Source organism: Moschus berezovskii, chromosome 3 (assembly GCF_049115385.1).
Source record: "Moschus berezovskii isolate FMDL1 chromosome 3, NW_MosBer_1.0, whole genome shotgun sequence".
Lineage (NCBI taxonomy): Eukaryota > Metazoa > Chordata > Mammalia > Artiodactyla > Moschidae > Moschus > Moschus berezovskii.
Window position 1 is genome coordinate 11,389,144 of NC_142462.1, and position 72,089 is coordinate 11,461,232.

Genomic DNA, 72,089 nt, shown 5'->3' on the forward strand with positions numbered 1-72,089 from the left:
CCTTCCTATGCTTTCAAGCTGTTTCAGAGCCACCCCTCATGCGGACACACACACTTGCTGGTGTCCTTGGAAGGAAAAAGCCAGCAGTGGCACATGCCCCATGGTTCACGACAGAATGTCTCCCACGCAGAGTTTTCCCACACTCAGCAGCAAGGCAAGGAGCAACCAAGAGGCACGGGCTGAGGCCTGCGGAAATCACAAGACGTGGTCACAGCTGTCAGGGGAGGCAGCTGCAGGCTTACCCCTCAGGGCTTCCTGCAGCAGGACTGTCCTAACAGTGACCTGAGGAGCAGAGGACTTTTAGATGGGCTTGAGTGGAAGGCGGGAAGAAAGGACGGCTCTCAGGTGAGTGATTCTCTTGTATTGACTTCACAGCTATGGTGTCTGTTGAACCTCTCTCTCTCTAGCATCATCAAAGCAGAACATGCTGCCTTGTCTGAACTGAGTGAGACCTGAAATCTATTTCTGGTCCTGCCAACTGACTCCTGGGTGACCTCAGTCACTTCCTCTCACAGCCTCAGAGTTCCCCTCTCTGAAAAGGACTTAATATTCTTACAACTACATTGAGGTCCCCCCTCACCCAACTTAGAAGATGCTAACAAGCACAGCCTTTCATTGCTACACCCTCTGAGTCCACATGGATTGGATTTACCTGGGGGCAGGTAAAGTACAGGGAGAATATTCCTGGGTATTTTCACCCTGGTAAAGGTGCATCGAAAGGCAGTGTTTTCCTCCTTCCACTTGCCCTGGTTTCTTTCACAGATGTCTATCGAGGAGCTCTCTGGCTCCGTACAAAAATGGCGATAGAAGATCCTGGGAGAAAAGAAAATCTTAGAAGTGAACTTCAGCTTCAGAAAGAAACATCACGCAGACGACCTCTAAAGCATTGGTCCTGGCCTTGCTGGGCTCCAGCTGCAGCACTAGTGTGTAAACAAGAAACAAGAGGATAACATTAAGGTGTTTCAGGTCCTAACAGTTTCTGAATTGAGGTAAAAATATTTATTAATTTTATGTGTTAAGTGTGTATATTAAAACTTCTGTGATGACCATAAGAAAAAAAAAGCAAAGACAGGAATAAGGTATGTAACTGTCAAACTATTAGTAAAGAAAAAGCACTGAATTCAAAAGCAAACAAGAAAATAGTAAAGAAAAAACGAAAAATGATAGAAATAAATCACAATATGTCATTACTTGAAATAAATTTTAATTGGCTAAATTTTCCGGTTGTAATTAAACTAGATTTTGAGGGTGGACTTTAAAAATAAACCAAACTATAGGCTTTTAACAATAGACAGGAGACAGAGATTTCAGAAGGATTGAAAATGAAACTACGGGAAAAGATGCAGTAGCCAAAATAGAAATCAGAACAAGCAAACAAGCAAGAGCAGCTATATTCCCATCAAAACAGACTCTAAGGTGAAGGGAATTATGAGAGAATAAGAGTTGCTATATCGTTGTCAGAAACGGATAATAATTCTAAACTTGTAAACTGAGAAATAACCTCATGATATAGAAACACAATCGCACATATAGGACTAAAACAGAAAAATAGATGCCTTTACTATCATAGCTTTAAACAAGTAAAGTGGTGTACCACGTTCATGGATTGAATAATGCAATATTTTAAAGATGTCAATTTTCCAGATTGATTGAGGAGGTCAATTCAATCCCAACCAAATCTCTATCTGTTTAAAGCATTAAAAAAGATAAGCCTAAGATTTATGTGAAAGGGATTCAAAAGTTAAGAGTAGCTAAGAAAATCCTGATCCAAACTGTGAGACCATTTTCCTGATCAGCTAATAAGAATTATTAGGAATAATATAGTGACTAATATGATGTGGTCTTAGAAATAGACTCGTATATATGGGGAAACAATGTATGATGGAGCTAAAGTTGCAAATGATGGAGAAGGAAAGATTTTTCAGTAAGTCATAATCAGAATAATTTGTTGTCTACCGCAGGAATAAGAAAAAAAAGAAAGCTAACACTTTCCTCAATCCATTCTTTTAAAATCAAACCGTGCGTGTGTGAGTGATCTGTCACTTTAGTCGTGTCTGACTCTGTTCAGCCCTATGGACTGTAGCCCCCCAGGCCTCTCTGTCCATGGGGATTCTCTAGGCAAGAATACTGGAGTGGGCATATCCTCCTACAGGGGATCTTCCCGACCCAGGAATTGAATCCACATCTCTCATGTCTCCTGCATTGGCAGGCAGGGTCTTTACCATTAGTGCCAGGTGGGAAACCCCAAATCAAGCCATTAAAAGCCAAGTTATGAAGAATATTGAAACTTTTATTTCAGAAGACAATACAGAAAAATCTCCTTGTAATCTTAAGGTAAGGAAGTTTTGACACAAAAAACACATTTCAAAAAGGAAAATATTTAAAACCTCTATAAAAACAGTAAAAAGACAAGCTCCAAACTGAGGGATTTTTCTCACAAGTACGTATAAATACATATCACAGTTATTTCCAGAAGATATAAAGATGGTTTACTACATGTTTTCAAAATATGTAAATAAAATCAAAATTTTAAATTTGATAATAAAACAGTAACAAAATGACAAAAGGCTTGAATAGGTACTTATAAAAAAGAACATAAGTGACTGAACACATGAAAAGATGTTCAACCTCACTTCAGTTCAGTTCAGTTCAGTCGCTCAGTCGTGTCCGACTCTCCGCGACCCCATGAATCACAGCACGCCAGGCCTCCCTGTCCATCACCAACTCCCGGAGTTCACTCAAACTCATGTCCATAGAGTCGGTGATGCCATCCAGCCACTAGTAATTAGGTAAATGCAAATTAAAATCATATTACCATATTGGAAAATTAAAATATTCAAGAATATAAAGAATAGTGTCACTCTTTGTAAAAACAAAACTATAAGAAACAAGAATGTCCACTGGCTAATGAATATTTTTAAAAACGGTGGCACATGCTTATGAAGGGGTACTACATAGCAGTTAAAATGAAATAACTATACATTATACATCGATGTGAAAGAATGTCATGAACTTATTCTTTAATGGAAAAACAAGTCACAAAGAATATAAAAGGTATGTTTCTAGTCCTGTAAAGTCCAAAGACATAAAACTTAAATATATTATTTATAGATGTTGAGAAATAAGAATAATTTTCCAAAGAACATAAAGACCATAGGAGATGAGATGAGGAAGGAGCCCCTCAAAGTAACGATGCAGCTGGTTTTCCTAACTTGCCAAGTGAGTTCAGGACCATTAGTTGGCTATTCATGATACTTTAAGTATATTTATAATTTTGTGTCTACTCCATACTTATAGAAAAATTGAAAATGTTGTGAATAATTCCCAACTTCTAACATTCAGTTGTACTTCATTCTTCTTTAAAATGCATGATATTAGTAGTCTATAATATGGACACATCATTTTTGACTTATTCATTTCCCTACTGATGTACATTGAAGGATTTTTTTCCCCAAGTTTTGACAGCTTTCATAGAACCAAATCTAAAAAGGGATTCTTAAAATTGATATTTTTTTCCAGAAAAGGAAGTGTCTTTGTTTAAGAAAACAAACACACCCATACTTTCTAACTCCTTCACGTGGAAGACTTGACGCCTTGGACCTCGGAGAATTAGAGATTCCAGAGGTGGTGGAGGAGTGGAGAAGGGACTGAGTTTCCCTGTGAGGCTGAGGTGACCCTAGCTGAATCCCAGTCTCTAATCCTGGTCTGTTATCAAGACATCAAAGAATTTCTGCCTCCTTTCATTCCGTAACAGTGAGCATGATCCTTCATTTTACTAAAACTTCTTCAACCCGTTTGCTACCCAAATGCAAATTTCTTTTACGTGAAATTCTCTTACCTGCAAATTTAGTAGCTTTCTTTTTCTCCAAAAGTTTCAGGAGTGACGTTTTCAGAATGAGTGTTGGGGATAATTAGGAAACGCAGGAAACAGGAGTTGGATCTATAAAGAAGTGAGCAGAAGGCACAGGAGGTGTCAAGTCATCTTTGGGTCAGTCTTTGGAAGGAGTCCCTGGCCAGCCAACCCTAGGCAAACAATAGGCCTCCTGCCCCATGATGCTTAGGGAACATTTGTTGATCATTTACTTTGTTGACTATCTGAAAGGGAAAGGATAATTTATTTAGTTTAGAACTGTTAATAAATGAGTCCCTTTACTACAGATAACTCAGTTATTTCTTTAATAGGTTGTTGAAAAATGGCCCAAGATGCCATTTAAATAAAGATGTTACAGTATGTAATGGGTCACAGGAACCAAGAACACAATATCCAGGTAATTAAATAACAGTTAGGAATCAGATTTCCATTAGCCATGCCTGGAATTGGAGCATACTACTTTACGGCTTTCTATCAAGAAGACCTCTAAAATCCCAATTTAAAATGGATACATTTCAAGCTTGTGAATCAGAGCGGGTATCTGAGTAAGAGAATAAATTGGGCCAGAGACTTAGCCATTGTGCTCCTGTGCAAACCTGATTGCTCCTGCGATGTTATTAAAAATTCTGGGCTAATGTTCTGGAAAGAATGAATTTGCTATTATAGCAATCTTCCCGCATCATGGTGCCTCTGCCGTTAAAGCACAATCTCTGAATTTAGCATGTGCTTTAGGAAGGACATTAATTGAATTGAGAAGTATTTATTAGAGAGAAATAAATAGCTTTTAGCCAATTAATGCGCTCAATCAGACAGCCAAGAGAGAGGATGAGGAAGGTTTGCCCCAAGGTGTTGGGTTTTGTTGATTGGTGATATTCCAGGGGGTGTATGGATCACATTCATGAGCTGCATGCATTTAGAGGTGCGCAGGAAATGAAGTGTGGAAGAGAGTAATTGAGCCATTGTAAAATCAGATTAGAAAAATGTATCACCTTTGCCTCACCTCTCTTTTTTCCTCTCTCCTAAACATCTCACTTATATAATCCTCTATATTGACTGCTACAGCATCTATCCACAATATTAAGGAGCTGCTTGGAATTGTCAATGATGCTACTTGTTGCTTTTTGGACATCATCAGAGTACAGAGGATTATTTTTTGATTTTTCATCTAAAAAAGAAAAAAAATGATTTCATTTGGAAAGTTAGAAAATGTGTCAGATCTTCTCCTTATGGAAATTTCAACTAAACAAAGAGGATTCCCGTCTCCTCCAATGTCATTATAACTTTTTTCCGAAAGTGTTATTTCTGAACTTATTAGAATTGAGGAATAATTGATTTCTACTGGTATTTAAACAGGTATGTATTACATTGATATATTCATTTCTTGCCAATGTGTTCTTTCTAAGGCAAAGAAACTTTGCCCAAGGATAGTCTTCATTTAATTTCCCAAAAAAATGTGATTTTTCTCCCACAGGTAATAATCAACGTGTTGGCAATGACCATGAGTATGTTAACCTTGATTCCAGAACATTGAGTGTTTGAACCAGAAGGGACTTCAAGTGTCACTTGCTTATATCACTGTATCCCAGTGGCCTGTATGCTTGTGCCTTGTTGGAACCCATCAGCAGCATCTACAGGCACCATAGACACTCTGGGAGCAGTTTAAGTAAGTGCCCAGCCCTGTCCTGCTCCACAGAAAACCTTCATTTGTGAGGGAGGGCCCCAGATTATGAGAGTAATTAGAATTTTCTGCTCTCTAGCTCTGTCTGAAGAGTTTTTATGCATCACTGAATTCCTACCAAACTTTTGTGAGCAGACAATATTATCCCCATTTTGCAGATGAGTAAAACTGAGGCTCAGAGCAGCTGGTCAATTGGTGAAGTTAGGCTTGACTTGAACTCACATATATTTTTTATGAACATATTTTTCCTTTCTTCACTCTGTTTTCCCCTCATCCCCCCAGTCCAGCTGAAAGTCCTACCCTGGTCTCTGTACTTGTATACCTGGTGATGGGGACAGGCGCTCACTGAACCAGACACCCCACTTCTGCTTCTGTGCCTGCACCTGGGACGAAGCACCGTGATTAATAAGAGTGTGCGGTCCATAGCAAGAGTGCCTGAAATCCAGTCCTGGCTCTTCCTCTCCTGCTCTGTGTGTCCCTGACCAAATTACTTTGCCTCTCTGTGTCTCAGGTTCCCATCTGTAAAATGAAGATTATAAACTGCCTCTCCATAGGGCCGCTTCAAGGAGTAAACGAATTAGCATTTGCAAAGCATGTAAAAGCATGCCTAGCACATAGTCTGGCCCCAGCCAGTGTGGCTGTGATGATTAAACAGGCACATAAAGGGCTTAGGAGGGTACCTGGCACATGGCAGGTGCTTAACTAAACATGATATTCTATAAGAACATCATGTGTTCACTTCTGCACAGCTGTTCTTGTGCTTTCTCTGTCTTCCGAGACAGGTGTTTAATGCTGCTCTGTATGAAGGGAAGAGTATGTTTCAGAAAGCCCCTTTTGTGACACTCTGGATCTTTCCAGGATGGAGCTATTTAGATATGCAACCTGCCCTGTTCTCCCTACCTTGGTTTCATTAAGTCAAATTTGATCATCATAGCTATGTTAAGAGCTTTGAGGATCCTGAAACTTTTCTCTTTTATATTTATGTGGGTGTTCAATAAATGTTTATTGGATGAATAAGTAAAGATTGGGTCCTTAATTCAATATGGTGGCTAATTCCAGGTCTGGAGACTATCCAGACCCACAGTGGGCTCCTCTGTGGGTGTGCTGGCAGGAAGATCCAGCCGTCCAGAAGGTTGCCATCCTCAAAGTCCAACAGAGTTTGTGCTGGAGGAGAACTGGTGCTTTGCTTCAGAGAAAATGTCTGCGAAGTGGTGGATTCACCTCCCTCCCACTTCTTCCTGAACACACAAAATGGCCCACCCTTGAAAATGACCCGCCCCTGCCCTAACTGGCGGCTTGGGCCCTTGGGAGAGACGTGGGCCTAATGGTTCCCTTGGCTCCCATTTAAGAACTAAGGGCTGGGTAGAATACAATGAAATGACCCAAGTATACTGAGATAGCAGAAAAGCAACCCAGAACCAATTCTTCGGCTTCACCTTTTTAAAAAAATTTGGAAATCCTGGACTCTATAGGAAATAGCACAAGCGGACAGTGCTATTCAAGCCAAGTTCTATAAAGAATGTTGTGTTCCTGGTCTCCCTACTCTTGTTAGACTGTAGTTTTCTCTATTTCTGTGCCTGCAAAGTTATCATCTAAGTGTTGCAATGTGGCTGCACATGAAGTAAAACCTAGTTGGGGGTGCAGTCCACCCAACTGGGGTCACTATAGGTGTCAATCACATGCAGGAAACACTGTAACTCGTTTGCAGAGTGTCCACTTTGTTAGGGGTTGGGCGGCTCTCAGCTGGAAACAGTGGAATGTTTGGGTCCTGTTTTTGGTCAGCCTCTTGAATCATCAGGCCCACTTCCTTTGTGGGTGCTCCTCAGGGTGTCCCCTCCTCCCGGCACACTCTAGACAAGATGGCACATTTCCGGTGTAGTGTCTTTTGCCCTGACTGAAAAGGATGCTCGCTTTCTCTGCAAGTGATGGATACTCACATTTTCTGTACAGTCACACATTCCAAATGACTCTGGTTGTTGCTACATTTATGGAAGAATCTTTCCTCCCGTTCTAGAATGTTCTGGAAGTTTTGTGTGTTTGTTTTTTTGTGACTTGGGCATGAGTAGAGTGAACTGTGAACATATATGACACTTCTGGATTTAGTGGAAGGAGAACAGATCTTCCCAGAACGTGACTATTCCAGTGAGCAGACACCCCACCTCCATGGCCCACAGCTGCAGACCTGTGAGCTTTTTACTGTTTAACCATTTCACACTCACCAGTGGACCTGAAATGGCTCAGGCCAGGCTGGGAGAAATGAGTGAAATCAGAAAATGGTGGTGCAATTTGAGGGGTATGGATGGACTAGAAAGTCTCACATAGAGTAAAGTAAGTCAGAAAGAAAAACAATGTCATGTATTAATGCTTATATGTGGAATCTAGAAGCGTGGTACAGATGAACCTGTTTGCAGAACAGACATATCAAAAGTATGGACATGAAGCAGGAAAGGGATGGGGTGGGGCGAACTGGGACATTGGGTTGACATATGTACACTGATGTATATGTATACTATCATGTATAAAAGCGGCTTCCCAGGTGGCTCAGTGGTAAAGAATCTGCCTGCCAATACAGGAGATGCTGGCTCGGTCCCTTAGTCTGGAAGATCCCCTGGAAAAGGAAGTGCCAACCCACTGCAGTATTCTTGCCTGGGTAATCCTATGAACAGAGGAACCTGGGGGGCTACAGTCCATGGGGTTGCAGAGTTGGACCTGACTGAGCACATACACACACACACACGCACACTTATAAAATAGATAGTTAATGAGAACTTGCTATACAGCACAGTGAACTCTACTCAACGGTCGGTGGTGACCTAAAATCCGAAAGAGAAGGGATACTTGTATATGTATGGCTGATTCACAGCAGAAACTAACACAGCATTGTAAAGCAACTACACCCAACAAAAACTGATTTGAATGTGAAGGAACACAGAGGCTTGCCACGTGGCACAGGATCCAGAATGTGGCTAAGGGTCTCCCCTGATGAAACGAACTGGGAAAGCAGCACCTCTAAAGATAACCTGGAGTTTGCAGACACTGAGGCTGGCCATCGATGCACACACCTTGCTCCGCCTGAGAAGTGGGGTCTGAATGGCTCCACAGCTTGGGGAAGGTTCGCAGAGAGCAGAGGCAGTACAATGGAAATGCTTCTCTTACTTAACTCAGAGCTCACTTTTAGCACGCATGGGGCGGCCCAGCTCGTTATACATTTATTACGCCGTAATGCACTTGGCAACTCACACCAGATGCCCTTAGTTGTGTGTACAGGGCACTCATACCGTCTGGACCTCCCTCATCCCCTCGACAGCACCATTAAGTACAAAAGTAAATTATTAATAGTGCTGACTGAAATCAAAGCCCCACATGATGCAAATAAAGTTAACCAACATGAGCTGGGAAAACAGAAGTTTTCACAAAGTTGAGAAAAGTTTGTCCCTCCAAAAAATGTGACTTAAAATTTATCATTATGCATTGCAGCTTGGCACCCCATGTTACTGGGGCCAAGTTGTCCAGGCAGAGTGGAGCCTAGAGAATTTGTGTGGTTAAATAGTTTCAGTTCTATGAAGAAGGCTGTTTTCCTGGTCTCCCCACTCTTGATCATAATGATAGGGAAAAGCTTGAGTCAAGAACTTTAGGATTTGGTCAAATAAAACCAGTACCCTAGCCCACTTCTCAAGGAGTCCATATTTAGGGAGCCAGACGTCTTTCTGAGAATGAATGGCAGATGTGGGCATTCTCTGGAAGCAGTGATCAAGGAAATCCCCTTTTTCCACCTGTAGCAGGTGACCCTGGGTCACCATGAAGAATGTGGGATGTGATCGGGGCCGTCATGAAACCCCCAGAGCTGCTCAGATGCAGCCGCTGCTTGCAGTTTTGAAGTCAGTCTGCGGCCTAGCTCGTGTCCAGGAGGCCTGGAGGCCTGGACCACCTAAAAGTGTGAATTTAAAGTCTTTGCAATACGGAGAGTCAGGAAATTTCTTCTTGAGTAAAGACTCACCAACTATAACTTGGCTCTGTGCATTGGGCCGGAAGGAGACCGAGTAGGGCCTTTCCTGGACTTTCCTGGCTGTTGCAGGGGATGGACTGGGAGGTATCTGGTCACTGCCCCGTGTCCTTGTCAGCACAGAGAAATGTCTGCCACTGGAAAAAACAGGCACCAAGGTCTGGGAGTTAAAGAAAAAAAGGAGGATGGAAGTCACCCTGCTCATGGTCCAGCCACTCCTTCAGAGCTGCAGGCCACCCAAGTATCTTTTTTTTTTCCCTTTTGGACAAACTGAGTGGCTTTTGGGATCTTAGTTCCCCAACATGGGATTGAACCTGGGCCCTCAGAAGTGACAGCACAAAGTCCTAAACACTGGACAGCCGGGGAATTCCCTAACTCTATCATCTTTTAATTTCTTTCTTTCCTGATTTATTTTTCAGGCATCTTTGTCATAAGACACTGGGATGGTTCATTCCAGTTCAAATTGGGTTTCTGTCACTGGCAACTGGGAGACTCCTGAGAAACATGATAAAAGAAAGAAAAAAGCAAACATGCAAAAGCAACATGAATAAACAAATCTAAGTTATTTTGGAAAAACTAACTATATAGAAAAATCCAAGAAATGTATACAGAGGTAAAGTTGGCATAATTCCAAAGTTTTGAGATCCAATATAAGAAATGAAGAGAGTAAATAAGAGATATGGAGCACAAAAAAGAAAATTTCTCTCAAGAAAGCACAGAAGAGAAGTAAAATGAAAAGGAAAACCAAGTAGGCAATACTTTCAATAAATATGATAGAGATTTAGTATGAATTCTCATAAAATGGGTAAGAAAAAATTAGGGGTTCAATAGAAAGTTGGGCAAACCTAATGAACAGATAATTCACCCTAGTTGTTTATACATTATCCAGTTTGAAACTTGAAAAAAATCCCAGAGATACAAATTAATATCCTGTGGTCACCATGTAGCATCATGTAAAAGGGTCAATAATGATAAACATTATGCCGATGTTGGCACATTTATGGCTTTTTGATGACAGGATATGTTAACACACTCTTTTAGAAAGCAATGAAGTTTTCTCATCAAGCTTCCTAAAGCTGTTCATACTCCTCACCCAGGTTGCCCTAGTCATCAAAATATGTCATGGGATAAGAAATTCACAGGCAGCAAGGGCTATAGGAGGATACTTTGATCACCAAGAATGAAAATCCAGCTGCAGCAAACTTTAACAAACACAAGACCTTATTTCCCAGGGTACAAACAGCTTTGTAGTTTCCTGGATGGAAGACGGCCCTTGGGTCTGGCTATCTGCCTCCCTTTTCTATTGCTGTATAATAAATCACTATACAATTTGAGTCATACAACTATTCCCTTTTGAGGAGACACAGTTTTGTGGGTCAGAAGTCTGGCCACAGCATGACTGGGTTCTCTGCTCAGCATCTTCTGAGGCTAAACTCAAGGTGTTTTCAGTTGGACTGAGTTCTTGCCTGGGGTCTCTGGGGAGGATGTGCTTCAGATTGTCCGGGTTACAGGCAAAGTCACCGCTTACGGTTGGAAGCCTGAGGTTCCCCTTTCCTCCCTGGCTGTCCGCAGGCGACTGTTATCGCATCTCTCTGCTGCCCATGGCCCTCACCACATAGTCCCTTCCCTTCTCAAAGCCAACAGTGGAAAATCTCCCTAAAGTCAGACCTCCCTCACACTCTGAGTCACTTGCTTCCTGTCTCCGGCTTCTAGAGCCAGATTGAAAGGGACCACATCCAACCAGACAGTAACGCTTGATTAACTCAGGGCCAACTGATCGTTAATCCTAATAACATCTCCAAAACCCCTTTTGCCTTTGTGCTGCTGCTGCTGCTGCTAAGTCACTTAGTCGTGTCCGACTCTGTGCGACCCCATGGACGGCAGCCCACCAGGCTCCCCCGTCCCTGGGATTCTCCAGGCAAGAATACTGGAGCGGGTTGCCATTTCCTTCTCCAATGCATGAAAGGGAAAAGTGAAAGTGAAGTCGCTCAGTCCTGTCCGACTCTCCGTGACCCCATGGACTGCAGCCCACACGACATAATTATGGGGATGAGTATCTTATCCACAAATTCTACCCACACTCAAGGGAAGGAAGTCATATAAGAGGAGTGGCCTTTGGGGGTCATCTTAAAATTCCTTCCCCCTACGTCATTCTCCATCTCCCACTTGGGAGAGATGCCTAGACTGTCTATCCAGGGGTGGAGTGGGATGCAGGTGCCAAAGTCACCTTCTCCCAGCTACCCAGCCTCACTCAAGAGAGGGTCTCCTCTTCCAGGTGTCCACAGACTCATCCTGCTAAGGACTCTGAGATGGGGCCAAGAAGATGTGAAACTAACAGTCAACCTCATGGCTTATTCAAAATGTAAGTTAAACAACGCTGAGATATAGTTTGTGTGTGTGCGCACGCTCAGTCGTGTGCTCTTTGTGACCCCATGAGCTCTAGCCCACCAGGCTTCTCTGCCAGTGGAATTTTCCCAGCAAGAATACTGGAGCGGGTTGCCGTTTCCTAGTCCTGGACATCTTCCCAACAGAGGGTCAAACCTGCGTCTCTTGCATCTCCTGCATTGGTAGGTGGATTCCTCATCACTGCACCATGTGGGAAGCCTGCAATCTGATTTCGTACCTATTAAGCCAACAGCATTTTTGAAATTTAAGAATACCTGAAACTTTTATCTAAACAATGTATGAAGTGTATCAGCTCAAATAAGAAGTCAACAGGTGACACAGAAAGAGGAAGACCCAGAAGATCAGCAAGGGAATCAAAGTGCCTCCCTGCCCATGGTCGGTCTACTATGCTGTCAGCCTTGGAATTCTCAAGCTGGCTCCTGCCCAGTAAACTCCACCCTCAGGTCTAGAGCTAATGTCTGCATCATGCCATTCAGAGGAAGAGAGAAGGCTAGCCTTTGAAGCTCTTGCGGACTACAAAGTTCTTCTGTCCAGAGGCCCCAGGAAAGATTCTCAGCTCTGATTGGATCATGTGCCTGTTCTGTAACTGATGACCGTGGTTAGTGGTGTCAGCCATTCAGGGCCTGTTTCTGCACTGACCGTGGGATCCGAGCCACCACTCATCAGCTCCAAAGAGGTTGCCTGCTGCGAGGAGCTGAGGCAGCCCAGGAGGTGGGCACCGTACAGGAAACCAGCATGGTCTGCAGGACAGAAAGGCATTCCCCAAAGTGACTTAGACTCTAGCAGAGCCCAGGACACCTTGAGCAGGTCCCCTGGGGGCAGGATGGCCAGTGATAGCTAGTGAGGACCCTTGGAGGACACAAGCCATGGGTAACAGCCTCCACATGAGCAGAAGCCTTCCACAGACCAGCCTGTGCCTGCCTTGTCTCCTCCAGCCCTGACTGTTCCCGTGGAGTCCATGCTCCTTCCCATGTCTCAGATGAGGACACGGAGCCTGACCCCTATCTTTCTGGACATCAGCGAAACGGCAGCTGCCTGTCATGGCTCCCTAGTCTCCCTGCACGTGTGAGGCGCTGCTTGCAAAGCCTGAAGCCACACTTGCCTCACAAGGCAGCCCTCGTAACTGTCTTTCCAGTAGGTGGGAATTTCACTTCCTTATTTCCAGGCATAAATAATTACAGATGCAAAATCACAGCCTTATTTTAGACACAAGCGTTGAGAATGTAGCTTTCAAATCCTGGGCATTACCTTCCCTCCTTGAGCAGGAGGTGGCCTGACCCCTCTTGCAGGCCGCCGAGGCGCTTCCCTGTGTGGAAAGAACCCAAGCTGGAAGAGAAGGGGCAGGTGGGTCTGTCTCTGCCAAACCCACTCTACTCCTTAAGGAGAGCATCACCTAAAGCCATAGACTGCATGGGGGCCCCCAAGAGCCAGTGCTCTGTCCACTGCCTTGTGTCTGGGGTGACCAGGTGCCCTGGGCCCCGCTGGGTGGGCAGGGCAGACTACATAATGGGTGGGCCCCGTGCAAACTGAAACCATGCACTCCTTGTGCAAGAAATAAAGACATGTTTTCCTCCTTTTGTGGTCTCTCTCTGAACTCGCTGTAGCGGCTTTCATTTGCTATTTGATGTCATCTCCCTCCAGCATGGGTATATTCACGGGGTAACTGCACTTGGCCCAGCTCTCAGGCCCCCACCCCCTACTGTGTGCGCCTGACCTTTCCCGGGTCCCCAGGTCCCCACGCCCAGGCCCAAGTCCCAGCTCAGGGTGGAGGGTGGGTGCTGGGCGGGGTGTTGGGGCAGGTGGCAGGGCACCCACGGGTGGGTGGGGAGGCAGCTGGGAGGGGGCCTGCGGTAAGCTCGGCTCCCCCAGCACACGCTCCATTGCTCCCTCCGCTCCACATACACAACACAAAGTCAAGGTAAAAAGACCAACAATACCAGAGCACAGCCGAGGAGCAGCCATTGTGGGGCTTCCTGCACCCGGGCCCTGAACGGCCACACTGTTTGCAGACCCAGGGAGCTGGCCCAGCTGCCAGGCTACATGGGCGGGCAGGGAAACAGAAAACCATCAACACATTGGATTTCTCAATGTACATGGCTTTATCAATCTCTTCCTTAGGGGTCATGTGACCTTGGGAGACCAGCCTGGCCTTTCTGGGCCTCAGCTGTCTCTTCTGCAGGTGGAAGCCAATCCCAGGGCACAGTGGGGGTGGAGGGGCTGTCGAGGGCAGAGGCCTCTACCCTGTGGGGTGCCACCTCTGAGGGGTGGGAGTGACTGGCTCTGGGAGTGTGGCCCGAGGGCTCCTGGCCCCCCACGTCTGGGCTTCAGAGACCAAGGGCTGAGGAGCTCAGAGCCCAGGGCCGTGGCAGCCTGTGGGGGCCCCGGGAGCTGGAGGAGAAGCAGGAGGAAGTTCACGGCAGCATCCTGCGATGCAGGCCCTGGGCTGAGTCCCAGACGACAAGCAGATGAAGCAGGCAGGTGCAAGAGGGAAGAGGGGCCCTCTGGGCAGAAGCGGGGGCAGCAGCCTGCAGCTGTGGCTCCAAGTCAGAGACCTCCCCCTCATTCAACCGTGGTCCATCCCTGCTTCCAAAGTGACAGCTAAACACATATCCCTGCTTGCTTAGCACCCTTGCTGTGTGGTCCGGGTGTGACCCTACCACAGGAAGCAGGGCCCTCCTTGTGGCAGTCCAGGAGACGGTGTTCTAGCCCAAGGCCATGGGGCAGTGGGGAGGCTGGAGTCCCAACCACCGGGGCTCAGAGCACGCTGTCCTCTCCTGTCCCAGCTCCGAAATGTGAAAAGGGAGCAGATGGTGTGCGTGTTTCACAGAGCACGGAAAACGGGGGATCTTGGCGCCCACAGGAGCCTGTGGTTTCTGAAATGGGGTGGCCAGCTTCCTGCAGCTGCAAGGCATGTTGGGGAGGAGATGCGATCGCTCTGGGCCCCACCTTACCCTGAGTTCTCCGGCGGTTTGGCTTGGGCCGGCCTGGCCTGCTGCTCTCTCCCAGCCCAGAGCCCAGGGAATCCAACTGCTGCCAGGAAAGCCAAGGGTGGACAGGCCCCATCCATCAGCTCAGAAAGTGAAAGCAAGGCAGAACTCTATCTCAGGCAAGGCCCCCCTGGGAGAGATGGGAAGAGATTCATTTTATTTTGTGCATGGAGACAGTGATTTTAATGTTATGTAAATGCAGCATTTGATTCTTAATCTCTCCTGAAATGTACGTGTCAGGGCTCTGGTGTAATTCAGGTTGCCGATGATAGAAAACAAGTTGTGTTTTTGTACAGGGAAGGCTTGCAGTGAGCCACTTCTTAATTTTTCTTTGTTGTTGTTACAATTTTAAACAGGACAAGCTGAGGCAGTAGAGCCGGGGGTGGGGGGTTGAGTACGGCAGCAAGAGTCTGGGGAAAAGGGCTTGACAAGTGCCCAGGCAGGGAAGGCAGCAACCAGGTACAAGGGGGGACCTCTCCCAAGGCAGGGACTTGGAACAAACACTCCTCATGGCGAGATGCAAAGTGAAATACTGCTGGTCAAAAGCACCTCTTGGGACTGCCATGACGGGACGTTAGGAGGATGGGCAGAGGCATCTGTTTCTCTAGGAAGATGCTCTGATGGTCTTCCCTGCAAAATCCTTCTCATGATGGAGGAGGTTTACCACAGCCAGCAAAGGATGACCGGAAATTCACAGTGTGGGTCTGTGTACATCACAGTGGGTGCGACGGGTGGGTCCGTCGGAGGAGGAGATGCCGGGGTGAAGGGAGGCAGTGCACCCCACCCCTCATGCAGAGCTGGCCAACAGTGCATGTGCCTCTTCCTCAGAGCAGCAGTTGGAACACCTGTCAGATGAGTGTGACCCACACCTTCAGAGGTAGCATTGTCTGGGAGACCAGAGATCACAGTGCTTGGGTCTTCAAGGTTACATGATGATTTTCCCAGTGCTAAACCAGAACTCCCCCATGGTAGAGAATCCATCTGCCAATGCAAGATCCCTGGGTTGGGAAGATCCCCTGGAGAAGGAAATGGCTACCCACTCTAGTATTCTTGAGAATCCCATGGACAGAGGAGCCTGGTGGGCTACAGTCCATGGGGTCACAAAGAGTCGGACATGACTGAGAGACTAAACTACAACAAACCCAAACTCCAGAAGTTGGCCATATTCCCTGCTCCCCAAAGACCCACAAAGACTCTGACCTGGCAGGATGATTCCTTCTCCACCAGGGACTTGGAGAAGTTATCTTTGGCAATCTTTTTTTTTTTTTTTTTGGCTGTACCATATGGCTTGTGGCATCTTAGTTCCCCAACAGTGGATTGAACCAGTGCCTTCAGGAGTGAAAGTACAGAATCCTAACTACTGGACCACCAGGGAAGTCCCTATTGGCAAATATTTAATCAGAGATTTATTAATAAATTTTCTGCTTATGCAAATACACCCCTTTGAAGTTCGGGGCCAAGGAAGGCTATTTTCCTGAATAAGCAGCAAGAATCATCCCAATCAAACAGTGGGATCCACAGTTTTCCTTCTCTGTCGTGACCAGACAAGGCAGTTTGGAGGGAAATCTGTTACTTCATTCCTTTCTATGTTCCTGTGTCTTTGCTCTCTCATCCAAGAATTTTCAGCATAGGTTTTGGCCTACCGTGCTCGCTCCTTTCTGTATAATGCTCTTTGATTTCCCTCTTCATGTATCTGGTAGCTTTGTTTAACTTTGAGTCAACTTTGAAGCTATTTTGAAATCAGAAGTGTTTCTATGTAACTGAACTCGAAAACTAATCAAATGTGTTCTGATAGAAAACTACGAGGATCCTGTCCCTTTGGCACCTTCCCCAACTTCACAGACATACCGCTGTTCAAGGTAAATGTGACTATCTTTCCCAAGGTACCCGGCTCAGCAACTAAGTTCTGTGGCATTGTCAGCAATTCCAACCTCGGAAATTCCACAAGGCACGAAAGAAAGTTTTGCCCTTAAAAGAAAGAGGCCTCAAGCCACAGATGAGTCATGGGCTACCTCCGCCTCCTACTAGGCTTCTTCACAAAGCCTAAGACTTCCTCTTTCCTCCATCCGGAAGCACTCACCTCTTCTTCCGCCGCCTCCCAATCCTGCAGAATCCTGACTCTGAAATCAGCCTGGAACCCACAGACAGCGCAGAACCTGCACGGCTTCCTCCACAGCGGTTCCCTTTAGGATGGACAGGTTGGATCTCCTTGCAGTCCAAGGGATGCTCAAGAGTCTTCTCTAACACCACAGTTCAAAAGCATCAATTCTTCAGCACTCAGCTTTCTTCATAGTCCAACTCTCACATTCATAAATAATGTGGAAGGATGTTAAAAGTTCCCTGTTCTAAGACAGAACGAGATTCAATCTGCAGACTTTGCTGTTGAAGACTCCTTTTATCTGGCATTTATCTGTTTCCAGCGCTTGTCTCCCTGGAGGCAAACTCTACCCCGTCTTGACATTTCAGCTTCTATTTCCCCAGCCGTGAGATCTGGGTCAAAGCCCTTTCTCCCACCCTTCTTCCTTCTGCCACTGGAATGCATCCCCATTTGGAAAAAGACACAGTCTTTGGGGAGTCAGATAGGTTTGGATTAAAACTGTGCCTTCACTGTTTACTATAGCTTGCCTTATTTTTTCTTTTTCATAGAATGTTATTGAATGAGATGAACTAAAACATGCATTAAGAAGATGGCAATTTGTTAGTTGACTTACTTCACCTTGCATTTACTGTAGCCCTTCCTTTGTGGGCTGTTCCAGTCTTAGCATCCTCCAAACATGACCCTGGGCTTCCCTGGTGGCTCAGCTGGTAAGGAATCCGCCTGCAATGCAGGGGACCTGGGTTCAATCCCTGGGTTGGGAAGATCCCCTGGAGAAGGAAACAGCCACCCACTCCAGTATTCTGGCCTGGAGAATCCCATGGACTGTACATCCATGGGGTCACAGAGTTGGACACGACTGAGCGACTTTCAAACACACTCAAACGTAACCCCAGTCCTCTGAGATCATTCCTTGGATGAATTTTCTCCGGTATTTGCTATATGCACACTTTGCATAGAGTGTAAACTTACCTGACATTGTTGTCTAACCCTCTGCATCTGTATTAGCACTTCTCAGCTAAATATTATTCTCATTAAGTGCAGTGGACTTGTCTTATATTTATTTTCTCTCCAGAACGTACTCAGTAAATGTTTAAGGCCTCTGTCCATTCATTCCCTCCTTCGGTATTGATTGAACTCTTGCTGTGTGGAAGATCAGATGCCAAGCCCTATAGTGGAGGATGCGTAGGTAAAAAAAAAAAAAAAGAAGCATGGAGATTTGTTCTTAGGGTACTTACGTTCAAGGGGCTTTAATTGACAGAAAGAGCAGAATTATAGAATTTTTCTGTGCCTTCTCTGTGTAGGAATATTACCAATGCTAATGATGCGATGGTGAACTCAATATACTTGGCTTGTGTCTTACATATTTATACACAGATTGTAAGAGAGAAATGGCACCAAACGGAGAGCAGTTCTAATTTTAGGGGCACATAGAATATGGGGAAATGAGGAGGATGAAGATGAACAATGTTGCCTGTGAAATTTTCCAATCAAAGACATCAGATTTGTCATTCTGAAATATTCTGATCTGGCAGTTATGTGGTGATTTTTGCAGTTGAACACACACCATCTGTGCTGAGCACCCTCCGCCCTTTGATGTTGATTGTTGTCCTCCCTAATTTCCCTTCCTGTTTGTTCAACTTTGGGCAGGTTTGCAGCTATTAAGCGAGGATCAGATCCACTGATGCCTCTTTGGCTCACTCGCCTGATCTAAGAAAGACAGGAGACAGACGGAGAAACTCTTCTCCCTTTTCCTCTCGTTCTGCTTTTGAATCATTGCATTGCAGCCAGAGATAATCACAGCTATTGTTAGAAATGTCCAGATGAAAATGTTGACTGAGAGGCAAAGTTGATCAAGCCAGTTCCAGGGATGTTTCTGAAGCCTGGAGATTATCCCACAGAGGAGTGCCCTGAGGGCGCCTCCCCTCTGATGAACACACACTCCTCCACCCGCCCTTCCTACGCTGGGATGCAGGCCCCCAGCAGAATTCCCCATGCACGGGGGTTGCCAATGCACTTGGCAGATTACATAACCAATCTTAGCTTGGGCAATTGCCTTATGAGCACAAGTCCCCCTATGGAAAGTGGTGGAAAAAGAGGAAAGATATGGGCATTTGCAGTACTTGAGAAGTGCCAAGAACTGTGCCTTGGTTTATTGATAATCCCCATGGCAATCTTGTGACATGGCCATCACTGTTTATATTTTTTACATGAGGAATTTGAGACTCAGAGAGTGGGCAGTCTGGGCTGCCTGCTGCACCAGATTACCAGCAGCAGGGCATCAACTACTTTTGTTCAGAATCTGGTGAGTACCAAGGTGGCTGTGGGGGAGGCTTTGTCGGGGTGGTCCCTGAACACTTCCTTCTGCTTCTCTCCACTCTACCCCTGGGCAGAAGCTGCCGGACACCACAGTGGCTTTTCTTTTTCCTTTTTTCAAAGAATTTCTGGACTGTTCAAAGTCAGGAAGTTCTGGAAATCAGGCAACAAAACTTAATCTCATGAGATTTCCTACCGAAATAGGCACTGAAAGTTCAACGTTTCCAGATAAGCGTGCAGCTTCTTGATGCTTATCTAACCTAAAAGTTTAAATATTCTGAGGTTCACCAGATTCCAAAACAGAATCACAAATGTCTCTTTTTTGGAGAATTTTTTCAAGTCCTGATGATGCTGTGGTTTAGGAGGAGGGTGGGGAGTACCCTATTTTTATACTGTTTTCCAGGAAAGAATATTGTCCAGATGAATCTATTAAGGACTAAAGAAAATCCAAAGAGTAAAAGATTGACTTAGCAACAGAACAGGGTGTCCTAGATATCTGTACACCCAAAGATACAGATCTCTCCACACGGAAGCCTGCCGAGAAACGAGGGCCGCATATAGTCACACAGCACATGGAGAGAGACAGCTCATGCGTGCCTGTAAAGCACAATGATTGATTCACAAAGGTGTGTATATTTCTGGAAAAAAATGATAAGGCCAAAGTCAATGAAAGATGATGAAAAGTTCCGCCATCATTTGGATGATGCTTAACCCTTTTCAGAGCATTTGGGATAACCATTATCCCACATTATCTTCTTTGATCGTCTTCCTAATTGACCACTGAGATAGGCAGAAGCTTTATGACCATGGCACAACTGGGAAACCTGGAGGCTCAGTCATGTTAAGTGACAGCTAAGAAGACCTTCTGGAAGTGACCCATTGCTAGAATCCAGGCTTATGGTTCCCTAACAGGAGGTCTTGATCTCCATGTACTAATACTGAAAAAGAAGTTCTAAGAACAAGGTTCTTTGTATTTTGTCTCTCAAGGAGACATTTGTCCAGGTGCAGACACCGGAGCAAAGGGTCCCAGGTCCCAGGATGCAACCTGTCTCATTTTCATGGAAAAAGGTTGAGCTTTGGAGCTACAAAGCTCTTCCATTTCTGTTTTAGCCTCTTTCTATTTATGGAATCTTGGGCAGGTAACTGAACTTGTCTGAACCTCAGCTTCAGTATTCGTGAAATGAAGGGTCTTGTGAAGATGACCTGAAATAATGTACATGTATTAAGCAGTTACTATTAATACATGTTTGATGGCATCTTTAGTTCTTTCCCTCTAGGATTTACCAAAACTAAGTAATCACATTTCTAGAAACTGTTACTACTGGTAAGCCAGCTGCTTCTCCTTTCTCATCCTAGGAACTCTACAGGCTGTCCCACATCTCAACTCCGTTATCTCATGCTTTCACTAATTGGGGTATAGAACTGAGACGATGCGATCTGTCCTCAGCGGGGCTCACTGGTTACAGTGACTTTCCTTCCTTCCTTCCCTTTCTTCCTTTCTTTCTTTTTAACTCTATCATCCATACAGAGATGTGCAAGCTGTGGCCATGGACAAAATTTGGTCCACTGCTTATTCATACTCTATTCCTAGCCAAGAGTGTTTTCTGCATTTTGAAAATCGCTGTCTATGACGGCTTTCATGCTACAACTGCAGAGCTGAGTATCTGCTCCACAGATTCTAAAGCTTAAAAAACTTAAGCTATTTTTAAAAATATGTATTTTACTTGATTGATCATTGCTTTACAATATTGGCTTGATTTCTGTCACACGTCAACATGAATTAACCATAAGTGTACATTTGTTCCCTTGCTCACGAGTCTCCCTCCCACCTTCAGCCCATTCCCAGCCCTCTAGGTTATCACAGACAAATATTGCACATTCACACATGTGTATGGACTCTAGAAGGATGCCACTGACGAGCCTGTTTGCAGAGCAGCAGTGGAGACAGAGGCATAGAGAACAGTCTCATGCGCAAGGGTGGGGAGAAGAGCAGGAGGGTGAGATGAATGGCGCGTGTGGCGGAGAGGCATGTACCTTCACACAAGGAGCAAACAGGTGGCAAGGGGAAACCTGAGCTGTTTTATCCTCTGGCCCGATCTCTTTTCTGTATTCCATTCTAGGTTGTGGGACACCGCCTGATGCCCATTGAGGCCTGTGTCTGTGCTCTGCCTTGTTTGAGGGTTAGTTTGCTTTTCTTTTCTATTTTCTAAAGCTGGAAGCTTGGAGTACTGATCTGAGACATTCTTCTCCCATAGATGTTGAAGATGTGAATTTCCCTGTTAGCACTGGTTGAACTGCATTCATAAATTTTGATATCAGTGTCTTAATTTCAATTCAATTTATAATATCTTAAAATTTCCCTTGTAATTTTTTTTCTTTAACCCACATGTTATTTAAAAGTGTGTTAAGTTCCAGATATTTTGGTTTTTCCAGATTTCTTTCTGTTGTGTATCTCTCATGAAAATCAACTGTGGTCAAAACATATTTTATATAATTTCAGTGTTGTAAATGTATTGAGGCTGCTTTATGGTCCAGGATATAGTTTGTTCTGGAGAATATTTCATGTGTCCTTGAAAAATACACATACTTTACAGCCCATGAGTGGAATGTTCTACAACTGTCAGGTAGAGTTGGTGGAGAGTCTTATCCAAATCTTTTATTCTGGCTTATTTTATGACTAATTATCTTATCAATTATTGAAAGGAGTTTGTTGAAATTTACAATTATTATTGATGAATTTCCTTTCAATTCTGTCAGCTTAGCTTCATGTATTCTTTGGCTCTGTTATTAAGTCCATATACATTTATAATTGTTATATCTTCCTGATATGTTTTCATTATGAAATCTCTCTTCTTGCTCCTAACAGTATACTTTTCTCTAATAGTGTATATTATCTGCTATTAGTATCCTATTAATTCTGTCTCATGGTTATTGCTATAAATCTTTTCTTATCCTTTTGCTTCTAACCTATTTGTGTCTTTGAATCTAAAGTGCATTTTTCTGTAGACAGCATGTAACTGAGTCTACTTTTATATTGTCTAACAATGTATACCTTTTGAATGGCATTTTTCATTTACATTTAATGTAATTGTTGATATGAATGGATATATGGTTGTTGGTTTTAAAAAATCTGCTTTCTACTTGTCTCATGCCTTTTATTGTTCTTCTATTGCCTTCCTTTTTGTTAGATAAATATTTTTTATTAAATTATTGTAATTTATTATTTTCACTATATTTTAAAATTTTATTTTCTTAGTAGTTACAGTAGGGATTACAGTATACATCTTATCACAGTTTCAGTTCAGTTCAGTTCAGTTCAGAAGCTCAGTCGTGTCCGACTCTTTGTGACCCCATGAATCACAGCACGCCAGGCCTCCCTGTCCATCACCAACTCCCGAGTTCACTCAAACTCATGTCCACAGAGTCGGTGATGCCATCCAGCCATCTCATTCTCTGTCGTCCCCATCTCCTCCCGCCCCGAATTCTTCCTAGCATCAGACTCTTTTCCAGTTTACTTCATATTAAATACCAATATACCATCTTTGACTCACCCTTCCTTTGAGCTATTATTGTCATGTAGATTATGTCTTCCAGGTTATTAATTTAAACATACAGTATTGTATTATAAATTATTGCTTTACACTACCTTATGTATTTTAAAGATGTCAAGAAAAAATTATTAAAAAATAAAGTTTTGCATTTACAATAATACATATGTACTTTTTCCAGTGTTCAATATTTCATCCCTGGATTTAAGTTACCTTTAGGAGCTACTTCCTTTTAGCTGGGAAAACTTCTTTTAGTGGTTCTTGAAAAGCCGATCTGCTGCCAACACATTTTCTAAGTCTTTTTCTAGCTGGAAATATTTTTATTTCTCTTTCATTTTTGAGGAGTAGTTTTCTGAATGTATAATTCTTGGTTGACATTTTTCCTTTAGCACTCTAAATATGTCTTTTCAATGCCTTGTGGCCTTCCTTATTTCCGATGAGAAGACGGCATTAATTGTATTATTTCTCTCTTGCCATAATGATTCCTTTTTCTCTTGATGTTTTCATGATTTTTTCTTCATCTTTGTCTTTTAAAAAATTAACTAGATGTGTCTAGGTGTGCATCTCTTAGTGTTTACCCAACTTGGGTTTATTAAGCTTCTTAGATTTGTTAATAAATATTTTTAGAAGTTTCCAGCCTTTTTTTAAAAAAAAAGTTTATATTCCCTCTCTCTTATTCTTGTAGGACTCTTAATCCCCATGGATTGATATATTTGCTATTATAACATGTGTTTATGAGTCTTTGTTCATTTTTATTCAACCTTTTATCTTTGTTAATACTGAATCATTCATATTACTCTGTCTTGAAGGTTACTAAATATTTCCTCTGCCATCTTAAATTTGCTGTTGCAGAGAGGTAAAAATTTTAAGTTATTAATAACTTCTGATAATAATTCAGACCAAAATTTCTATTTGGTCCTTTTAAAAAATAATATATATCTCTTTACATATATTTCTACCAATATCTTGAAAGCAGAGTTTAGGCCTGATTGAATTTTATAGCCAATTAAATATCCAGTCATTTGCATCAAGACCAATGACCAAAAATCAATAGGAATACTATATAGTAAAATCAAAATAATAGGAAATCCAGGAGTTGGAGTCATCAGATATTGATTTTAACTCTAATTAATACACTCAAGGAATTAAATAACAAGCAGGAGAATAACAGAGAACTAGGAAATAAGGAATCAAGGAAAGAATCTTAAATGTAAAATATAATAATTGAAACTATTGAGATACTTTAATAGCAAATAGGCAAATGTGAAGTGACAATTAGCTGGAAGAAAGCAGCCAGGTGAAAAGTGGGTAGAAAATATAGACGAAACTTTGGAGACATTTGAGACATGATGAAAAGGTCACACATATATGTAATTAGATTTCCAGGAGAGGAGAAACACTGGAGCAAAAGCATTATTTAAAGAGATGATGGTCAAGAATTTTCAAATGTTATAAAAGGCATCAGTCCTGAGATTCAAGGAGCCACTCAAAACCAAAATAATGTGAATACAAAGAAAACCAAATTCAAGCACGTCACAGGCAGCCCACTGAGACCCAAAGTCTTAGGAGTAGTTAGAGGGAAAACAAAAAGATCTAAATTCAAAGTTGCCTGGAACCTCTGGCTAGGGGAAGGCAGTCTCAGATGAGTGGGAACAAATACGTTTTCAGGGCCAGTCAAGGGTCTTGATCCCACGGGCTAAAGAACCCTTTCCCCCACCTTGAGACTACTGGTTTTGTGGCTGGAGGGAACTCTCCTTGTGCCCTCTGGAAGCTTTGGCAGGGTTAAAGGGAATCCCAACAGAAGCAGACAAACCAGAGGGAAATATCACTGCAAAGGTGCTGACCATAACATTGGCATTGAAACTATCATCCACAGACATGGGCCAGGACCTGTGGGATAAACGCCAGATAACAGAACTGTAGGGCTTGAGGAACAATATCAAAGGTTTATCCCTCACTGGAGTCAAGGAAGGAAAGGAAAGAGACAGTACATTTGAAAAAGGGAAGAAATATTGCTGAAAACTGGTATCTAAAGAAACTGGGAGCTGAAAATGTCCAAATTTGGACATTTTCATAAATTCAAGAATTCATGTGAATCACAAATAGGATTACGGAAAAGAAACCTGTGCTAAAGCACATCATAGTTAAACTTTGGAAAATTAAAGACAAAGCAGAAATCTTGAAAGCAGCCAAGACAAACACATTCCCTAGAGGGGACATCAGTTTGGATGACAGCGCGTCACCTGGAGCCAGGGAGGGCGGATGCAGACCACTTTTTCAAATGTGGAAAAAAGAACTGTTATCCGTGAATTTCATATTTAGGAAAATCATCTTTTAGGAATGAAGAGGAAACAAAGACATCCCCAATGAAAGAAAAATGAAAGAATTAGTCACATAAAGACCTATGTTTAAAAACTGGCTAAAGGAAATTTTTCAAACGGAAAGGAAATGAGGAAAGAAGAAATTCTGGAGCATGAGCAACTTCACTTTCGCTTTTCACTTTCCCGCATTGGAGAAGGAAATGGCCACCCACTCCAGCGTTCTCGCCTGGAGAATCCCAGGACGGGGAAGCCTGGTGGGCTGCCGTCTATGGGGTCGCACAGAGTCGGACACGACTGAAGCGACTTAGCAGCAGCAGCAGCAGGAATGAAGAAGGAACAAGAGTGAGAAAAAAAAGAAAACAAACGGAAACACCAGTGCGTATGAGACCATTCTCCTCTCTGAGTTTTATAGATATCTGATAATGGAAACAAATCTGTAAGACTTGATATTCAAGGTCATGGTACTCAAACGTGGGCACAGCAAAGATCCGTGGTGGCGGTGGGGTTGTCGCGCTTCGCTCCGCAGGCGCCATGTGACAGTGAGCGGGCTCACAGCAGACAGAGGCCCCATGTGCGCGGCGTCATACCTAGAGCCGTCACCATGAAGACCGCCTCACGAAGAAGCACTCAAAAACGGCGTGGGGAAACGGCAAAATTATAAAAAGGAAGAACAGATTCTTGTCTCCGGGGGTTAGGACTGGGTGGGGTGGGCAGCAGGACAGGGCGGGAGGTGTTCAAACATACAGCACCAGGGATTCTTGTGAGGGAACTCGTCTGCGTGTTGACTGTTGCCATAGCGACACAGACCCACGCACGTGATAAAACTGATAGCAGGACACACACACCACGCACTACCACACTGCATCTGAGAAAAGTCAACGTACCAGTGTCAGTGCAAGGCCCATACCATGACTGTGACACCTAGTTTTCGAAGGTCTTGCCATAGGGAAGCAAGGGGCAGGGTAGACAGATCTCTCTTATTATTTCTTGCACCTCCATGTGAATCTATAATTACCTTCAAATTTAGAAGTTTAGTTACTCCCCCTCCTCCTTCCAACATGAAAGCAAAAAACCAAAAGGCAGGAAGGGAACTATAGCATTGCTTAGGAAGTGGTAAAACACTTATAAATAAGCCAAGGAAGCATGTTGTAATATCTAGAGTAACTGTTGAAAGAGCAACACAAGACTGTGAAGCTATCAGGTGGAGAAAGATAAGAAGTGGTTTTTATAATATTCTAATGCGTACACACGGGGTCTGGAGAGGTGGTGTTGACGGGCCTGTTTGCAGGGAAGGGATGCAGATGCCCATGTAGAGAACGGACTTGTGTACACAGTGGCGGAGGGAGCGAGTGGGAGGAAAGCGGCGGGCGGCGTCAACGCCCATGCACCTCCGTGCACCGTCAGGTGTGAGATGCAGAGCGGCCGCTGCTGAGCAGCGCAGGGAGCCCGGCCGCGCTCTGTGACGGCCTGGGGAGGTGGGGCGAGGGAGGGCGGGGAGTGTGTGTCGGGTTATGACTGACCCCTGTTGCTGTATGGCAGAAACAAACAGCATTGTAAAAATTAAAGAAACAAAAAAAAATTTTTTTAATTATTTAAAAAAAACCAGTTGAATCAGACCAACATGAAGAATGGAAAGAGGAAAACGAAGAAGGGAACAGGTGCAACAAATACAAAATAAATTATACAATGTTTGTTTTCGGTTCAGGTCAGTCGCTCAGTCGTGTCCGACTCTCCGCGACCCCATGAATCGCAGCACGCCAGGCCTCCCTGTCCACCACCAACTCCCGGAGTTCACTCAAACTCATGTCCATCGAGTCCGTTTAAATCTATGTAAAAAAGTAGTTATGAAAATGAAAAATTGAAAATGTTCCAAATAAAAAGACCACAATTGCTACATGGAATTTAAAAATGATTTAAAAAGAAAACTAAAGATTTACACCTTAGATTAAAGGAAACAGAGAACTTCAAAGTTATTTCTTTGAAGAAGCCAGTCAAATTGGTAAATTCCTGTCCAGATGGAGCATACATTACCAATATTAAGGATTAAAGGGGGACATTACTACAGAAACATAAGAGGTGTGGGTTCGATCCCTGAGTCAGGAAGATCCCCTAGAGGAGGGCATGGCAGCCCATTCCAATATTCTTGTCTGGAGAATCCCACGGACAGAAGAGCCCCGCAGGTGGGCTACAGTCCATAGGGTCACAAAGAATCGGACATGACTGAAGCAACTTAGAGGCATGCATGCATAGGTGATAGGATCATTGCTTTGTCTGTAGAAAATATACTCTAACACATGTTAAGGTTGATTGAACATCAGGTCAGCAACCTAGTTTCAAGTGATGTTGCAGGGAAGAAGCTTTTTATTAATGTATTCGAAACTTGTCTCTAAATTTGAGATTGTTTCTCAAAAGCCATGATTTTACAAAAGAAAGGATGTCGCCAACCTGGAAAACTGCATATAAGTCAGTATGTTAGGAATGTAAGATGCATTTGAAGAGCTAGTGGGTGCTGAATCCAGCGCCATATCACAAAGGGCCCGATGATTGTATCTTTGATGTTTTAGGATCTTAGGGAAACAAATGCTATGGTATAGATGGCATCTTTGACACCATCATTCTTGCAGCTTGACAGAGGATTTAATGAAGAGGAAGAGCTAACGAGACAGGAAGACTGTTCGTAAAGCAAGTGCCAGGCTGTCAGGTCAGAACTCAGGGAGCTGTGCTCATTGAACAAGACAGTTGGAACCCGGCAAGAAACTGTGGGAGGAAGGTCGCCTGGGAACTGAATTGGAACAGGATATGGAGAACAGGGCAGATAAGGAGATGGAAGCGTCGACAATTGGGTATAATGACAATAATTTGGAGTCTTTCATATTTTTGTATGCCTGGGCTATGTTCATTTTTAAATCATTCAGAGAAGTGAAATTCTACTGCATGAGTGTCCAGAGCCCTCGCACTGTGTCAGGGAAGCATGTCCCTGGCTGTCAGAATGATGCGAGAGCCTGGGGTTGGGAGGATGCGAGCAGGAGAGGCCTGCAGAGAGACTGCTTGGTGTCTGGCTCTGCTCATGATGTTTGTGGGAGGTCTTGGGACAACGCCAGCCAGGGCCAGGGTGACAGGTGTCTAATGGCATTCCTTGGAGGTCAGTGCCTGAGGGCAGAGATGTGCATCTGAGTCCGGGGAGCAGAGGTGAGGTTGAATGATAATCAGCCAGCTGGAGGCCCAGAGGAAGAGAGCGGGTCATTTGCAGAGCTGCCAGTGGCGGCATGATGTGCGCCCTGCTCAGATGGGATGCTCCTTGCCCTGTTCTCCAGGTAATGCCCCTCTGTTCTCTGCTTATCCAGGCAGCAAGGAACACACTGAGGACTTCTCTGTTCCAAGAACTGGCTGGGCATTTGAGAGACACTATGAACTTCATCCCTGCAACAAGCCAACTGGAAGGATATTATCCAGACTTCTAGATAATAGATAGAAAAGAAACCTCAGGCTGTCACTCGCTTGAGTGGGAGACCTAGTATTGTCTGACTCCAAAGCCCCAGAGCTTGCACCACTAGCGCTGAGGCTCAGAGCTACTAAAGCAAGAAAGGGTGCAGAAGTGATGCCAGAAGAAAAACGATGGAATGTTTTCCTCCTGTAATGTAGTTGGAGTCCCAGGTGGCTCAGGGATAAAGAATCTGCTTTCCAACGCAGGAGATGCAGGAGACATGGATTCAGTCCCTGAGGAGGATATAGCAACCCACTCCAGTATTCTTGTCTGGGAAATCCCATGGACAGAGGAGCCTAGTGGACTACAGTCCATAGGGTCACAGAAAGTTGGGCATGACCAGCGGCTGAGCATACATAATGTAATTAGAATTGAAAAGTTTGGTAGGTAGCTGTGAAAACTCACCATCTTACTACTAATCAATGATGTCTCCTAGAACTGTATTTATTTTATTTATTGATGTATGATTGATTTGCAACATCACGTTATTTTCAGGTGATTTTCAGTGATTCAGTTATACATATTCTAGAATTTTAGAATTTCAGGACTAGATGGACTGAGTTGCCAATTTATCAGTCTTCTCTGTAACTAGTTGTGAAATTGTCACCCAGAGAAGTGAGGCAAATTTGCCGAGGCTACTTAGATCCTTGGATACTAAAACTCAGCCAGGCCCTTTGAATTTTGTTGAATGAAACCACAAAGGCATGGTTACCTTCATCAATGGTGCTTTTCCTTTTTCATGAATCCATTGCTTCACAGAGAATGTTAAAAAACAAACAAAAAAACAAAATAAAGCAAACAAAACTTGAAAAACTCTAGCATACATTTTTATATAGTACCCATATAATATTTTATAAACTTGTCTGTGACATATGGATCATACTAAAGCATTTCATAAAAACTGGCTTCTCTCTTATAATCATTAGTTTAATGATTCTTAACAATTATATTGGAGCAACATTTATTTTATGGCATTGCCATAAATAAACATACCATAAAATAAATTCTCTCCTTATGGCAGCAAAAACAGGTGGCAGCTGGTTTGTGCATTTCTGTGATTTTTTGGTATTGCTAGTTGGATTATCTTGGTCATTATGATTTCAGATACTGAATGAATCTTAGGCCCACTGAATGAAGACACAGAAATTATAGTAAGTGTGGCTGGTTTTGCTTAAACTACTGGTTCTTTCACTCCTTTGCTGACCTTGCATCCACACACTTAGACATCACCCCAATTAATATGGGTGGGTACACCGCTGTCCTGCTGTCCAGGCATGGGAAGTACCCTCTACACTCCCACTGCACAATGCAGCTGACTCTTGGTACTGTCAGGTTTCAGACTTTTTGCCACTTTAGTGATAAAATCAACATTACTGTAGTATTGATTGGAGTTCCCTTGCTTATTAGGGAGATTGAACATGTTTTCACATGTTTCTATCTCATAGGAAACACCCATTGACATAGTTTGCCCACTTCTCTACTGGATCATTTGTCATTTTTATTTTTTATACTGGGAATATACTCAAATGTTTTCAGTTCAGTTCAGTTCAGTTCATTTGCTCAGTCGTGTCCGACTCTTTGCGACCCCGTGTATCATAGCATGCCAGGCCTCCCTGTCCATCACCAACTCCTGGAGTTCACTAAACTCATGTCCATCGAGTTGGTGATGCCATCCAGCTATCTCATTCTCCGTCGTCCCCGTCTCCTCCCACCCCCAATCCCTCCCAGCATCAGACTCTTTTCCAGTGAGTCAACTCGTCGCATGAGGTGGCCAAAGTGTTGGAGTTTCAGCTTTAGCATCAGTCCTTCCAATGAACACCTAGGATTGATCTCCTTTAGAATGGACTGGTTGGATCTCCTTGCAGTCCAAGGGACTCTCAAGAGTCTTCTCCAGCACCACAGTTCAAAAGCATCAATTCTTCGGCGATCAGCTTTCTTCACAATCCAACTCTCACATCCATACATGACCACGGGAAAAGTATTTGCTCCAGGATGTATGCAAATGTCTTATTTCAATATGTATTGTCTTTTCACATCTTCATAGTAGTTTTAAGACCCATTGGCCAACCACTTCCTTAACAGAATGTGCTTTTAGCATCTAATGAAGTCTTCCTTTTCTAGGTAAAAGTCAACTACATCATCTTCAGTTCAGTTCAGTCACTCAGTCGTGTCCGACTCTGTGACCCCATGAACCACAGCACGCCAGGCCTCCCTGTCCATCACCAACTCCCTAGAGGTCACCCAGACTCAAGTCCATTGAGTCGGTGATGCCATCTAGCCATCTAAAACATCATCTTAGTAAAGTTTATTAGTTTGCTTTCAATATTTATTTCATAAATAAATAAATTTACCTTAAAATGACTTTAATATGTCATGTCAGATGGGGATATTAGTTCCCTTTTTCCCTCATATAAAAGCAATTGCTTTCTGCACCATTTTCCCTCCATCTCCAACACCAGCTCTGTCACGATCAGATTTCTGTGTTTGTGTAGGTCTGTCTTCTAAGTCTATTTGTTTATCACTGCACCAGTGAAATGTGTCCTAATCATGTCGTTTATAATATGTCTTGATATGTGGTCAGGCACATCCACCCACCTTGTCCCTTTAACAATGCTCTTTTTGACTGTTGGCAATAAGTAAATTTTAAAGCCAGCTTGATACAGAAAATGACCTGTTGGAAATTTGTGTTCATTTGTGTTGAATAGAATGAGCAGTCCAAGGAGAATCAACATACTTTTTATATTGTCTTCTATTCATGGGATTCTCCAGGCAAGAATACTGGGGTGGGTTGCCATGCCCTCCTCCAGGGGATCCTCCCTACACAGGGATGGAGAAGAGCCTGGAGGACTTCAGCCCATGGGGTCACAAAGAGCTGGACACTTTTACTACATTGTCTTACTATACAAGGGTCTCATTTTCTTTGTTCAGATCTTCTAAATTTGTACATCTTCTATTGTATTTATTCCTGGATATTCTACAACTTTTGTTTCTATTGTAGGTGGAACTTAACCTGGAATGTTAGTTCATTTGCTTTATTTTTATTTCAGTGTAGTTGGATGTATTTCTACCATCCTATGTTGTATTTTTAATACCTCCTTTTTCCTTTCCTTCTTTTCTTTTCCAACTTTTTTCTTTCAGATTGATTGAAACTTTAAACTTCTCATTCCTTTTCTTTCTCTTCCAATTCTTTCAGAACTTACATGTCTCTCATTATCTGTGGGGAGCTGATGCCAGAATCCATGGAGGGCACCGCAATCTGGGGATGCCCATGCTCTGTGGCTGGCCCTCTGTTATCTGCAGGTTCTGTATCCAGGAATTCAACCACTTTTGTGATCACTAGTTATTTGGATCCATGGTTGTGGAACCATAAACAGAGAAGGTTGGGTGTTTATTAAAAACAATCCACATTTCAGTGGACCCACACAGTTCAAACCTCTGTTGTTTAAGAGTCACTATGCATCAGGGATTATCCTGGGTATTTTGAAAGGGGAGATCCCCTGGAGAAAGGAATGACTACCCACTCCAGTATTCTTGTCTGGAGAATTCCATGACAGAGGAGCCTGGCAGGCTATAGTCCGTGAGGTCACAAAGAATTGGGCACGAAAGAGGAGAGTGAAAAAGTTGGCTTAAAACTCAACATTCAGAAAACGAAGATCATGGAATCTGGTCCCAGATAGAGGGGGAAACAACGGAAACAGTGAGAGACTATTTTCTTGGGCTCCAAAGTCACTGCAGATGTTGACTGCGGACGTGAAATTAAAAGATGCTTACTCCTTGGTAGGAAAGCTATGACTAACCTAGACAGCATATATAAAAAGCAGAGACATTACTCTACCAACAAAAGTCCATCTAAGCTATGGTTTTTCCAGTAGTCATCTATGGATGTAAGAGTTGGGCCATAAAGAAAGCTGAGTGCCAAAGAATTGATGCTTTTGAACTGTGGTGTTGGAGAAGGCTCTTGGGAGGCTCTTGGACAGCAAGGAGATCCAACCAGTCCATCCTAAAGGAAATCAGTCCTAAATATTCATTGGAAGGACTGATGCTGAAGCTGAAGCTCCAATACTTTGGCCACCTGATGCGGAGAGCCGACTCATTGGAAAAGACTCTGATGCTGGGAAAGATGAAGGCAGGAGGAGAAGGGGATGATAGAGGATGGGATGGTTGGATGGCATCACCGACTTGATGGGCGTGAGTTTGAGTAAATGCTGGGAGTTGGTGATGTAGAGGGAGGTCTGGTGTCCTGCAGTCCGTGGGGTCGCAGAGAGTCGGACACGACTGAGTGACTGAACTGAACTGGCTTTAGTTAGGATCTGAAAAGTAAGGGAACTTCTGAGTGTAAGGCTACCTCTAGAGCTAGACTCTTAAGGTTCATGAGTTCTGTTTATTTTTACTCATTAATTTCTGTATCTCCAAGGTGGGATACCATCAACAAAAAGACAGTTAGACACCTGTTAAAGGCAGCAAAATTTCACAGTTCATTCATGCATTAGGGAAGAGAAACTCCAGCATCAATTAAGCTCAACTCTGCTGAAAGAAAAGTTGGGTCCCTTTTAAAATGCTGGGGTGTACTAAAGGAAAAGTATTGAAGATGTTAGGTGGAGAGCTTGGTCAGTGTGATCAAGCCGTCTGTGTCTGGTTGCTAATTGGTACTTCTCAAATTGAGGTTCCCATCCTTCCACAGAGACTGGTAGACAAGGGCCCTGTCATTCTCGGTGATTACATTTCAAAGGGATAACGTTCAGGTCCTTGAGAGAGACATCATTTCTGGCTTGTAAAAGATTTGTATTTCAAGGATCAGAGAAAGGACTGACAGCTGCAATTTTTCTAAGGTTAAGAAAAGTGAGGCCAAAGGTGTTGGCTAGAACAAGCAGTTAATTATTTTGGCAGCATTAATCTTTCTCAGGGAGACCTTTTGAAGATACTGGGTCATCCTAGGGACGCAGCCTTAAGCTGACAGAAGCTGTGCTAGAGTTTGGTCTTGTCTCTTACAGTGTGTGAGGGAGGTTGAATGGGGTTGCTTGTGCTGAGTATCTAGTTTTTCGGTACCTGGATAAAGGGATTTCTGTTTGTTTTTAATTGAAGTGTAGTTGATTTGTAATGTTGTGTTACTTACACTGTTCAGCAAAGTGATTCAGTTACAACTAATAACAATAATAATAATCTCTCTTCTCTCTCTCTCCATATATATGTGTGTGTGTGTGTTAGTCGCGCAGTCATATCCGACTCTTTGAGACCCCGTGGACTATAGCCCACCAGGCTTCTCTGTCCATGGAATTCTCCAGGCAACAATACTGGAGTGGATTGCCATTCCCTTCTCAGAGTATGTATTTAATATCCTATGCCAGGGCTTTCCAGATGGCAATCAGTTCAGTTCAGTCGCTCAGTCGTGTCCGACTCTTTGCGACCCCATGAATCACAGCACGCCGGGCCTCCCTGTCCATCACCAACTCCCAGAGTTCACTCAAACTCACGTCCATCGAGTCGGTGATGCCATCCAGCCATCTCATTCTCTGTCGTCCCCGTCTCCTCCCGCCCCCAATCGCTCCCAGCATCAGAGTCTTCCGGTGAGTCGGCTCGTCGCATGGGGTGGCCAGGGTATTGGAGTTTCAGCTTTAGCATCAGTCCTTCCAATGAACACCCAGGATTGATCTCCTAGTGGTAAAGAATTCACCTCCCAACGCAGGAGATACAAGATATATGGGTTCGATTGCTGGGTCAGGGAGATCCCCTGGAGTAGGAAGTGGCAACCTGCTCCAGTATTCTTGCCTGGGAAATTCCTCGGGCAGAGGAGCCTGGTGGGCTACAGTCCGTTGGACAGCAAAGAGTTGAACACGACTGAGTGAGCACACAGAATATCCTATGCTAAACCGTAAGGGAAAATAATATTGACAAGAATAATGTATGTATATATGTTTTTTTTTTTAAATACTCTTTTCCCTTATGGTTTAGCATAGGATATTGAATATAGTTCTCTCTGCTGTACCTAAGTAGGACCTTAGGTACACCCATTGTTCACCCATTCTATATATAAAAGCTTACATCTAACTCCAACCTCTCACTTCATTCTGTCCCTCAACCCCTGCCCCTAGGTAACCACCAGTCTATTCTCTCTCTGTCCCTGATTCTGTTTGTTTCATAGATGGGTTCATTTGTGTCATATTTGAAATTCCATATATAAGTGGGAATCATACGGTATTTGTCATCCTTCTTTCTGACCTCACTTAGTATGATGATCTCTAGTTGTATTCATGATGCTGCAGGTGGCATTACTTCATTCTTTTTAATGGCTGTGTAGTATTCCATTGTTTATATATACTGCATCTTCTTTATCCATTCATCTGTTGATGGATGTTTAGGTTGTTTCCATGTCTTGCCTATTGTGTACACTGCTGCTATGAACATAGGGATGCATGTATCTTTTGAATTGTGGTTTTTTTCCAATATATGCCCAGGAGGTAGGATTGCTGGATCATATGGTAAATCTGTTTTTAGATTTCCAAGGAATTTCCATACTGTTTTCTATGGTGTCTGAACTACTTCACCAGCTTACAGTCTCACCAACATTGTAGGAGGGTTCTTTTTTTTTCTCTACACCTTCTACAGCATTTGTTATTTGTAGACTTTTAAATCGGAGAAGGCAATGGCAAGCCACTCCAGTACTCTTGCCTAGAAAATCCCACGGATGGAGGAGCCTGGTGGGCTGCAGTCCATGGGGTCGCTAAGGGTCGGATATGAGTGAGTGACTTCATTTTCACTTTTCACTTTCGCACATTGGAGAAGGAAATGGCAACCCACTCCAGTGTTCTTGCCTGGAGAATCCCAGGGACGGGGGAGCCTGGTGGGCTTCCGTCTATGGGGTCACACAGAGTCGGACACGACTGAAGTGACTTAGCAGCAGCAGCAGCAGCAAGGAAGTAACACTTTCACTTTCACTTTTTCACACAGTTCAAACCTTTGTTGTTCAAACCCAGTGATTATTCTGGATATTTTTTAAAGGGACAATGAACAAAACATATAGTTCACCAATATATCTGCTTTACTCACAAACAACACAAAGATTTAAGATAAGTATGCTTTTGTTTTTTGGTTCAGATATTTTAGATTAATTTTACTTTTAAGCACAGATTTTAAGTATTGTTATTTTGCCATCTAGTCAATGGTTATTTAGATCTACCTGTCACATTTATAAATACATTTCTTATTCCTTCTTGCTGGTCAGTTATCCAAGTTTATAGTCCTTCTGTTTAAAGAACATCCTTTAAACTTTTCTTTACCGAATGTTTATAGATCAGTTGTTGTTTATCTGAGAAAAATTTCTGTTTCTCCCTTTTTTTTAAGTGATTGAACTTTAAAGAGAGTTCATTATATGTTCATTTCTAGATTGGCAGTTCTCTCTTGTCAACACTCCAGTGGTATCTTTTGGCTTCCACTGTTGCCCAGTCAACTGTCAGTGTAACTACCATTTATTTTTTCGGTTTTTGCTTTTTTCTTCCTAATTTTCAAGTCTTTATCACTGGTGATCTGAAATATCAATACTTTGGATCCGCGTATAAATTTTCATTTTTAGATTTCTTGGGCTACCTGAATCTCAAGAAAGGTGTCTTATAATCAATTCTAGAATATTGATATTATCACCAATAAAAACATTGCTTCATTTCTCTCTTATAGATGTGTGTAAAACCATGACAATCTATTCTTCATGTCTTAGCTCATCTTCAAATTTAACATCTCATTTTCATCCTTTGTGGCAGTCTCAATAATTTCTTCAGATTTAACTTTCAGGTAAATAATTCTGCCTTCAGCTGTATCTAATCTGCTATTACTTTTTGAATTTCAGAACTAGAGAATAGTTTCAGAAATTTGGTATGCTTCCTTCTTTTTCCAGTATACCTGGAGAAAGAATTTCTTTCTTTGCCATATTTTACTGTCAACTCATTTTTACTCATTCTACTATATTTCCTTTTACATTTTATGTGTTCCTTTTAAATTTATCTGTGGGAATTCTTTGAGAACTGAGTGAAAATTGGATTTCCTGGAAAGGACTTGTCTTTCTTTCTAAGAAATTTTGAATATTACTAACCTGAGACCACTTGAATTTCTGGCTTAACATTGTTCAGAACATAGGGACAGTTGGAATTTGAGTTGAAAATGTGTGTGAAAGCCAGTAGAGATGATGAAATATCAAGGGAAATATTGTCCCCTTCTGCGTTGTGCTAAAACCAAGGTAGGTGAGCTTCCCCCTTGTTCCCCTGTATGATGTCATTTGTTTCTAAATTGCCCTATCCCTTTGAATTTTGACTTTGAGTGGGCATATATTTGATGCTCCAACTTGAGAGATTACTTTGTCTCTTGCTCTTGTGCTCCATGTGTGGAAATAAAATCAGAAAGTTGATTTCAATTGTATTCCTCCAGTGCTTCTGGGAAAAGAGGGCTTAAGTGCCTGCTTACATCTGTGGATTCTTTTCACACTTCATTTTCTGCTTCTGAGCAATGCATTAGAACATAGTCTTAAAAATGTTTTATACTGAATTGTGTGTGTGTGTAAACTTATCTCAGGTCATCCTGTCATACAGTGTCCTTCAAAACAAGTTTCTTGGATCTCAAAAATGGAAAATTTAATAAATCATATTCCCAGCTTATGACACATTGTAACCATTAGTCCACCTCATTGCAATTGTTCTTATCCTACAGACAATAATTCTGATATTTTAAATATATATTTTGGGAGTATTCTTTCAAAACTGTGTTATTGGTCTTGTTATGATTGGCATGTATTTTTAATTTATCCACATGATATCATAATATCCATTTTGTTTATTACTCTTTTTTTCCCCACTAAGCACTATTTGTTTTAGAGATTTCTATATGTTTATTATGTATATCTAATTGGAAAAGCTATGACAAACCTAGGCAGCATATTAAAAACAAAGATATCACTTTGCCAACAGAGATCCATAAGTCGAAGCTATGCTTTATTAGTAGTCTTGTACAGATGTGAGAGCTGGACCACAAAGAAGGCTGAGCACTGAAGAACTGATGCTGGAGAAGACTCAAGATTCCCTTGGACAGCAGGGAGATCAAACCAGTCAATTCTAAAGGAAATCAACCCTGAATATTCATTGGAAGGACTGATGCTGAAGGTGAAGCCCCAATACATTGGCCACTTGACACGAAGAGCTCATTGTCGAAGACTTTACTGCTGGGAGAGACTGAGGGCAGAAGGGGGAGGAGGAGACAGAGGATAAGATGGTTGAATGGCATCACTGACTCAACGGACTGGAGTTTAAGCAAACTCTGGGAGACAGCAAAAGACAGGGAAGCCTGACGTGCTGCAGTCCAGGTGACTGCAAAGAATCGGACATGACTTAGCGACTGAAGAACAACAATTGGTTCTTTTCACTATTGAGTTCAGTTCAGTTCAGTCGCTCTATTGGGTTGGCCCAAAAATTCATTTAGATTTTTCATAAGATGGTGCAGAAAAAACCCAAACAAACTTGTTGGCCAATCCAATATTAAATGATTCTCCATGGAAGATATCTACCACAGCTACATACCTACTCTTCTAGGAAACAGACCTTTTTGCCCCCAACTTCCAGCATTATAAGAATACCGCAAGAAGCACACTCACATGTGAGCCCTTGAGATCTGCTGGGTTGTAACTGAAGAACTGCTATACTTCCTTGACTAACAGTGCTAGATTGAGCTCTGTAGCAAAACCAGTCTATTCTTCCATCAGTATTTTAGGAAGGGATTTACACCTCACTTTCTGCCATAAGGGTGGTTCAGTTCAGTTCAGTCGCTCAGTCGTGTCCGACTCTCCGCCACCCCATGAATCACAGCATGCCAGGCCTCCCTGTCCATCACCAACTCCTGGAGTTCATTCAAACTCATGTCCATCGAGTCGGTGATGCCATCCAGCCATCTCATTCTCTGTCGTCCCCTTCTCCTCCCTCTCCCAACCCCTCCCAGCATCAGACTCTTTTCCAGTGAGTCAACTCGTTGCATGAGGTGGCCAAAGTATTGGAGTTTCAGCTTTAGCATCAGTCCTTCCAATGAACACCCAGGATTGATCTCCCTTAGAATGGACTGGTTGGATCTCCTTGCAGTCCAAGGGACTCTCAAGAGTCTTCTCCAGCACCACAGTTCAAAAGCATCAATTCTTCAGCGATCAGCTTTCTTCACAGTCCAACTCTCACACCCATACATGACCACGGGAAAAGCCATAGCCTTGACTAGATGGACCTTGGTTGGCAAAGTAATGTCTCTGCTTTTTAATATGCTATCTAGGTTGGTCATAACTTTCCTTCCAAGGAGTAAGCGTCTTTTAATTTCCTGGCTGCAATCAGCATCTGCAGTGATTTTTGAGCCCTCAAAAATAAAGTCTGACACTGTTTCCACTGTTTCCCCATCTATTTCCCATGAAGTGATGGGACCAGATGCCATGATCTTCGTTTTCTGAATGTTGAGCTTCAAGCCAACTTTTTCACTCTCCTCTTTCACTTTCATCAAGGGGCTTTCGAGTTCCTCTTCACTTTCTGCCATAAGGGTGGTGTCATCTGCATATCTGAGGTTATTGATATTTCTCCTGGCAATCTTGATTCCAGTTTGTGCTTCTTCCAGCCCAGCGTTCCTCATGATGTACTCTGCATGTAAGTTAAATAAGCAAGGTGACAATATACAGCCTTGACGTACTCCTTTTCCTATTTGGAACCAGTCTGTTGTTCATGCGATGAGTTGACTCACTGGAAAAGACTCTGATGCTGGGAAGGATTGGGGGTGGGAGGAGAAGGGGGTGACAGAGAATGAGATGGCTGGATGGCATCACCGACTCGATGGACATGAGTTTGAGTGAACTCCGGGAGTTGGTGATGGACAGGGAGGCCTGGCGTGCTGTGATTCACGGAGTCGCAAAGAGTCAGACACAACTGAGCGACTGAACTGAACTGAACTGAACTTACACCTCACATTTCTACTAATGGTTGGCTCTATCTGGCTTTCAAATTTATCTATTAACTTTGCTCATGGTTTTTGTCATTAGACAGAAATAATTTTATTATAATCTGATAATAGTTTGTTGGCGATTGTTTCATACTTAAGTTTTATGCTTGTGTCATTCTTCTATATCATTAAGGTATGGCCCTACATTTTTCTCAACTCTAAAATTTTCTCTTCCACACGAAATATTTAATTCATCTAGAACTCTGTGAGCTTTTGTTACTGTGCACTTAGGTTACAACTGAGGAACTGAATTTTAATTTTATTTGGTTTTAATTAATTTAAATGTAAAATCTTAAATAATGTAAAATGTTTTCCATCACACATAACTGTTTTGATAGGCATACACTTAACTATTTCATTACGTAAGATATTTTTGTTTTACTGCGGTGTGTTGTCAGTCACATGCATCATTTCTATTATCATGTGTAATCATATTCAGTTCAGTTTAGTTCAGTTCAGTTCAGTCGCTCAGTCGTGTCCGACTCTCCGCGACCCCATGAATCACAGCATGCCAGGCCTCCCTGTCCATCACCAACACCCAGAGTTCACTCAAACTCATGTCCACAGAGTCGGTGATGCCATCCAGCCATCTCATTCTCTGTCGTCCCCTTCTCCTCCCGCCCCCAACCTTTCCCAGCATCAGAGTCTTTTCCAATGAGTCAACTCGTCTCATGAGGTGGCCAAAGTATTGCAGTTTCAGCTTCAGCATCATATTATCAACCTATTAATGATTGGTGTCAACCAATTTGTTTAGTTAAAAAGATTTTTTTTTCTATACACTTTTGTAGCGTTGTAGTGTATTTATTTGAACACATTATGAAAAAGGAAAAGCTAGTCTGATACTTGTGCAAATTGTAATTATTAAATACATTTTAAAGTTATTATTATTTACTCAATGTATTTAACTTATTTTTTTTTGAGTCTAAAAATAAGCATTACCAGATGTTTGCATTTAAAAGGAAGCCAAACCACTGATGCAGAATCAAGTGGAGATGTGGATGTGTATAACAATAATAACCAATTAAAAAAAGAGAGTTACATGCATCGACCCTGAACTGCTGATTCGTTTCACATATGACAATATACATGTTTCAATGCCATTCTCTCAAATCATCCCACCCTCACCCTCTCCCACAAAGTCCCAAAGACTGTTCGATACATCTGTGTCTCTTTTGCTGTCTCATATACAGGGTTATATTTCCATTAATTAATGAAGATAAAAAAAAAAAAGAGAGAGTTAGAGACTGTAAAATCATATGCAATAAAGTTTGTGATAAATGACAATTACAGATTGCCCTAACACAGCAAAAACAGTAAAATTTAAACATAAGAAGGATGATGATGTTAAGAGTCATTTTCAGGAAATATAAAATTGATAAGAAAAATAATTTATAAGAATTAATCATTTGAAATCAGAGTTAAATGACCAACACAAAAATTTTAAATGATTTTAAAGAGAAACTGAACTTATAACTTTTGCCATGTATGCTACTGCTAAGTCACTTCAGTCGTGTCCGACTCTGTGTAACCCCATAGACGGAAGTCCACCAGGCTCCCCCGTCCCTGGGATTCTCCAGGCAAGAACACTGGAGTGGGTTGCCATTTCCTTCTCCAATGTGTGAAAGTGAAAAGTGAAAGTGAAGTCACTCAGTCATGTCTGACCCTTAGCGACCCCATGGACTGCAGCCTACCAGGCTCCTCCATCCATGGGATTTTCCAGGCAAGAGTACTGGAGTGGCTTGCCATTGCCTTCTCTGTTGCCATGTATAGACTAGCTTAAATTCCTGCACAGAAGAAAAAAAGGTTTTAGATAGAAAGGTGGTAAAAGAAATTATTGAGCTATAGAAACTTTCTTAGAAAACTATAAAGCAAAGATACATAGTAAAGATATTTTATTATAAGTGAAAACCTTCATTTAAGCGCTCAAATAATTGACCACAAAATACAATACTCCCCTAACAATATCAAACACCAATTGACTCAACAGTTGAAAATCCGTAAACACAGTTTCTTGCTTTAGAGGTGGTGTCATCTGCTAAGAAATGCTACTCAACTAATACTTTTGGTATATTTTATCTCAAAGAACTTCCAAGTGTATATGGCAATACTGTCAATTCACAATCCAGAAGATTGAATTTGTGGCATAGTTATTATTGAATCTTTTACACTTTTTCAAAATGTGATTTCTGATAGACATGGAGAAATTAACTCCAATGAAAACAGTGTTCCAGCCATATTAGGTTAAAAATCTGGATTTCTTAGAATTTTAAAGCAAGAGATTGATATTTTTCTTATGGTTTCATTCTACAGTTTGATTAATATTGAAAGTATCTTTTGCTGCTTTTTGAAGTTTTTAATTAAAAAATCATGAATATATCTGTTAATTTCTTTCAGTACTTAAGTGCAAAGGCTGTGGATCATCCATGGTATATGAAAGTGTTGAAAGAAATAGAAGAAAATGAATTTAAGAATCTTATGTTACTTGTTGATGCTAGTTGATTGAGTGTTGGGAAAGTGTTTAAAAAAATCAATTTACAGTTAACCTCAATATAAGATTTCTTGAAATAAAGTTAATGATTGTCATAAATTCAATAACCAAAGGAAGAACTTGCCTTATGGAGAAAATGTGTGTGTTGGCCTTGTATTCGGTGTTAATGAATCAATAATGTATATTAACTAAGGTGTCTTTAAACAGAAGTGCATGCAAAATCAAGTTATATATTGATCAGTTGATAAAATTGTTGTAACCAGAGTTTCATAGGCGCTTAAGCCTGTATTTCCTCCAGAAGTGATAATTCTGTGTTTGCCACCTCGGTCCTCATGCTGAATTTGTAGAAAACAACTGTCATGAACAATAATGATTGACAACAGAAGTCATTGGTTTTTGCTGGTATTTGAAAATGCTATTGAATTTTGTAGATGAACCTTGTGTACCGGATAGCTGCTAAAACTTGTTAATTTTAATAGGTTATCTGATACTTTTTCTGCATTGGTAATCATGTCACATGCAAATAAGCATAGTTTTATGCTTTCCTTCCCAATCCTATACCAACACTAGGTTAAATGGTAGTGGTGATTATGACTATTACTTTTGATTGCTGGTTTAAATCAAATGATCAAAATTTTCTTCATCAAGTGAATATTTACTATAAATTTTTGATGAAAAATATGATGAAGTTGTTTTCTATTCACAGGTTACCAGTTTTCCATTTATTTAAATAGTCATAGCATATTTATCCTTAACATATTAACATGGCAGATTACATTATAGATTTTCTTATATTGAAGTGGACTTCTGTTCCTCGCATTTCATGGCAATATTTTAAACATTCTATTGGATTTAGTGACCCATGGTTTAAGATTTTTGCACCTACACTCATACGTGAAATGAACTTATAAATTTTTCTTGGTTTGCATGGACTTTATTTCATTTGGGTACCAAGAATACAGAAACCTCTCACAATGAATGGGGCTATTTTTTTTTTAAAGTCTAAAACAACAATTTCTTCAGGTTTGGTAGCTGTGATCTAGAATCAAATCTGTAAGCTAACTGTATCAAGTGACAATCAGAGTCAGCGCAGAACAGTCATCTTTAGTGTTTTACTACCATCAGTGCTGTTGATGTTTATTCTAAACACTAAAATGCTTTTAGACTGTAACATCTTGCCTTTCTACAAAACACTTTTTAAAACTATTTTCTTATTGGCTTAAAAATATAATCTTTTTCATAGATGCATTTTATGGTTAATATAATTTAAATGATTGTCACTTTTAATTGAGCTTTCTCTTTAGAACTTATTTTTAATTGAGAAAAAAATTCTCCAGAAGAGCTGAGATATCTGGTACTTCAGAGTAAATCCTGTTAAATGAAGAGTAGTCTAACACTTCTGTGTTAAAATGTGTATGTGTATAGGCATCATCTTTTTGCCTTTATTCATTAGCCCCTCCTTTTGACAAACATTTATAAGACAAAACTCGTGAGAGAAACAGTCTTTTTTTACATGATTGTTGTGAATTGAGATGACACAAGCTGAGACTTCTGTACTATTCTGGTATAGAATATGAATTTATTCAAGATTTATTCAAGATAAAGATATAAGAGCTTTGCTGAAAAGTTTCTACACGTCTAGATAATCCAAGACTCAGTTGTAGATATTCACAATTAAATCTAGTTTACCGTTTGCACTCTTACTGCTTAAATTTGTTCAGTTCTTTCTTTGCTTTCAACTTTGAGCTGGATGCAGAAACTAGATAGGTCCTTGGGTGGTTTCAGCTTCATTTCCAAGAATTCCTTTTGTTGAAACCTAGAAATGCTAACGGAGAAGGCAATGGCAAGCCACTCCAGTACTCTTGCCTAGAAAATCCCATGGATGGAGGAGCCTGGTAGGCTGCAGTCCGTGGGGTCGCTAAGGGTCGGACACGACTGAGTGACTTCACTTTCACTTTTCACTTTCACACATTGGAGAAGGAAATGGCAACCCACTCCAGTGTTATTGCCTGGAGAATCCCAGGGATGGGGAGCCTGGTGGGCTTCTGTCTATGGGGTTACACAGAGTCGGACACGACTGAAGTGACTTAGCAGCAACAGCAGCAGCAGCAGCAGAAATGCTGAAGATTTTTAGCCCTCCACTTGAACAGTCTAATTGGAGATCTCTAGTAGATTTTGAGCAAAATATACCCTAAAATTATAGGACTTGTTTGTAAACTCCATGTATGTAGTGGCAGCAGCCAATATCCTATTTAAATGTGATCCATTAGAAATGACTTCATATAACAAAGTCAAAAGATAATTGTACCCATTGTTTAACATTATACTAGAATTTATAGCCAATAAAGCAAAGGATAAAGCAGAAATAACGGATTCAAATATTAGAGACTAGACAAAATTTTCATTGTTTGCCGATGGTATAATGTTATCTAGAAAGTACGAGAATATTAAGTGTAAACACTATTACAACCAAAAATAAAGTTTGGTAAACGGAACAGATACAAAGGAGTTTCTTTATCCTAGCAGTAAATAGTGGGAAAATATCTGTAGAAGAGCCCATTGACAGGGACAGCATCAGCCAAAATTATAAACTATGTTGTAATAAATCCATGAGAACAGAACAAGATCCTAGAAGTTTTTCACTGGACATAAGAGAAATAATTAGGTAAGTGGTCATGTCTGATTAGGGCACACGCAGATGACACATAACAGGGAAAATAAATGGGATGTGTCTTCCCCACCCCTTGGTTTCTCTCTAAGGAGTTTAGTGTTTCTTCCTTGACTCTACCTTCTAAGTAGACTTCTAGAAGGCTTGACTTCTAGGCTAACCTCTGATCACCAAGACGCTTTCTCAACTACTCACCTACAGAAAGAGAATCTAAGTAGTCCAGTTTGGGACTCCCACCCTGAGCCACATCCCTAACCTTGTTGTTATTACCTGAGGGTAGTGATCTTGCCTTTCCACTTGATAAAGTGATCATTTGTTTCCCATGAAGGGAAGCTGTGTGATTAATTTGTGGGTTCAAAAACTTATGACCACCCTCCCAAACCCGTAACTGCACAATTTTTCCTTGAGTTTATCTTTCTTTAAGAGGCACAACCAAGGTAAAGATCTATAAGACAGTAGCCTATGTTTGATGTAACAAGGGACAAAAAGAATCTGTTGCTTATTTTTCACCCTCAAGCAATTCTATTTCCGTCTCTTTTTTTCTTTTGCTGTGTTTTAAATCCTCCAATCTTTTAAATCTACAAATCCAATTATCAGTTACTTTAACTAATTTTATATTAACCTACTACCTGCCAAGGACTGTGCTAAGCACTGGGTGTAAAATAATGAATGTATATAAAAATGTGTGTGTTCATATGTAGAGAGATACACATATGCATATATATGTTGACATGTATAAATGCACATAAACATATATCCTAATTATGAAAATACGTACACAAAGGAAAAAGCCCTGTAAGGAATACAAAATAAGACAATTTCTGAGTGGTGATATTGCAGACTATTTTTAAGATATTTTATTTTCTTCAAGTGTTTATAAAGAGCATTGGTTATAGTTTTTCATCTAGGAAAAATATCCCAAGGAGCATTTTGAAAATAAGGAAATCTAAATTATTGAATCATGTTGCCTGTTTCCACGCTGATGGGATGCAGATTTCTGCTTATGAACCACTATCAGGTGGTGATTCAACACTACTGCCAGCTGGTGGTGGGTCACTATAATTGTAGGCTTAATTCTTTTCTGAGATGGCTATCTTCAAGATAAGTTTGTTTCCTGAATGTTTCCATTCTGTCATGTGCCTGTAATGATCATCTTAATTCTTTAACAGAAGAGCACTGTGTTTGGAATTGATGAATATTCTGACCTCTAAAATATCCAATCATCCACTTGCAATGCGGTTTCTCTAAAATGATGCATTAAACAGTGTTTGGAGACAAGGAAACATATTAGAAAATGACCAGAACAATCTTGGCATATATTAAGCATAACATGGTCCCAGTAGATTACTTACACCATGTAGGTGTAGATAATTCATTGAACAGAGACCTACTCAAATTAACGCAATAATCTTTCTTTTAGTTGCCTCTGGTATGTCTTTAAAGCAAGGTAATTTGTTTCCTTCTATCATGGGCCCTTTATTACTGGGGTCCAAGTAATGCCCTCTCAGTTTTCAGTATAAATTACCTTTGCAACCAGGAGATCCCAGGATACCTGGATTTTTCACACAGTCACTTTATTAATCCTCCTTTATGTAGGAATATTTTTCCCTGACTCTGAAGCCTTAAAAACAAGCAAACAGACAAAACTCCTCTGACTGCTCTCATACTGGACCCTGGATAGATTTGGCCTTCTTCCCAAATATTGTCTCTAAAAACAGCTAATTTTTTTCACCACCCTTACTCTTTCTTATGTTTCTCCTATTTGCCAACTCCTCGGATGCCTGGTCTATATTTCAGAAATCTCGTTTTCACCAACAGGAAAGAATATAATTTTTACAATGTAATTAATAACACAAACTGGGATGAGACAAGGGGCAACCCTGAATATAAACAAACAAGAAAACGTGAAAGCGAACATTCAGTTTCTCAAAGCCAAGATACAGAGTTTTCTCATACGCTTACGTTCCTCATATTGAGATGCATTTTGTGATCTATATATGACTAGTATATGTATTTTGATCATATAGTGCGTTCTAAATTATAAAGGTTAACATGTAAGAAATTAATCTTGTATTTCTTCACCTTGAATGCTCATAGGTGTGATTAAATTTATGGTAGGTATATAATCAGTGGCATCCTGGAATGAAAAAATAGTGCACATCCCCTCATAGTAAGCTCTGTCTTCATTATGAACATGAATGATTGAACGTCTAACAGAGTAATTTGAGAACTTGAGTAATGCAGAAAGGCTATTCTGTTTTTGTCTGTTTGCAAAATTCAGCCACAAGGCAAAGCCATGTCTGGAGCCAATGGAAGATCTATATTTACATTTTAGGACGAGACTTGCTTCCTTTAAACCCAAAATACTGCTGAAGATCTAGAGAAAAGAGGAACACTTAACTGGAAAGAGTTTGTATTGCTTTTCTCATTTAACAAGAAGAACAGTTTTAGTGGAAACAATATAAACTGTATTTAACAAGATAGGGATGAAGTTCTCTTGTACTCCAAATGCAGAGTAAAGTACAATCCTGGATCTTCGCTGGGGATAAGACTGAATGAGGAGGAGGTGACACATTAAAAGAGGCATTTGTGGGTGGCATAGTGTTATTTTCTTCTTTGATATGAATAAATTGAAGAAGCCTTCAACAATTAGCCCTCACCAAAGAGAACAGGCTCTGGTGTTTGCGTCCTGTCTCTTATTTACTGAAGCAAACGTGATGGAGAGCAGAGCTGCAGGCCTGCACGGAGGTTCAAACTGTTTGGAAAGTGACCCCAAGACACCAGCAACATTCACAACAGCCTTACTTGTTGGGGAGAGGACCAGGCACACACAGGATGTGCATGAATATGCTTACTCTTCTTTTTGTGAATTGTAATCGGATTATTTCAGGCAAGCAGCAAGACAGACGTGAAAGATATGTTGACTTGATGCTACTGTAGGTATTCCAAACTTACCCTTACTGCTCAGTGCTTACATACCTAACTACATGGATTTTAGAATTCCCTGGTGGTCCAGTGGTTAGGTTCACTGCCCAGGGTGCGGGTTCAATCCCTAGTCAGGGAACTAAGATCCTGAAAGCTGAGTGGCCAAATAAATAAATAAGTGAACTTTTCCTCTTCTCCCCATGTTTAAACTGAGTCAGGCAGGAAGTGTTACAATCTATGACAGAAAGAACAAAATGGGGAAGGTGACCTTAGGTTGAAAATAGGAAATTAATTCTAAGAACTACCAGCTTAAAACCCAAATCCTTATTCCCCTCGACTAGATAATGACGCAAGTGATTCCTCCATATTAATAGCAGCTCAGATGGGTCAGCTTTCCTGAAAGAATCCCTCCTAATTGGAAAATGTTTGGTACTTACCACCCTCTTAAGAGAGTGAAGAGAACCCCTGCTCCACCCAGCCAGTTCCCAAGTAACCAGACCTCCCTCTTCCAGGGACACTGGGGATGGCCTGGGAACCTCACAATCAAGGGCTTGCTTTGCTTCAGAGCTGAAGAGCCATTTCTGGCAGTTTTCACTTGTAAATACAAAGGGGGTGTGGTGCAGTGAACATGTATTAAAACCTCTGCTGGGAGTCTCATCTCTACCATGTATGGACTGTCTTCAAACCAATCACTTACTTTCTGGGATATGGCAAGGGGACCTATATTAGTCACACAGCTCAAAAGATCATTTTAAGAATCAAAATAAGACAATGGTTATTACAGAAAAGTACCCTGGGCATAATGATATACATGACTTCATTGTTATTAGGAAATTTAAGTGATCTGTTTAGCATATTTAAAATTTTAAAGTATGAGTATTCTATTTGTATAAAATTATAACATCTTCTGGTACTTTCCCAAGTCCAGCTATCTGGCAAGTCTTCCAGTATAGGTGAGCCGGAGGTAACCTGTATTGTGAACTAAGCATAGTGAAATTAATTATATGTTATCTAATCTCATCATTGTAACACATAGGCAAATTAAATATTAGATTGAATCATTAAATTGTCAACAATCTAATACTACTATTTTCATCATATAGACAAACCGATGGAGCTGAGAAAGAGAAAAAACAGATGAGCCCAAAGTGAAACAGGCAGAGCAGGAATTTGATCCCCGGTCTATCTGCTTTATAATGGAGTCAACTTACTTGAAGTTTGCACCATTGCCTGGAATGCAGTTTTCTTGGCTTTGGCCTGATTCAGCACAGCCTGAGGCTCTCATTTCCCCGTTCATCTTGGGCTTCATTTTCCTTTTGTTAGGAATTCCCCACACTTTCCAGCACCAGCTCCGGCCACTCCTCCCCCACATTTCTTCCTCTGAGCAGAGCTTAAAGAGCAGTCCTTGCTGTAGTCAGTTTTCTAGAAGCCCCATTGCCTTCGGATGGCCCAGCATCAGCTCCTGTTTTCGTCCTGGATTACGTGCTCTTTCCATCTTGTATATATTCTCTGAAAATTCCAACCCAAGCTGAATCCCTGAACATTTCTGAGCACCACCCAAATCTCCTTCAACACACTTCCTTTTGAAAGTCTTGGACCATGGAATGCAGCTTCTTTTTAATTCTTTTTCTCATGCTGACGACACTATGCCCCGAAATCTGTTTTTAGGGAGAAATTCTGTGTTTGTAAGTTCCTTGCATCAGAGACTCAAACTGCTATCTTTTATCATGGTTTTCAACTCTTTTCTTAATGCCATTTCTGGACTAACATATATGAACAAATGGTGTGGATTTTCATAATAGCTTATATTTTCAAGTGAATCATTATCTGCCAGGCACCATGCTAAGTATTTCACATACACTGTGTATTTTAATTTCAGTTCTCATACTAACACTCAGTATACATAGTGTCATTAATCCCTTGAACAGATAAAGAAAAGGGAGCCCAGTGAGGCTCGGTCAAGGTGATGGGTGTTGCTGGGAAGGGTAGGTCCTGGCTAGCGTCCTGGTTCAGGTTGTCTGACTTCAGATGCAGAGCTCTCAGCCAGGACACTTTATCACCTTCCTTGTGTTGGATCCTGAGTGGTCCCATCACTTACCTAACTTCTTAATGTCAAGTCTTTGTATGTAAATAGGAACACCTGTGATTCAATATCCAGACTGAAGTTTTTAATCCAACAAGTCATCCATGTCTTCATATTGTGTGTGAAGTAAACACATCTTTTGACAAGTGGATACTTATTTTTTATTTTTAAGCATATGCCTGGGGCCTTGTGGAAGAAGTCTCTAGCTAACATTACATATCATGATGCAGGGGCCAAAGTGATAAGCAGTGCAGTCCCTTGTTATAACTATTTCTGCGTCACCGTACAGAGTTACGGAGGACACGAGAGGCCACCTCATGCCCGGGAGCCTTACGGCTGAGCCCTGGGATGTCACAGACTCTGACAATAGGCTGGTGGTGTGGGATTGTATATGCGGTTAGATTTTGAGAACATTTCTCAGTTTATCAAAACTACATTTAGGAAAATCTTGCCTTTTAGCTTTGTGAAAATTGGCTTCTTTTCTAGAAGAATTTGTTGTATTTTGTTATATGCTGCCCAAACTAATGGGCAATGATGGATGTGTATCATTTGATTTACTAAATTATTAACAATTCCTTGAAGTACAGAAAAAATAACATATTTCTGGCAGACAGCATGATGCAGTGGAATGGATGTAACAGGCAAAGACTGAAGGTATTGGCTTAAGTTCTGGCTCAACTTGCTGTAAGATAACGTAAAATTGAACTGCGGTGGGCTCACAGTGCCGGTCAGCTCTCCCTCACCGGTTTTATCGACGTGGGAAAGTCAGTCATGCTTCCTGCTCGTTCTTTTGCTCAGTCGTTCACTCATCCACCTTTGAGTCTGTACTAAGTCTCAGGCAGTATCTGAGGGCCCAAGGAAGGCACTGCGCTTTGTGTCTTTCTTATTCTGTCAAATGACCGTGATGCTACTTCTTTGAGTTCCAAAATATTTGTCACGTGCAGACATCTTATGAAGTTGAAAGCATGACACAAAATTGGTAATTACACTTTTTAAAAATTGTGGCTTATAAAAAATCACTACCCTTAGTTCAGAATTTTTTGTCACCCCAAATGTATCCATTAAGAAGTCGCTCCCTATTCCCCACTGTGTGATAAGGCCACATTTTATTAATATTTATCTATTCATCACTTAGTGGACATCTGGGTTATTTCCACTTTGTGGCTATCATGAATAGTGCAGCTATGAATATTCATGTGTAGGCTTTTGTTTGCCCACATGCTTTGATTTCTTTTGGGTATATACTTAGCGGTGGAATTACTGGATCATATGGCAAAAGGAGAAGAGGGCAGTAGAGGATGAGATGATTGGACGGCATCACTGACTCAATGGACATAAATTTTAGCAGACTCCAGGAGATAGTGAAGAACAGGGAACCCTAGCATGCTGCAGTCCATGAGGCTGCGAAGAGTTGGACATGACTTATCAACTGAACAAAAACAATAAATGATAATCCTATGTTTAAGTTATTGAGGAATAGCCAAACTGTTTTCCACAGCGATTGTACCATTTTACATTCCCACCAGCAGAGTATTAGTTTCCAGCTTTTCCATATCCTCACTTACGCTTGTTATTCTCCACTTTCTAATTTGGCCATCCCAGTGACTATAAAGTGCTACCTCATTGTGCTTGAGAGTTCAGTTTCCCCGACGACTAAAGACACTAAGCATCTTTTCATGTGCTTCTTGGCCATTTGTACATCATCTTTGGAGAAATGTCATTCAAATCCTTTGTGCATTTCTAAATTGGGTTGTTTGTCTTTCTGTTGTAAGAGTTCTTTAAACACAATTTAGGTGATAGACCCTCATCAGCTATAAGATGCAATTATTTTCTCCCAATCTGTGAGTTGTTTTTTCCCCTCTTTGATAGTATCCATTGATGCACAAAAGGTTTTAACTTTGGTGAAACCAATATATCTGCTTGTTACTTGTGTTTTTGATGTCATGTCTAAGAAATATGCGAAATCAAAGTTATGGATGTTTATTCCTAGGTTTTTTTCAAATAGTTGTAATATTTTAGTCCTTATTATTTAAATTGTTGATAAATTTTGAGTTAATGTTTGTATATTTCATGAGGTAAGCCTTCAGTTTTATTCTTTTGTGTATTGGGTATGCAATTGCAATTTGTGGAAGACAATTCTTTATTGATTGAATGGCTTTGGCACCCTTATAAAAACTCAATTAGCCATAGATATATGGGTTTATCTCTAGACTCTCAATTCTATCCATTGACCTATATGTCTATCCTTATGCCACTACTACTGAAGGGGTAGATTTGTAGTAAGTTTCGAAAATGAGAAGTAGCAATGTTCCAAATTTGTTTTCTTTCCTTCTCAAGATTGTTTTGGCATTCAAGGTCGCTTGCAATTGTATGGAATTTAGGGTTGAATTTTCCATTTCTATAAAAAGGACTATTGGGATTTTGATAGGGACTGTACTGAATCTATAGATTACCTTAGGAAGTGTTACCATGTTGATAATATTAAACTCTCCAATCTAGTAACACTGTATGTCTTTCCACTTATGTATATCTCTTTAATTGCTTTCAACAATAATTTGTAGTTTTCCTTATGCAGGTGTTGCCCTTCTTGTTAAATTTATTAAGTATTTTGTTCTTTGGATGCTATTGTAAATGGAATCGTTTTTCTAATTTCATTTTTGAATTGTTCATTGTTGGCATATAGACTTACAACTGATTTTCACATATTGATATTGTTTCCTGCAAACTTGCTGGTCTCACTTATTAATTCAAATATTTTTTGTGGATTCTTTAGGACAGTCTATATACAAAATCATAACACCTGGAAATAGATAGTTTTACTTCTTCTTTTACAATATGAATATACTTATTTCCTTTTCTTACCTAATTGGTCTAGCTAGAACCTCCAGTGAAATGATGAGTAGAAGCAATAGAAGTGGAAACCCTTGTCCTATTCCTGATCTTAGGGAAAAAGCATTTAGTCTCTTCCTATTAAGTAAGATGTTAGCTGTGGGTTTCTCACAGATACCTTTTATAGGGTTCAGGATATTTCCATTTGTTATGAACTGAATTGTGTCCATCCCAAATTCATATATAGAGGCCATAACAACCCTTAATGTGACTATATTTGAAGATAGGGCCTTTACGGAGATAACTAGGTTTAAATGAAGCCATAAGGGTGGGGCACTAATTCTATAGGACTTGGGTCCTAATAAGATGAGGATGAGACACTAGAATTCTCTCTCCGTGCACACATGGGGGAAATGTTGTTTGAGGACACAGTGAGAAGGCCACCATCTGCAAACTACAGACCCACCAGAGACCAACTCTGATGATAACTTTATCTTGGATGTCTAGTCTCAGGAACTGTGAAAATACCTCTCTATTGGTTAAGGCACCCAGTTCATGATATTTTGTTATGGCAGCCCTAGAGGATGAATACATCACTTATTCTTGTTTTTGTTTTGAGTTTTTTAAAATCAGGAAAGGGGTTGGATTTTTGTCAAATGCTTTTCCTGCATTAATGTAACTGGTCATATGTTTCTTTTTCCTTTTTTAAATTGATATGTTATATTACATTTATTGATCATCAGATGTTAAACCAACTGTGCATTCCTGGGATGAATCCTACTTGGTGTTTATACACATTTTATGATTCATTTAATATGTTGGTAGATTTTGCTTGCTAGTATTTTGTTCACAGTTTCGGCATCTATATTTATAAAAGACATTGATCCATTTTCTTTTTCTAGTGACAATAAGGATTTTAGAATTCATAGACGGCAAAGAGCAAGGGTAGATTGCAAGTGCTCAAGGCTACTAACCAAGCAGAGAAGTTTCTTCAGGTGACAAGACAATGCAGAATGAGCAGGAAGAATATATTGCATTTTATGTCTATCTTTGACACTTACAGTAAGGCTTTCTTAATCCATTTTATCCCATTTACATAGTTGATTTTTGAGTTGGCCAAAGAGAGGAACTAGGCTTTGTATTTGTATCAGGGATATAATGTGCTTTTGAATGGAGTTTTCCTGATCCCTTTGTTTCTTTGTATTCGTGGGATTATCATGAAAAGTCTATTAAAAATAGCATAAGCCTATCTCCTTATGTTTGGCTGAAGTCAGATCCCAATAATGTTAGCACGCCTTTCTAATCACTACATTGACTGGAATTAGTGACTGGAAAGCAATATTCTAAAACTGCCGGTTTTGAGTTTGTAACCACATGGCATTATTCACTTAATTTCTCCTCAGTAAATTGTGTCTGTTTATACACATATATGTATTATATATACTGTATGTATATATACATGTATGTGCATATATGATTAAATGCAATTCTATTTTGAACACTTAGTGGGAATTATGAGATGGTTCACAGAGATGATCCAGGTAGCTTAAGTCCATAGTCAAAATTTCACTGGGTTAAAGTGAAATGGTACGTGGAAATCAATTTCTCGACTTAGGTTGTTTTATAGTTTCACGGGGATGGGGGAGCCTGGTGGGCTTCTATCTATGGGGTCACACAGAGTCGGACACGACTGAAGTGACTTAGCAGCAGCAGCAGCAGCAGCAGGGATTCTGACATAGATCTGAGCCCTGAAATCTTAACTCTGGCTATTTTACTTTTTTTCTTATGTGCTAAACGTGAATATTCAGCACAGAAGTGGTCTCCCGCCGTTCCTCCCAGGGAGGGAGGGGCTTCGAGCTCTCAGGGAGAGCAGCATGCTCCAGGCGGCCACACCCCTCCCCACTTTCCATCCGGGTGCCTCCCCACAAACCAATCTCCTTTCCATTTCCTGCGGAGCCTGGTGATTGCCCAGCCCCTGCCAACGTAACCCCACTCCCTCTGTTTGGAGGCGCTCTTCTTCCCCTTTCCTAAATTCATCTTCATGACGTGTGTTAAACTCCACTCTGTGGCTTCCTCCATGCTGGTGGGTCCTTTGAGCTCCTCTATCTTGAACTTACGTGAACTTTCTAGAAGGAATTCCATCTTCAGCCATGGAGGGAAATACATTGGTGGGTCTAGGCAGTGTTTAGTCAGCCAGCCAGGGCAAGCAAACAGAGTTTGGAGGAACCCACAGGCTGAGGATGCTGCCTGGGGTAAGGGAGGCTGGACAAGAATGTCCAAGGGGCACGTTGCAGTCAGGGGTCAACGCTAAGAATGAGATTATGATAGGCAGGCGGTGATAGCATCCTGGTGGTAAATGGAGTGTAGACTTTCAGTGTACTGAATGCATGATGCCTGGTGCAGTGAAAGCATCTGGAAAATTGATTTCCAAAGGCGAAGTCCTAGCCATCTTGTGAGGTGTTCAGAGGCCAGGCTTCAAAGTCTAGGGGTGTGAGCTCTGCTCCAAACAAGGAGTTTGTTCACCAGCTGGGTGGAGACTGCAAAAGGGACTCAAAGAAATTGTCCACAAACTGGGGTGACCACAGGACAGGGACCAGCACTAGGGACCAGAACAGGAGCTTCTCATTCAACCTAGTGAGGACAGTGATGGTGTTAAATTCTCCCTGATTGAATGGGGAGGAGAATACGGCTGCAGAGCTGTAAGTACTGCGCATCTCAGAAAGTTGATTCGGTACCTAAGAATGGGATAGAGAGTGGACATGTGGGTACAAGTGGTTATTCAAATGAATATGTTTAAAGTTATGGGACCGATATGGGGTAGCGAGTTTACAGCATCGTGTCAGCAAAGGTTTTTCAGGTTGGAGCAGATCAACTTTGTGAATCTTGAAGTGACCACATTCTCAGAAATGAATTCATGATATTCCTGAACTCATGACAACTCAAAAGATGCCAAATTACAGTTATTTTGCTAGGATTAAGGGTACAGGACAACAGATGGCGTTTGAGGACCCTGAGAAAAGTCCCAGGACAATTGCTGGTACAACTTAGGTCTCTTGAATGCTAGTATCAGCTCATTTTGGGGAGAGGGGTGGTGCTGTAGACAAGCACTCACCCGCATCATCCCCTGCCTCTCTTTTCTAAACCATCTGCCTCTTCTCAGGCATTGATTGGACTATTGTCTATTTGATCCCTGCATGATCTTGCTCTGTCTCTATCTCCTAAAGACTTGGAGAGTGGTCATCTCCATTAGGTGAGAATTCTGACAATTTAAACTTGGAAGCTCAGCTTTACTCTGAAGATGTGCTACTTTAACTCCTCTGCACTGACCAAGCTGGCAAAGTAAGTTACTGGTATGACATAACCTATATCCTTACAAGACTTTTTACCCTCAGGAACTTTGGCAAATGGTTGGATGCAGAGACGGACAGAGAGTTCCTAATCTCAAAATCAATGAGAGAGGCAGTGTCTACTGATTGTTTTATCTTTCACGAGCTTTCACTTTATCATCGCTTTCTGTCTGCACTTGACTATCATGTCAGAACCCTGGCTTCTCAGGGCAACTTTGTTTGTTCCGCCTCACAGAACTTCTTCTCCAGAGATTCCACAGCCCCTTCCGGACCTGGGAGCGTGCCACCACCTGACTTGCGTGCCGAGATTTGACTCTAAAGGACCTGAAGACGAACCACAGAGAGGCAGACTCGGATTCAAAGCAGGGCTCAGGGCATTTCTAGCAAGCGTTCAGGAGACTGAGGCGCTGCTGGTCTGCCGACCTCAAGTAATGAGGCCCTAGCGTTAAAAAGCTGGACCTTGGAGGTTCCCTCTCCTGAGTGGTTGTCTCGGTTTCCTCCACTGTCAGGTCCGTGACCTTGGGCACATTCCTTCCCTTTCTGAGCCCAGTTTTGTGTCTATTGAGGGAGCATACTCCTTGCCTCCCTGACTCCTATGAGGACGAAGGACATGAATACTCTGTTACCTTCAATCGTTCCTTTCCAACTGGGCTCTTTCCTTCCATCCGCATCTAAGTCTCTCCTCCAGCCAATCTCTGGCCTCTCTCTGTGTGATCCCACAAGCCAGACCTTTTTTCAAAAGCATTTAGCCTGTTCAGGCACCAACTAGTCCCTTGGTTTGGCCACAGCTCCCTTTTTACCTGGTCGTGACACATGGGCTTTTCCTGGGCCTGGGAGTTCTGAGTGCACCTGGCTGAGAGCCCACCACCAACAGACACTGTGAGGAGACGCCTCACCTTTGTGACGTCATCCAGGGAGGGCAGTCACCATCTTTCTTTCAGCTCTTTCACCCAGCAAGGCTGCCATTGGGATATGGTGGAAAGTCCTGTTTCTAAACTTGATGGGATCTACATTTATTTTAGTAGTATGTTTTGTTCTTCTGATGGACTGTCCCTCTGAAAAGTTTGTTGCTGGCCCACATTCTTCCAAAGGCTGGATGACCTGGTGGCACCCTCAGAAGTGGCTTTTTTCTTAGCATTTAAAGACTACTTCAATTTCATCGCCACGTGAGCTGTGAAATCTCAGACTGTTGACTAGAGGTCACTGATTTCCTGCCTGCAAAGGAGAGACGAGAGTCTGGCATTTCTGCTTGAAAGGGCAGGGCACTCTTGTTGAGAGAGCAAGGGGAAATCACCAAGGTGTCCATGATTACCAAAGGATATGTAAGAAATGTGTTGTCTAAAGTGGAAATTGCTACCCTTGGGCAACAGGAAAAGGCTGGTCATTACATTATAAGTAGGAAATGGGAGATAATGAAATAGATGCCAAGCACACAGTGCAACCCCGATAAGGAGCTTGCATCACAGCCCTCCCGATTCATCTTCACAGGCGGCACTTCTTTCAGGCATTTAAACTTTGTCTCTTCCAGCAATCGGTGAAAAGAATAAAGAGATTGCCCAGTTATTGTTATTGTCACCAATAAAGTGCAACGTTCTCTCAGGTTTGAAAGCAACTTAAAGGGTCCAAGCTGGCCTGCGTGTTTCTGTACTTCTGAAATGTGTGCATTCTGATGGCCCAAGGAAGCCACGGGGGCGTCATTGCATTCCAGTCTTAGTGGGCTCAGTCTTCAAACACATGACTCACAGAGAGAGCCCACCATAAAAATGTTTTCTTTAATGTGTGAGTTACAGAGCAGCTGCTTGGGAACATTTGAACAAAATTTCTGGCTTATTTCCCTGGACATCCCAGCCAACTGATGTGTGGTAGGATTTCTGGTGAGAAATTTGGCACAGTGAATGATTTCCCCAACGAATCAGAGAAGCAGTGGTACTCAAAATCCAGGTTCCCGTGAGGTCTCTATCCTGAGTGGTCATTACAGTAAGTACCCCCCATACCAATGAGTTCTACTCTGAGAGTGCATTCCAAAGTCCAATTTGTTCGTTAAGTCCAACAAAGTTACCCTAGGTACCCAATCCAAGTTGGTGAAGGACAGGGAAGCCTGGAGTGCTGCAGTTCATAGGATTGCAAAGACTTGGACATGACTGAGAGACTGAACTGAACTGCGGTACCCAGCTAACGCAATTGGCCATATAGTGCTGTGCTGTAATAGGTTTATAATACTTTTCACATAAATGACACATCAAAAACAAACAAATACACAAAAAGGTTTCAATCTTGCAGCATAGTACCTTGAAAAGTACAATGGTACAGGACTACTGCAGGCACACAGGGGCAGCCATCAAGTGAGCAGGCCAGAAGGGTTGGTAGGAGGTGGGAAGGGAAGGTAGGAGGCGGTGGAGCTGAAGGGTCATCAGCAATAGGAGATGGAGGGACAGCTCCAGTTTTACTCACACTTGACCTTGATGGAATGCACATTCTCACCAAAAGTTCACAGCTTGAAAGTTCATGTATGGGGGACCTCCTGTATCACGGAATCCATGCCAGCCAGTGCCGTGGAGACCACCTCCAACTTCCACAGCTTCAGAAAACTAGTTCCCAGGGGGGAAGCCCATGACCAGGCAAGCGAAGACCAAAGCTGGGACATCCCCCTTCCGAGAAAAACTCTGGGCTTCCCTGGTGGCTCAGTCAGTAAAGAATCTGCCTGCGAGGCAAGAGACCTGGGTTCGATCCCTAGGTCAGGAAGATCCCCTGGAGAAGGGAATGGCAACCCACTCCAATATTCTTGCCTGGAAAATCCCATGGACAGAAGAGTGTGTCCATGGGTTTGTGAAGAGTCGGACACAACTGAGCGACTAACACACAACACAAGCTGGGACAAGTCTCTCGACCTCTGTTCAGCGGGTAGTACCACACAAACCCTGATGCGGCACATCTAACTGGCCCTTCCTCTGCTCTCATGGCTGTTGTAAAGTGAAGTGTTCAGTAGGGAGATGGAAGTGAGGCCACCAGGACACCCGGTGGGACCACATTCTTAGAGTGGTCTATGGAATGGGTGACTTCTGGAATTATTCAATGCACAGCCCAGTGCGGGGGCGGGGGGCGGCAAGTGTTGCCCATGCTTGGAAACAGCTATCATCCAACCTAATTTACGTACACCAAAACCAAAGGGCCCCAAAGCATGATAAAATAGAGTGAAGACCCCGGGAGGCAGCAAAATCCAAGGGATCAGAGGTCAAGTCTGGGCTCTTCAGGGCAGAGCTGTAGGGGCCTAAGGGCTGAATTGGGTCCAAGGTGTGATCCAAGCTCAGTGCTTATGTCAGAGAAGGGGAAGTTTGGGCCAAAGTGGGAAGTGGTTTGCCCAGTGTCACTCAGAGCATCGTCGGCCAAGCCGGGGTGGGGACCTAAGGCCTGCACACTCCCCCCATGAGGCCTGACAAGGGGGTGAAAACACTGCCCTGGGGAAGGGCTGTGGGGCAGGGAGCGTTCGGTGGACAAGCTGAAGACTGGAAGCAAAGGTCAGCTTTGGGAAGCGGAGGCAAAGTAGGCAAGTTGATGATGGCATCGTACACAGATGCCTCTCTCTGAACCAAAGGTGTTTCAGGTCTCTCTGTCTCTCTCACAGACACACACACACACACACACACACACACACCAAGCTGCCACTCACCTCTGACTCCTCTTTCTCTGTAAACCCACATTCTTGGCTCCTCACTGCAGGGGCAAAATATTCTTAAATCCAGACACCCTGAGACTCTCTTGATTCTACACCCAAATTGATGCCGAGTTCAAGGTGTCAGTTCCTGCTTCTGACCTGTGGCTACAGGTGGGGGTTGGCAGGGGCACCTTCTGGAAACTGAGGCAGCGGGAAGTGGTCACTGAGGACCCAGGAATCTTGAGTTGCCTCCTCCTCACACGAGATTCTGAAATGACTCTGAACTGCTCTCCCTGTCACCAGCTCCTCCTCTCGAGTCCTTGCTGTGCCTTTGGCTCCAAATCGAACTTCGTTCTCCCCACTCTGAACCCTGCTGAGACTCCCTGGGGCCGAATCTGCAGGACTGGGGAGGAGCCTCAATCCTAGAGCAGAGCAGTGAGCTCCAGAAGATCTGGCTGTGTGCCCACACCCCTGATCCCGCCGCGCCCGTGCCCAGCATGCTGTGTGTGTGGCCCTCCACCCCTGGATGCTGGAGCACCCAGACCCGGGTGCATATCTGACTTCTCTGTGCTGGGAACTGAGTCTGTCGCTGGGTGAGGGGACCCTGAGTGCTGGAGGTAGTTGATCTCTCCATCCTACCTGGCCGGTCTCGTACGGATGAGTACATTCGTGAATTCTGGGACACACAGAACTTGGTTGCTGTTTGGGGAATTAAGTGATGCGTATTCACATCCCTGGGGCTTCCCTTGGGGGCTCAGCTATAAAGAAGCCGCTTGTCAGTGAGGGAGACCTGGGTTTGATCCCTGGGTCTGGAAGATCCCCTGGAGAAGGGAATGGTAACCCACTCCAGTATTCTTGCCTGGAGAATCCTTTGGACACAGAAGCCTGGTGGGCCACAGTCCGTGGGGTCGCAAACAGTTGGACACGACTGAAGTGACTTAGCACACACTCACATCCTGTCCTGGTGACTGTTGCTACAAAGACTCCAGGAGGTTTGTTCTGGCTGGTGTTGAGGCTCATAATTTCAAGGCAGGACTGGGGGCTGGGTTGACTGATGTTGGCTGACTGGCCGTTCTGTGCTTGCCTCTTGCAACGTCTTCTGCAGATTATCTCAGAGGGACAGAAAGAAAAATTGGGGAACCACAGGGAAAGATAAGGGGAATTTCGTGACTTCTAATATCCAGGAAAGGACAGACCTTAAGGGAAAAAGATAACAGAAACAGAGAGAGCCGTTTAGACAGCTGGGCTGTGGCGAGCCAGCCTGGAGCCAGCAGACCCTAACCCGCTCATCCACCTTCTTCTGTTTGCCGAAGACTTGCCTCTGCCCTGGGGACCTTCCCATCAATGCCTGACATGAGCCAGGTTTGGGGGGGCTTCACTGTGCTGCTCTGGGCATGATGGGCTCCTCCAGCTTCCCAGGGGGCAGGCAAGGCCCGAGGAAGCCAGACACCCCCAGGCCACATGTGGGAGCAGGTCCTTGGGGGTGATTCTCTAGGGCTCTGCCCCATCCCCAAGTTCCCCAGGAGAACACAGCACCCCTCCTGCTACGCGAACAGCGCCTGAGCCTGGGCGGTCCCTGGAAACACTACAAAGAGCACCCTTTGACAGCACGCTCTTTCCAGAAAGACTTTTCCCTCTCGGCCTGCACACCCTCTGGCGGCTGAGCCCTGTTGGCTGGTGCTTTGTGGGTCTCCTTCCCTCTGCAACCGGAACTCCTTCTCCCTGGGCACCTCAGGCCTTGGTGGGTCTGGAGATCAAGTCTGGCCAGACCTGGCCTCCAGCAGAGGACAAGGCATGAGCAGCTATGTCCCCTCTCACGGGCCAGGCAATTAGAGTGCCTACTGTACCCTGTCAATGGAGGGGCAGCTCTGAGCCGGGCAAACTGATAACCTTCAAATTTCACCTGCCAAGCCTCTTAGGATCCCCTGTTTTACAGATGGGGAAACGGAGGCCACACCCTACATCCTGGGAAGCGGTCCCCTGAGATCCCCCCGGCTCCTGAGATCTGACCTCACATTCCTGTCCTTCCTGGGCTCTTTGCTGGCAAGGTAAAAGCCGCTCCTGTGAGGGATCTGAGGAGATGTATGCTGAAAGCATTCAGTGAGCTGGGGTCCCTGGAACTGCACAGACAAGGCCACCCCTCCTCACGGCACCTGGGTTGGAGCCAAGGCCAGTTTCAAGCATTGTCCAGCCCTGAGTGCCACGTGCTGTGGGACCAGAGGGCTAAGCCGGGCCCAGTGCTGGCTGTGCCTGGGGAGGGAACTAATGTGTGTGGGCTCTGAGTATGGGGGAGTGGTATGCAGAGGGCAGAGCGGGCACATGTGGAAAAGCCAAGAATAGCAGCCTGCTCCAGCGGGCAGGAGACCCCTTCCCACCGGGCAGAGCGGAGGCTGCTGGGAGGAAGCGGAGGCAGCTGGTGGAGCCCAGGGGCTCTCCAGCACGGGGCAGTTCCTCTCGTGTAGAAGCCAAGGTACGGATGTGGTTTCCAACTCTCTGGAGGCCCCTGGAGATATACATCCTGGCCGCCCGTGTGCTTGATTTAGAGATAAGTGCTGGTCTGGTTCGAAGACAGGGAGGGGGTGCCCAGTGCAGAATCTCGGTCCTCCCAGCGACCAGGGTCCCCCGTGTCTCCCGCCTCCCCGGCGCCCTCTCCCTCACCCTGCCCTCCGCCCACCACCCCGTCATGTTGCTGCCTCCAGTCTGGCCTGGAGCCCCTGCCCGCTGAGCCCTTGCCCGCTGAGCCCTGGTGATCTGTCTGTCCAGTGGCCCCAGATGCGCCCTTGGGCCCTCGGTGTTCCAGGAAGCGGCTGGACCAGGGCCTAGAGAGCTTAGCAGGGGTACGCCTAAGACGTTTGCCTGCCCTGGTCCTGCTTGTAAGTGGTTTTGCCTCAATGCCCCGTGCCCGGCTCACCCCTGGGCCGGACAGGACCAGCCTGGCCCTTCTGCTCCCCTCCAAAGGGCACAGGGCTGCCCCTGCCTTGGCCTCCCGCTGAGTCGGGGGCCCCAGCAAAGTCTCCACCTAGGCCTCAGCGCTCCAGCTCCTCAGCCCAGACCCGGGCCGCCCCGCTGGGCACCTCATCTGCACCCTTTCTTGTTTTACCGGTACCATTTCTTAGCGCATCTGCATTCCTCACCCAATATATTGTGGCCTCAAAGACAGAGCCGTGTCTCCCTGACTTCATCACCTCTGTGGTCTCACAGGCGCCCTTGTAAGTTACATACACAAACACCCTCTCTGCCCGCCTCTCCTCCCTCATCCCGAACGCACCCTAACCAGGAACGAGAGCGTGAAAATGCATCGCAAACTGCAATGTGAACTGTGTGTCCCGCAATGCAACGACAGGGCAGGGGGACAGCAGGCCTGGGAGAGGAGGGAAAGCTGGGGACACACGGGAAGGTGTGGACAGGCACTGCCGGCCGCTGGGCCCTGGGCATCCACCCTGAGGGCGGCAAATGGCCTCGCTGGCCTGAGCTCAGCTTTCCCCAGCCTGGGAAGTGGCCTGGGGCTGGGGAGGGTGGTGACTGGCCCCACAGCCCCATGGAGCCCAGAACAGGTGTGGCCGCGGTTGCCTCCTGTTGCCAGCTAGTGCCTGAGCTCAGCTGCCAGGGCTTCTGAACGGGGTCTGGAGCACACCTGGCTGATGTCCCATCTCTCTGTCCATGTGGCTGCATTGCCTAAAAGCGAAGACTCCGGCCAGCTAGGCCACTGGTGGAGGAAGGCATCGGGAATGACCCAGCTCCCACCCCCACAGCATCCCCCACTGCCCACTCCCCCACCGCTCCATCCGAGGGATGCTCCCACGTGTATCAACGTGATCAATGTGGCCACAGAAACCTCACTTCCCAAATGAGACAGGCTGTTAGTGCTGGACCTCTGCTGAGTCATTTATGAACATTTTCAGTATCAAACACGATGTTTGCCACTTGCTGGGTATTCAGTGATGGTTATCACATGGATGAATGAAATAAAGAAGGATGAAACAGTCCTTTCCATCCACTGGTGCCCTTTTGACTGTATTGGCCAGGAGAGCTCAGGACTCAACGATGAGGCAGATGTGGGATGTGAAGAGAATAAGCACCTTCATGTCCCCCCACACTCGGCCAAGAGCTCACTGCCTGTCCATCTCATGTAGCTGATGGGTATCCCTTATGTCAGTCACAGAAGCTATGCCATCAGAATTATTCATTTTATTGACTCTTCTCATCCTGATTAAGGATGATTTATGTAATTTTCTTTGATAAATATGAGTACAAGTCATGTTTTAATTCTATGAGAGATTTCATACTACGAAACAGATTTTCATATGAAAAACTGTTATAAATTATGTCCTTTCCTGAAAAAAAAAATACCAAACAGAGAAACTATTAAAAGCAATTTCGTGACTAAGCGCAGTTCATAAATGTGTCTGCTCCTCGGCCATCTGGCTTTCTGATCCACCACCTCACACGCACCCCGATGCACCCTGTGATGTGGGTGATGCCATTCTCATTTTACCAAAAAGAGATGCTACAAATACTCAGAACTGAAGCCACAAGGAGGGATTTGTTTTGATACGTGCATGCTCTGAGGACACAAAATATGAGATTACAAGTGGCTTCATGGGGAAGAAAGGGATGGATGGCAAAAAGACGATGCTGAGATGAGGAGGCAGTGGGTGCTCCAGATCCAGGGCTCTGAAGTCTCACACTTGGCAGTTGCAATCCAGGGAGACAGACTCGCGGGTATGATTATGAGTAAAATTCCATCCCTTTGTATCTGCTGAGTAACTTCCGCTCATCTGATACTGTCTTATGAAGGAGGATGGGCAGGAATTTATTACAACACTTTAAAGAGGGGACAGTGAGGCCGGGGCTGTCCAGGCCCAGCCCACCCTTGGGAGCAGCGAGAAGAGTGGGTGGGACTTCTGTCCCCATCTGGGGCCTCCCATGCTCGGGCTGAGGCCCCACGGCCTCCCAGTTCTCACACCCTGACCCTGACAGTGGTCTTGGGTAACAGGGCTCTGGATGCAGAGGTTGCACAAGCTCTGCTCAGTGAAGCCACCGGGTGTCCTCTGGGCCTGTGCTGGGGACACGGTTATTGCACAGCGGAGGCCACCCAGATAAGGAGAGATTTGCGAAGTTCCCCAGCTGGTGTGCACACACTCACAATTGGCCCAATGAAAACACTTGCTGGTGGGCGTTTAGTGAAAACCACGGATGCCACCTGCTAACTCAGGGACCTAGTGGCCAGTGCAATGCCTGGCTGGTGTCCAGGGAGTGTTCCACGTGGACCAGCAGCAGGATGAGGTTGGGATCCGTGGTGTGGAGGCCCGCAGCCCCGACTCCAGCTCCAGCTCGTTCTGTGTGATTCAGGCGGGTGAAAGCATTGCCCAGACGGTGTTTATGTCTCAGGGTGCCATGGAGGAGAAGCAAGAGCAAGGGCCCCGTGAGCGCAGATGGTCCCTTTCCTCCCTGTAGAACCATGCGAACAATTCTGCTACTCTCTCGAGAATCATCTAATTTATCTGCTACTTTGATGAGTGTGACTGATACAAGTACTTTCAGTAGCATATCCCATTAGCAAGAGGATGACATCCAGGTCACAACTCAGCTTTCATCCGAGGCCTCCTGTTCCCATCTGAAGAAGATGGGCTGGGCTGGTTGTGTTGGAGTCTCCTCCACCTGAGACCTCCTCCCTCTGGAATGGGGACGGGTCTGTCTAGGGCCAGTGGTGGGGGGAGAAGATACAGGGGGATAATCAGAGTTACGCTCAAAGGAACCACAGAAGGAGAACGTCCAGCCAGCAGACTCTGGGCAATGAGGTGAAGGGCGATCCAGCGACCTGAAGACCCCAACCAGGCACACGGGCCGGGGCTCCTGCACTGACCATGCCTTTCCTGGCCAAGAGATGCTTCTGTTTGAGTCTGGAGGCTGCGGGCCTGACCTGTCATCTCACCAAAAATATGTGAACTTACATCCTTCAGACTTTGCAGCAAAGGTTTTCAAAATCTTCAAAATGTTCCTTGAAGGAAAACAGGAAAACATTTTTTCCAGCAGGTATTGTGAATGTGCCCATTGTCCTGTGACTCTTCCACCCCTACGCCGGATTCCACATCGGCTGTCAGACAGGTCGGTGGGAAACCCACCCCTACACACCAGCCTGAAATCTGCCTTGGAAAGTCGTGTGCTCCTGGATGAACGCTGAAGTTTTCTCATTTGAAAAATAACTACCTGGTAGTTTAGAGCAATCAAATTAGGGATGATAGCTTTAAAAACAACAATCTATAAAGTATTATGTTTTAAATAAATATATATATATATAATTGGGACCAAAAACATCTCAATTTATGGATTTACTCTTTCCCTTTGTCAGGAAACCACCTTGATTTTCTGTTTTAAAGCCTCTCTAAGATTCTGTGTAAATGCTTGAAAACATTTTGTTCTTGAAAAGTATTGTGATGATCAATAGATCTTCACACTTGAGGCCAGTTTCTTCAGGGAAACATAAAATAATTTCCGCATATTACCTGTATGCGGGACACCTCTATCATGGTTATGGTAACACCGTGAAAGTTAGGGGCTCCTTAGCAGAAGTGGCTTCTGTCTTCCATGCCGTGTTTCTCTTCTTGAAGAAAGAAGAGAACAATTTCTGATCTGACAAGACAGTTCTATGACTTCAATTATGACCTCATTCCATCTGCTCTTCTCAGAAGGACTTGGACATATGGATGCCTTTTGCAGTTAATAAAGAGGTGGGAGGCCTCACCCTGATCAGGGTTAAGAAAATAAAGAAACAAAATAACACAGGCAAGCTGGATAAAGTGGCTGACAACACAGAAAGCAGAGCTTCTTATGGCAAATTAACTGGATTGGGTGACCAGCCTGTGGAGGAGTGAGTCTGTGATGAGGACCAAGGGCACGACCAGTAGCCGGGCAGTGCTGGCCTGTCATGTGCGCTAGTGAGAGAGGTGCCGGGGCAGTCAGGCGAGCATCCGAGTCTCTCTGTTCATTCTTTGGTACCCAAGTCAGCATCCATACTCCCATGTATTATTTGGTACCCAAATGAGCATCCATCCTAAAGGAAATCAGTCCTGAGTATTCATTGGAAGGACTGATGCTGAAGCTGAAGCTCCAATACTTTGGCCACCTGATGCAAAGAGCTGACTTATTGGAAAAGACCCTGATGCTGGGAAAGACTGACGGTGGGAAGAGAAGGGGACAACAGAGGATGAGATGGCTGGATGGCCTCACCGACTCGATGGACATGAGTCTGAGTGAACTCCGGGAGTTGGTGATGGACGGGAGGCCTGGAGTGCTGCAGTCCATGGGGTTACAAAGAGTTGGACACGACTGAGCGACTGAACTGACTGACTGAACTGAGCCTCCCGACTCCCACTCAGTCCTCCATCAACTGAAAGGTGGCTTTCACCCGAAACCTCAGACTGAGCTGCCGAGTCTTTGGCAATGTCATACCACCATCTCCAGCCGCATCGTCCCAATGTCACAGGGTGAATCTTTCAAGGGCATTTCATCCCAGTCTGCTTTCACTGTTCGCCTTTGTCTGCCCTGACACATCTACTTCATCAGCAGACTCTCACGCCTCTGCCTGCAGCTCTCACAGCATCCTGTACCTACACGCTTCTCTTTATCACGTCTGCAAACTCCTGCCCCCTCCCTGGACCACGGCTGTGGCCTTCCGCCACTGCCTCACGTGCGCGCTTGCCCGCTGATCGCTTTCCACACAGAGACCAGAGAGACAGCTGCAGTCACCTCTGGCCTCTGTTGGTCCCACCTATAAATCCCTCAGCCTCGCCTGTTCTCGGGGGAAACCCTGCCTCCCTTCCCACCTGGATGCCCCACCTGAGGTGCCTGCTGGCTGCAATCGCCCTCTTCCTGCCCGGCCTCCAGGCCACAGGGGAGCTGGGTTGCCTCTCCCCTCCTCACTGTTCCTCTGGCGCCTGGAGCGGCGGCTTCAGGGCCCAGGTCCTTCTCAAGCCCCTTCCTCAAAGAGGCATCCCCTAATCACCCCGGGTGCCCTAAGCCCCCAGCCTCCACCAGGACCCTGGGAGAAAAATAACGGCGTTGACTTTATCTCCGCCTGAGCTCCCTGTGGGAGACGTGGTCCCTTTGTCCCCGTCTGCCCAGGCAGTGCTGAGTGGCTGAGTTTGGTGTTCCAACCAACACATCACTTTTCCAACTGCGGCTTCCCCTGAGCCCCTTGGCCTGTACCCAGGCTTCTATCCTGGACCTGAGTGTCGTGGGCCAGACAGGAGATGGGGCCACCTCCCGAGGTGTGCAGGAGGGGTCCACTCCTCCTCCTGCATCCCCCTCAGTGTGGCCGCTCCCCAGACAGCTCTGCCCCGGCCCCTCCTGCACCGTCCCCCGAGCACTGCTGCGGACGGCACTGGGACTGATGGGCTGACACCGGTGTGGGCACAGGAGCTTCTTTCCAGCTGTTTCTGGAGCTCTCGGTGTTACCTAGGGGACGACAGACACGTTAGCTGGTGACCCCGGGGACACTGGTGATAGAGAGGGGGCAGGAGACACTGTGGAGCTCGTGCGGACCCTGGCTCAGGCCGGGGTGGGAGTGTGCGTGGGTGCCCCCAGGCCCATCCCTGCCTCTGCTCCCCCCCCAACCTGAAGTCCTGGTGCAGTCACTCAGTCCAGGAGGGATGCCCAGCCTGCGTGACCAGTCTCACGTGTGGACTGTGATGTTGTCCTGACCCAGAACAAGAAGGGCTCAGCTGCCCTCTTGGCTTCTCGCCTCTCCTCACCCACCCCGCCTGCACGACCTTAGGCTGCACGCCCCCCACCCCTCAAAGGCTGGCTTCTGGGGTAGGCTCCTCATGGAAGCACCTGCCCCCCAGCCTGGGGGAGGCAGACAGCAGCCCCCTGCAGACCCCAGGCCTAGATCCCTGAAGGACTAGTCCTGCTTCCCAAACGCAGACGGAAAGCTGAGGTGGCAAAGGAACAGACTTGGCCCAAGAGAGAGAAAATGCCAAATTGTTGCCCAGCTGACTGGGAGCCACAGGCGTGATACCCAGCTTGTGGGCCTGTTTCTCACCCAGACCTGGGCGGGGTTCTGATCGACAGGTGTAGGGACCCATCACTACTGCCACCTGCTGGCCAGGTACCTCACCTGCAGGCTCAGCTCCTGCAGGGTAATTCTGATCTTCAGGTTGGTGCAATCATTCCTTCCCCAATCTTAGGGGAGGAAGGATTCCTCTAGGGTTAGAGGGCCAGAATCTCCTCCCCTTGCTTTCCTCTCCCACCTCCCACCAAACCCAGATGTGTGCTTCCCACAAAGCTCCTGTGGGAGGAGCGCGCTGGATCTGAGGATATCTGTGCCAAGAAACCTCCAGTGGAAGTAGAGTGGTCTGGGTGGAATTCGGCTCCAGGCCTTCAACAGTACTGAGTGCACATCAGCCCAAACGAATCATTTTTAAAATGTGTATTAGATAGCAGGCCCGACCAGCCTCTCCAAATGGTTTACATTTCCTCGTGCCTCCAATCGTTCATGAAACAAGGAAGCGCTGACCAGCAGCAGCGCCCCTCTGGGCCGTCAGCATTCTCCCATCAGGACCTTCATTCCAGCAGATGGTGACGGTGTGTCCTCGTCCTCGGGTCCTTGCAGGGACGACCTGGTTCCTCAGATACGGGAGTCGAGTTCTCCTAAAAGCCAGGCCCTGCCATCAGTCCGGGCAGGCTGTATAGGCGAGCAGCCCACAGGAAGCCGTGTCTGTGTGTCTTCTGGGTGAAGCTGTCTCTTCACTAGTTCATGCTCCTGCTTCTGACACAGCTTCCCTGATCCTCCCGTGTCCTCACCAGTGCCCCGGGACCAGGAGGCTGTTAAGATGCCCCAAATCCCCAATGTAGAACCTTGTATTATGCAAGCCTTTTCTGTTTTCTCTGTCTCTAAGTTGCAGCAAGGCACGGATGGGACCTGGCTTTTGGGTTTGGAGTATCTCAGGGGCCAGGGGAAGGATCACAGGAGTGTCCCCAGTCATTCTGGGAGAAATAACAAGAAGGACTCTCAGAACAGAGGCAAAGTCACGAGGCTCCAGGTTGAGGATGTGAAGGAGGAGGAGACACATGTGGGCCGAGTCTCTTGGGAAGGACCCTACTCCCGTGTGAGAGCTTGTTCTGGGACCTTACTCGGCCACCTGCAGGCTCACGGAATATCTCTGCACACCATCATTCATTCACTCATTCACTTGTTCAGCAAGTAATCCTTGGGTGTCCACCGCCAAGGATCATACCCGGGGCGGGGGCAGGATGTTAAGATGAAGCCTCTGTGGTTTCTGTTCTCAGATAGGGAGATGGAGAATCCCCATAATATCACGTGATGGGTGTGAGGTGACGTGGAGAATGTTACCTCGTACATGACAGCATGGAGCTAAGAAACTCGCCTAGCCTGGGCTCAGACGGGCTTCCCCAAGGATGGGACCTCTGTGCAGAGTTGGAAAATGGAGAGCCACCTCAGTAGGTAGAGGAGGGATGGCCCCGACAGAGGTGCCGAGGCTCAGTTTCTGGGGCAGGAAGCAGAGTGGCCTCTTTGAGGATCTGAAAGAAGCCATGAGCTGGGGCAGGGGGTTGCTAGGCTGAGGTTCCCTGCCCAACCCCTGGGGGCCCCATGGGAGAAAGCACAGTGAGCCCTGGGTGGTTTCTGTCCTGGGGGAGATGAGCAGACAGCTGCGTAAACCACGAGGCAGGCTATCTGATGCTCCTTCAGAAGATGTGCCAGGAGAGTGGGGGCTCCTCCCAGACAGGGGTGTCTGCACCCAGAGCAGCACCTGAGCTGCTGTAGATGCTCAGTGTTTGCTGAATGAATGAAAAAGTCCTCTGCCTCAACCTTAGGAGGTGGCCTCCAGCCCAGGGATGTTCCCAGCTCCTCCTGAGTTTTCACTTCCCCTCCCTCAGCTTCAATGAGAAGGATGTTTCTGGATTGCTCGAGTCCAGGGGTAACGAATGGACCATTTGAGAGACACGACAGAAACAGACCCCTGCCTTCTCATTCTGTGGCTCTGGCTCTTATCTCTGGAACTGTTGCTACTTGCTGGACCTGTCCTCACTTACCATCACAGTGGTAGGAATGATGTTACAGGTTGAGGTGGAGGAAACCAAAGATGGAAATGGGCTCATCCCCTTCTTCCTTGGGTCTAGGCAAATGGTGCCCCTGGAGACAGTCCAAGTGGCTCAGAGGGTCCTACCCCCGTGGGGCTCTGCTGAGGTTGCGTGGGAGCTTCAGGGGGCCCTGGGCCCAAGGTTCCAGAGGCATTTGTGGACATCACCATTTCTGTCTCTGCTGTGTTGATTTCTGAAGTTGGGCTGTGAAACAGCATTCAGGGTGAAAGTATAAGGGTTGAAGATAGCAGAAGCATGAAAAAAGTTCAGACAAAGAAAGAAAAACTTAGAGGGGCTAAGTAACCGTGCTGAAGCCTCACAGAGAACTCTGCCATGTGGGGTGCAGACCTGGGTCACCAGGCTCCAGAGCTTTATTCTAACGCATGCCTGGGATCCCTGGGTGGGGTGATTGTACAGATACAGATTCCTGCACGCTTGCGGGATCTTGCAGAATATGGGCAGTGTGTGCATCCTCAGTCGTACTTGATTCTCTGCGACCCCATTCTTTGTAGCCCACCAGGCTCCTCTGTCCATGGGATTTCCCAGGCAAGAATACTGGAGTGTATTGCCATTTCCTTCTCTAGGGGATCTTGCTGACCCAGGGATGGAACCCACATCTCCTGTGTGTCCTGCATTGCAAGCAGATTCTTTACTGCTTGAGCCACATGGGCGGAGCTTCCTTCTAAAGTGCACCGGTGTCCCCTGACAATGTGATTTTATGGCTCTTCCATCCAGAAGGGCTGTGGATCTCCTAGCCCTGCCATCTGGAGTTGTGACTAGTGTTGATGCAATTGATAATAAAATGAATGGAAATGGGATTTTGCAAGTTCAGGGTCTAAACCTCTGGAGATCCGGTGGTTTTGCTTTTGACTATTTGAAACTCTGCCCTGAGACCACCAGGTAGGGAGGTCTATCTCGTCTTCTGGAGGCCAAGTGGTCACCGAGAAGAACCAAGGTCAAGACCAACTACCCAACATGTGAGCCCAGCCCTGCTGAACTTGCACTGAAGGTCACCGAATGGATGAGATGAAGTCAGATGGTTAGAGCTGCAGCCCGTTCTCATGGCCCTCACGAATCTTACTTGTTGGTGTCTGAAGCTGCTGAACTTTGGGGAGGTTGGCTACGCATCAGTAAGTCACAGCAACACCATGTCCTTCACACCAGGAACTCGTCCTACAACATCTCATCCCATCCTCACAAACACCCAGCAAGGCTCTTATTTGTCCATTCAGATTAGGAAACTGAGCCTCCCAGAGATGGTGCAAAAGCAGTGAGTGGCAGAGCTAA

The 72,089-nt window shown here is 44.2% G+C and overlaps 1 long non-coding RNA gene across 1 annotated transcript; it reads left to right on the forward strand.

Annotated features, from left to right (window-relative positions):
• Window positions 1–287: 287 nt before the first annotated feature.
• On the forward strand, window positions 288–6,524 carry LOC148778282 (uncharacterized). The gene is made up of 3 exons (XR_016036315.1): window positions 288–345; window positions 763–989; window positions 4,934–6,524. It is a non-coding gene; the product is annotated as an uncharacterized LOC148778282 (long non-coding RNA).
• The last annotated feature ends 65,565 nt before the right edge of the window (window positions 6,525–72,089 follow it).